The sequence below is a fragment of the Coregonus clupeaformis genome, chromosome 35 (genome assembly GCF_020615455.1).
Source record: "Coregonus clupeaformis isolate EN_2021a chromosome 35, ASM2061545v1, whole genome shotgun sequence".
Classification (NCBI taxonomy): Eukaryota; Metazoa; Chordata; class Actinopteri; order Salmoniformes; family Salmonidae; genus Coregonus; species Coregonus clupeaformis.
This window is the reverse complement of record NC_059226.1, coordinates 35,336,263-35,403,475: the sequence shown is the minus strand read 5'-3', so window position 1 is coordinate 35,403,475 and position 67,213 is coordinate 35,336,263. Positions and strand designations below refer to the sequence as shown.

Here is a 67,213-nt window from a genome sequence, read left to right as displayed (position 1 = left end):
TGTTTGGGATGACACAGAATCAGAGAGAATGTGTGAAACAGTATAATCATTGTTATAGACACTTTAATTCAACCTTTCATACTGTATTTCATTGTGTAAGTCATGAGGATACGGATGTCTGGGCTTTTTATAAACCACTGTGCCCCACTTTGGGCAGTGACAAGTCTCTCACAGCCCGTGGTTTTAACACAGTAAATGGAGGGCGACGACGTGACAAAAGAGGAAAAACACTCTGCAGAGTGTGTGCGTGTGTGTGTGTGCGTGCAATTGTGTGTGTGTGCAATTGTGAGTGTGTGTGCTTAAAAAGCACCAGAGAATCATAAAGTTTCACACTTACAGAAACAGAATGCACTCTGATGGAAATGACGCGCTCTTCAGAAACACAATCAGAGGCGTACTGAACCAGCAGATGGACAGTAATCAGCAGCCCTGGAAGACAAACTAAGGCCCATGGGGTTGAATCAAGACCTTTGTGTTCATTAGCACTTTTGTTCACCTGGATTAATTCTCTGTGAAACCTCTTTCTCTTTCTCAACCCAACCCCAACCCTCCTCCCACCCTTCTTAAGAGAATGATTTGCAATTTCCCTCTCCCTCCCTCTCTCCCTCCCCCTCTCTCTCTTTCTCTCTCTGAGGACATGTACGTTGGGAGACCTCACTATGTATGTAATAATGGTGTATTTCCGTGCCGCCTGTCTCCCCAGCTAACCTCCTATCTGTGCCAGTGCAGAATCAAACACCATCCACCTGCGGTGTCACCAGGCAACAGCCAACAGCGACAACACATGTCCCCAGCATCCCTGGCGATTATGATCAACATCATCCCACCACAGAACCTCTGTCAACCTGTGAAGGATGAGAAACAGTGAATAGGCTCAACACCGTACGGCAGGAGACCGACTGTCTCTGTCTCTCACCTGTGAGTGTTACTCAGTGAGCTCCAAGGCAAGTTTATTTTAATACTGTATCTCCTTAATGTTCTCCCTTAATCGTTTCTGTGTTATCATTTTTTTCTTTTGAAAAACAGCCTTAATTGGTGGCTAATTTTACCCAGCGCAGATCATAATTTTAAGTCCTTCTGAGGGAAAGATTGTATTCCTTTGCTAATGACAGGCAACATTACTCAAGCTAAATTAGATTAGCCAGGCCCCAAGGCCATTTCTATGAGGGTCATGTTAATACTTAGCTATCACACAATGAATCAAGAAGCTGTTAGCATTAGTGCTAGTTTACATTAATGTGCCTGTTGTTATGCTAACGTTGTGATAGCTTCGACCATGGATCAGAACACAATTCAAAACAGGAACATTATGAGGTGCAAATATGCAATCATGAGGGCTGGCAGTTAATGAGAGGAATATCATAAAAAACAACTCAATTAAATGTAAATGTTCAAGGGCTCGCATCGCCTTTGTAGTCTGGCATGAGATATTCATATCCAAGGATAATTTCCCCTGCTAGATCAATTGCGCTGATGCCTCTTTATTAAAAATTACATTCTACAATCACAGTAAATGTGAACTAGACAGTGAGGAATATGTCTTCTTTGTAGTGAGTGTCAATACACTATCGTGTTCATACAGTTTCTACTTCTATCTGCATTTACCGTTTTATAACAGTTAAAGGTTGATTAGAATCTTAGATAATAGTATTTTTCCACTGGAATAATGGAACTGTAATATTTCTCCAAATAAAGAATTTTTAGTTGACTGATGGGCTATAGATTTGATGCACAGATCCTTCACGTTATGCATGAATAGGCATTTCAAAGACCACATTACACCTCTGAATGTCTCGTTCTATTGTGAAAGGTCAATTACAAAATGACAAAATGATGGGCCAATATAAAGGCTTCCTACAGTTTGATGCATGATGACAAAAAAAGAGACAGAAAAAGAGAGAGAACATATTTTTTTTTAGATTGCATGTGGTATGAATGGCCTCCCAACAGAAGATGGTCATTCAACACGCTGCTTTTTCAGCCTCTGGTGATTGGCTAGTTTCAGAGGGAGGACTGTCGTCACAACTGGGGTCACCTAAACCCACTGCCTCTGTCTCCATCTACAGCCTGTGACTTCTCTCATTCTTCAACCTCTCCTCTCATTCTTCAACCTCTCCTCTCATTCCACTACTCTGTTATTGTATTAATGGTTTTATAGAGCAAGGGAGGGAAGAAGGACAGGAGGGGAAATGGTTCAATTGATTGATTGGTCCAATGTGTTTGGTATGTGGATTGATTGGTCCAATGTGGTTGGTATGTGGATTGATTGGTCCAATGTGGTTGGTATGTTGATTGAGTGAGTCCAATCACAGCATCACTTTCCTCCGCGTGACACTGCCCACTGAGCAAAAACTGGTTGAATCAACGTAGTTTCCACATCATTTTTTTAAAAATGTGATGACGTTGAATCAATGTGGAAAACTGATTGAATTTGCAAAAAGCCAACTTTTAACCTAAATCCAATGACATTTTGAAATATTTTGTTGATTTCACATTGAATTCACATTAGTTGAAATGTAAATTAAAACTTTGAACTGACGTCTGTGCCCAGTGGGTGACTGATCTGAAACCATTCAGTTGATTGGTGGAGGTTGAAACAAATGGAACCACTCTCTCTGTTAGTTCCTGTCTGTAGACCAGGGTGACTGCATTTTAACATTTTGATCTAAGAGCAGTGCCATTAATTAAAAACAGGTATATCAATCTACCTCTGTTAACATTGCTGAGTCTCAGAGCAGAGGCTAAAGTGAGTCATATTTCCCTCTAAAATGACAGTGCTAGGTTCTGAACAAACCGTGTAAAAATACTAGAAAAAGTGTTTTCAATCCACTGGGTGCCTCAGCTGCAAGCACACTCTGCACATGATCAAACAACCAGTTATATGTCAGGACGAGAGTAGGGGTACAACTTCTTATCTGTTGCCCAATATTGTCTAACTGTTGTGCTGTTGTCTTCGCGGTCGAGCAGTCTGGTAGCAGTTGCTCTTTCTCTGGTCACTTCTCCATGATGCTTATCAGTAACCTCCTGTTCACCTTACTCAGCAGACCTGGGTCTTATATTTGGTTCCCCTTTTCTCTCACTGTAACTTTCCATTCACAAAGTTCCTCTTCACCCTTAATTGACCCCTAACATGTTTATTTATTGTAGATGTAACATAAACAATAAGTTCTAATATGGTGACAAGAAGAAGTATATTTAAGCAATAAGGCCCAAGGGGGTGTGGTATATGGCCAATATACCACAAACCCCTGAGGTGCCTTATTGCTATTATAAACTGGTTACCAACATAAAAATAAACGTTTTGTCATGCTGATTGGCTGATATACCACGGCTGTCAGCCAATCAGCATTCTGGGCTTGAACCACCCAGTTTATAATTCAAGTTAGAACCCAACAATCATATGAAGTAGAGTTAAAGGGGGCACTTCAGATCCTTTTAAGAGCACAGTACCGTGTCGTGTTCAGTTACGGATCCTTCAGGTAGACATATATTGTAAAGAGCAGACATGTCTTTATTGTGGAATCTATCAGCTGCATTACATCTATCCTGTTAAAAATGTTATACCTGCATTCTTTTCTTGGATTGATTATTTTTCCCCTGGCAGTGTGATTGATGGACATGATGTTAGCATGTGCACTGCTGCTTGTATTGAAAGCAGTGTGATTGATGGACATTTTGTTAGCATGTGCACTGCTGCTTGTATTGAAAGCAGTGTGATTGATTGACATTTTGTTAGCATGTGCACTGCTGCTTGTATTGAAAGCAGTGAGATTGATGGACATTTTGTTAGCATGTGCACTGCTGCTTGTATTGAAAGCAGTGTGATTGATGGACATTTTGTTAGCATGTGCACTGCTGCTTGTATTGAAAGCAGTGTGATTGATGGACATTTTGTTAGCATGTGCACTGCTGCTTGTATTGAAAGCAGTGTGATTGATGGACATTTTGTTAGCATGTGCACTGCTGCTTGTATTGAAAGCAATAAAGAAAAACAGAAGAAAATAAAGCATGACAAATATGATGGTTGCACAAAGGAAATGCACAATAAGGCGGACAACTATCTCCAGCATGAGAAAAAAAAAACTCAAAGTTTAATGAAGCCTGGAAGATAGCCGAACAAAAAGCAAAGCCACATAGACATGGTCTGGACAGAGTGCATTCCATTGCTACAGTGGGGGAAAAAAGTATTTAGTCAGCCACCAATTGTGCAAGTTCTCCCACCTAAAAAGATGAGAGAGGCCTGTAATTTTCATCATAGGTACAAGTCAACTATGACAAACAAAATGAGAAAAAATAATCCAGAAAACCACATTGTAGGATTTTTAATGAATTTTTTAGCAAATTATGGTGGAAAATAAGTATTTGGTCAATAACAAAAGTTTCTCAATAGTTTGTTATATACCCTTTGTTGGCAATGACACAGGTCAAACGTTTTCTGTAAGTCTTCACAAGGTTTTCACACACTGTTGCTGGTATTTTGGCCCATTCCTCCATGCAGATCTCCTCTAGAGCAGTGATGTTTTGGGGCTGTCGCTGGGCAACACGGACTTTCAACTCCCTCCAAAGATTTTCTATGGGGTTGAGATCTGGAGACTGGCTAGGCCACTCCAGGACCTTGAAATGCTTCTTACGAAGCCACTCTTTCGTTGCCCGGGCGGTATGTTTGGGATCATTGTCATGCTGAAAGACCCAGCCACATTTCATATTCAATGCCCTTGCTGATGGAAGGAGGTTTTCACTCAGAATCTCACGATACATGGCCCCATTCATTCATTCCTTTACACGGATCAGTCGTCCTGGTCCCTATGCAGAAAAACAGCCCCAAAGCATGATGTTTCCACCCCCATGCTTCACAGTAGGTATGGTGTTCTTTGGATGCACCTCAGCATTCTTTGTCCTCCAAACACGACGAGTTGAGTTTTTACCAAAAAGTTCTATTTTGGTTTCATCTGACCATATGACATTCTCCCAATCCTCTTCTGGATCATCCAAATGCACTCTAGCAAACTTCAGACGGGCAGAACATGTACTGGCTTAAGCAGGGGGACATGTCTGGCACTGCAGGATTTGAGTCCCTGGCGGCGTAGTGTGTTACTGATGGTAGGCTTTGTTACTTTGGTCCCAGCTCTCTGCAGGTCATTCACTAGGTCCCACCGTGTGGTTCTGGGATTTTTGCTCACCGTTCTTGTGATCATTTTGACCCCACGGGGTGAGATCTTGCGTGGAGCCCCAGATCGAGGGAGATTATCAGTGGTCTTGTATGTCTTCCATTTCCTAATAATTGCTCCCACAGTTGATTTCTTCAAACCAAGCTGCTTACCTATTGCAGATTCAGTTTTCCCAGCCTGGTGCAGGTCTACAATTTTGTTTCTGGTGTCCTTTGACAGCTCTTTGGTCTTGGCCATAGTGGAGTTTGGAGTGTGACTGTTTGAGGTTGTGGACAGGTGTCTTTTATACTGATAACAAGTTCAAACAGGTGCCATTAATACAGGTAACGAGTGGAGGACAGAGGAGGCTCTTAAAGAAGAAGTTACAGGTCTGTGAGAGCCAGAAATCTTGCTTGTTTGTAGGTGACCAAATACTTATTTTCCACCATAATTTGCAAATAAATTCATAAAAAATCCTACAATGTGATTTTCTGGATTTTTTTCCGTCAATTTGTCTGTCATAGTTGACGTGTACCTATGATGAAAATTACAGGCCTCTCTCATCTTTTTAAGTGGGAGAACTTGCACAATTGGTGGCTGACTAAATACTTTTTTTCCCCACTGTATGTATTTGTACAGAAATAACAAACCCAAAACCAAGCCAAAATCAGAATTCTTCTACTTTGACTTCAACAAAGCGTTTATAAATGGCAAATCACTGTATGGAATAACATTCCAGTACCATTCTTTGCACTTCTATCTGACGGATGCCATTCGCATCCTTAAACTAACTTAAGCAACATAGAACCTACCGTAGAACTGACTAGTCTTTTGATCAGAACGTTGTTGACAAAGAGATCCGTTTTGGTTATTTCACCTCATGCTCTCAACTCAAAACCTTCCACACTTTTGGTAACGCTTCCTGCTTTGAGATCAACATATGTTTCGGGGCTAACTTCACATATTACTCTGCCTATGCAAATGAGAGTGAGCTTTTAATTCCGCCCTATGAGATATTCAAAGTCACTGAAGTCCAGAAGAACCAGTGGTGTAGGGTTGACTACAAAGTAGAGAGCACTAGATCTCAGAGCAACCTGAATTGTAGATTGTTAAATGGAGTGCAATCAAACCAGAGAAGTTGCATTTTTGATTTGAGCAGAATATCAGATAGGCATACAGGCTTCACAATGCACTATTTTATGTTAATATTTACTGTATATTACTGATCATTCCCCAGAAATGTACAATGATACGTCATCTGAAACAAAGAAAATCATTTGATCTGATTAGAGCTTTTACAAAGGTTCAGCTCTCAAATAAAATGTAAAAAGCCTGTTTAAAACCTACATTGCTTGCTCAGTTAAGATTATTGCTTGTTTTCCTGACATTGTACAGTTCATCTGTTGATGTAAAAGAGAATGAGGCTTAACATGAATTGCAGCTTCTGTTGAAACCAATAAGAAAAACATTGAGAATGAAGACATGAATACTGACTCTTTTTATGTGCTATTATGTCTATGCATTGGATTTGAGATGTGATACGTTTTACGCTTGTCTTCCTTGAAAGAGAATAAACAAAAGGGAAGTTGAAGGGAATCAGACACAAAATAGAATGACAGACAAAATATACACAAGCCAAAGAACAGAGAACAAGAAGTTGTCCCATACCCCTGATTTCATTTATTCACATTCATATTAACAACTTTATGTTGACTGTTGGATGGAGACTGAAAGAAATATAGGGAACAGCAATATCAGCAAACAGCGATGTAATGAGAATAAGCAGGTAGTTCCTCAGAGGTAGGAGAGGAGAAGAGTAAAGTCATAATGGTGTGTGTGTGTGAGTGTGTATGTGTGTGTGTGTGTTCGTTCCGTGCATGTGTGTGTGTTTTATTGTTATAACAGCAAGGCGCAATAGTAGTCCTGTTTAAAACATTGAAAGCACATTATAGCTGTTGAGCACAGAGTCCTACAAAATGTGTGTTCCTCTCCCTCTACAGTCATCACTCTACAGAAGGGATTAGGGATGTATTTTCAGTGTATAAAATGGTATCACAGACAGGAACAATGGTATCCTCCTCCATGAGTAAAAAGCATGACCGATGCAACAAAGCATCTTGTTTGATATATATACAGTTGAAGTCATTAAAACTCGTTTTTCAACCACTCCACAAATTTCTTTTTAACAAACTATCATTTTGGCAAGTCGGTTAGGATATCTACTTTGTGCATGACACATGTCATTTTTCCAAAAATTGTTTACAGACAGATTATTTCAATTATAATTCACTGTATCACAATTCCAGTGGGTCAGAAGTTTACATTCACTAAATTAACTGTGCATTTAAACAGCTTGGAAAATTCCAGAAAATGATGGCATGGCTTTAGAAGCTTCTGATAGGCTAATTGACATCATTTGAGTCAATTGGAGATGTACCTGTGGATGTATTTCAAGGCCTACCTTCAAACTCAGTGCCTCTTTGCTGGACATCATGGGAAATTCAAAAGAAATCAGCCAAGACCTCAGAAAATAAATTGTAGACCTCCACAAGTCTGGTTCATCCTTGGGAGCAATTTCCAAACGCCTGAAGGTACCACGTTCATCTGTACAAACAATAGTACGCAAGTATAAACACCATGGGACAACGCAGCCTTCATACCGCTCAGGAAGGAGACGCGTTCTGTCTCCTAGAGATGAACATACTTTGGTGCGAAAAGTGCAAATCAATCCCAGAACAACAGCAAAGGACCTTGTGAAGATGCTAGAGGAAACAGGTACAAAAGTATCTATATCCACAGTAAAACGAGTCCTATATCGACATAACCTGAATGGCCACTCAGCAAGGAAGAAGCCACTGCTCCAAAACCGCCATAAAAAAGCCAGACTACGGTTTGCAACTGCACATGGGGACAAAGATCGTACATTTTGGAGAAATGTCCTTTGGTCTGATGAAACAAAAATAGAACTGTTTGGCCATAATGACCATCGTTATGTTTGGAGGAAAAAGGGGGTTGCTTGCAAGCCGAAGAACACAATCCCAACCGTGAAGCACGGGGGTGGCAGCATCATGCTGTGGGGGTGCTTTGCTGCAGGAGGGACTGGTGCACTTCACAAAATAAATGGCATCATGAGGAAGGAAAATTATGTGGATATATTGAAGCAACATCTCAATAAATCAGTCAGGAAGTTAAAGCTTGGTTGCAAATGGGTCTTCCAAATGGACAATGACCCCAAGCATACTTCCAAAGTTGTGGCAAAATGACTTAAGGACAACAAAGTCAAGGTATTGGAGTGGCCATCACAAAGCCCTGACCTCAATCCTATAGAACATTTGTGGGCAGAACTGAAAAAGCATGTGCGAGCAAGGAGGCCTACAAACCTGACTCAGTTACAACAGCTCTGTCAGGAGGAATGGGCCAAAATTCACCCAACTTATTGTGGGAAGATTGTGGAAGGCTACCCAAGTTAAACAATTTAAAGGCAATGCTACCAAATACTAATTGAGTGTATGTAAACTTCTGAACCACTGGGAATGTGATGAAAGAAATAAAAGCTGAAAGAAATCATTCTCTCTACTATTATTCTGACATTTCACATTCTTAAAATAAAGTGGTGATCCTAACTGACCTAAGTCAGGGAATTTTTACTAGGATTAAATGTCAGGAATTGTGAAAAACTGAGTTTAAATGTATTTTGCTAAGGTTTATGTAAACTTCCGACTTCAACTGTAGTTCTATTAAAAGATGTGATTTGAATTCAGCAATACTCTGTACACGGTTTGTGTTGGCTTGACTTTTGTATATACATTTTCACATTTCAAACCACCACACGTTTATTTCCAACTGTAACAGATGAGTAAGAAACCAAAATGAAAGAAAAGTTTGGAGGACAATGATGCCATGGAGGACTGGAGCTCCAGGTTACGGATGTGGATGGACGCAAGGCCTCTCGAGAGATGGCTCACTTTGTTTTGCCAACCTTCATATCGACTTCTCTGTTCTGCACTGGAGGGTGGAGACCTAGAAAACATCCACCCAGGCAGAAAGCAGACAGACAGGTAGCCTTTCAGCCACTTCATTCTCTGTCTGTCTTCGATCCTTATCCAACCACCGGCCTGTCTATTGAAGAGCTGAATTAAGTCCTGTACTCTCTCAATTCCTGGGCGAGTCGGCTTTTGTTAGCTGCTCTTTTCCTGTGACCAGTGCACACACAATGTCATATCTTAGTAGGGTTTTAGATTAGAACACTGAAGGAAGGGGACTGACATAGAAATAAATGAAGATTGCAGAATGTCCATAGATGTTCCATGGACCTCATCAGGTCGGCAATATTGGACTGGACTCTATGGGGACTGAGCAGTAGGAATGACCTTTGACGCAGAGATGACATGAGATGGGGATGAATTGAGATTGCTATAGGATGAAGGGTATCAGAGATAAGTTTTAAGACAGCTTGTTTGACTTAGCAGTTATGGATTACATGTCATCCATCCAGTATCAATTTAAAAAAACATTAAACATACACTGAGTATACCAAACAATAGTAACATCTTCCTAATATTGAGTTGCACCCCCTTTTGCCCTCAGAACAGCCTCAATTCGTCGGGGCATGGACTCTACAAGGTGTTGAAAGCGTCCCACATGGATGCTGGCCCATGTTGACTCCAATGCTTCTCACAGTTGTGTCAAGTTGGCTGGATGTCCTTTGGGTGGTGGACCATTCTTGATACACACGGGAAACTGTTGAGCATGAAAAGCCCAGCAGCATTGCAGTACTTGACACAATCCGGTGCGCCTGGCACCTGCTATCATGTGTTGTTCATAGGCACTTAAATGTTTTGTCTTGCCCATTCACCCTCTGAATGGCACACATACACAATCCATGTCTCAATTGTCTCAAGGCTTAAAAATCCTTCTTTAAACTGTCTCCTCTCCTTCATCTACACTGATTGAAGTGGATTTAACAGGTGACATCAATAAGGGATCATAGCCTTCACCTGGATTCACCTGGTCAGTGTATGCCATGGAAAGAGCAGGTGTTCTTAATGTTTTGTACACTCAGTGTATGCACATTCAAGGGTGCTATTTCTCTTTTAAACTTGAAATTGTACAACAACACCTTCTTAAATCGGGAAATTAGCAGTCGTTTGGATGTGTTATTGAAAAACACTTTAATAACAGTGTCTAGAATTAAATGGCTATGGTTGCAGAAAAACAAAGGGAAATAGTGCCCTCAAAGCTCATCACTAAGCTAAGGATCCTGGGACTAAACACCTCCCTCTGCAACTGGATCCTGGACTTCTTGACGGGCCACCTCCAGGTGGTAAGGGTAGGTAACAACACATCTGCCACACTGATCCTCAACACGAGGGCCCCTCAGGGGTGCGTGCTCAGTCCCCTCCTGTACTCCCTGTTCACCCATGACTGCATGGCCAGGCACGACTCCAACACCATCATTAAGTTTGCAGTGGTAGGCCTGATCACCGACAACGATGAGACAGCCTATAGGGAGGAGGTCAGAGACCGTGTGGTGCCAGGATAACAACCTCTCCCTCAACGTGACCAAGACAAAGGAGATGATTGTGGACTACAGGAAAAAAAAGAGGACTGAGCACCCCCCCATTCTCATCGACGGGGCTGTAGTGGAACAGGTTGAGAGCTTCAAGTTCCTTGGTGTCCACATCACCAACGAACTAACATGGTCCAAACACACCAAGACAGTCGTGAAGAGGGCACGACAAAGCCTATTCCCCCTCAGGAGACTGAAAAGATTTGGCATGGGTCCTCAGATCCTCAAAAAATTCTACAGCTGCACCATCGAGAGCATCCTGACTGGTTGCATCACCGCCTGGTATGGCAACTGCTTGGCCTCCGACCGCAAGGCACTACAGAGGGTAGTGCGTACAGCCCAGTACATCACTGGGGCCAAGCTTCCTGCCATCCAGGACCTCTATACCAGGCGGTGTCAGAGGAAGGCCCTCAAAATTGTCAAAGACTCCAGCCACCCTAGTGATAGACTGTTCTCTCTGCTACCGCACGGCAAGCAGTACCGGAGTGCCAAGTCTAGGTCCAAAAGACTTCTCAACAGCTTCTACCCCCAAGCCATAAGACTCCTGAACAGCTAATCATGGCTACCCGGACTATTTGCACTTCCCCCCACCCCCACCCCCCACCCCATCTTTTTACGCTGCTGCTACTCTGTTAATTGTTTATGCATAGTCACTTTAACTCTACCCACATGTACATATTACTTCAACTATCTCAACTAGCCGGTGCCCCCGCACATTGACTCTGCACCGGTACCCCCCCCCCCTGTATATATAGCCTCCCTACTGTTATTTTATTTTACTTCTGCTCTTTTTTTCTCAACACTTTTTTGTTGTTGTTTTATTTTATTTTTTTATTAAAAATAAATGCACTGTTGGTTAAGGGCTGTAAGTAAGCATTTCACTGTAATGTCTGCACCTGTTGTAGTCGGCGCATGTGGCCAATACAATTTTATTTGATTTGATTTTACATTGTGACTGGCACCTTAACCCTGACCTTAACCCTGACCTTAACCACAACCAATTAAGTTTAACATGGGTTCGCTGGTCAGTCATGTCCCTTTAGTTTTTCCCAGATACAAATGAATGGCTTTGATGAGAACTCAAGCCTTGATTTTTTTTCTCTATAAAACTGACAGTGACACAGAGTAAGGCTGGACAACAGTAGCTACTAACAGATAACACAAAGACACAGAGCTCTACTCAAGTAGGCTATACAGTAGCATGCAAAGCTGACAGAGGGCTTCAGGTTGGACAATACATTCAGTTTAGCTACGTTTGATTCTTAAAGCAGGTAAAATAGTGTGAAATGTTGTACATTGAAGAATTCACTCAACAATTTCCCCACACACATTAGCAATCAAAATACATAAACGAGAGAACATTCCACTCTCTTCTCTTTTAAGCGGTTCAAGGACACATTTTAAAGAGAATGGTTTTCTTGTATGTTCTTGTCTCTTGAGTGGCGCAGTGGTCTAAGGCACTGCATCGCAGTGCTAGCTGTGCCACTAGAGATCCTGGTTCGAATCCAGGCTCTGTCGTAGCCGGCCGTGACCGGGAGACCCATGGGGCGGCGCGCAATTGGCCCAGCGTCGTCCAGGGTAGGGGAGGGAATGGCCTGCAGGGATGTAGCTCAGTTGATAGAGCATGGTGTTTGCAACGCCAGGGTTGTGGGTTCGATTCCCACAGGGGGTATGAAATAAAAAAATAATAATAATGTAAGTCGCTCTGGATAAGAGCGTCTGCTAAATGACGTTAATGTAAATGTATGTAGTGTACGACACAAACAATGACGGTGACTGTAGTCTGTAGCGATGCTGTCTAAAAGCTCAAAGGAACGCCATGAAAGAACCAAGTGCTCTTTCTGTCTAGTGAAACCATGTCAAGGGCAACATTTTCAAACCTTATATGTCTGTCCATGTCCTTAGTAATTGTCCTCATGTTGTTTTTCACTGAGGAGGGGCTCCGTCTTTTCACTGGCTCCGTCTTTCTCTAGAACCAATGACTCTGACTCTGATTCTCCGGTGTGACGGGCTACCATGGGGCCCTCCATCCCCAAAGGCCCACCTCCATCCATGACCCTTCACGTCAGGGGGGCCTCCTCACTCCACCGGCCCGTCTAAAGCTCCTCTCACACGGGTGTGGTCCGCCGGTTGACCCCGTCCTTCAGGTCATTGGGGAAGCAGTTATGCACCTGCAGAAAATCGCCTGAGCCGTGCTCGGGGCTGTATGCGTTCTCCGTCACGCCCCCTTTCAGACCCCCCTCTCGGGTCAACGTGTACATGGTCAATTCTCCCAATGGCCCCGTCGCCGAGGTCACACCCTTCAGCCTCGCCGGCGAGTTTTCCCGCGAAGCGTCAGAGGAGCGCGAGCTGGAGTGGGACGTCCGCCGGCGGAAGCGGTAACTGGGTATGCGTGAGTAGGGCGAGGAGGAGGACATGGAGCGGATAAAGTCACGGCGAGCGTGGAAGCGGACCTCCTTGTTCTTCTCGATGTAGATGTTGACGGCCAGGACGGCCACTGTCTCAGCCATGATGAAGGACAGGGCTCCGAAGTAGAAGGACCAGCCATAGTTGTAGGTGTTCTTCTTGTCCTCGTCGCGCTTGTCACTGGGGTCGCCGGCGTTGCTGGAGATGTAGACAATGATGCCGATGATGTTACTCAGGCCTGAGAGAGACATAGTGGGTTTGAGAGAAAGAGAGAAAGAGAGAGAGTTATAGAAAGACAGAAAAACAGAGAGAGAGTGTATGAGGGAGACACTGAAACAGAGACAGAGAGAGACAGAACATCAGACAATCTCTCAGCCCATTGGTTTTCCTATCAGGCTTCATCCCTGACTTGAGGAACTTGTAGTCAGCCCTCTGGATAATACTGGTCATCAGTCAGAGATCCCAGGACACATCTTCTGTCTGGCCTGATGAGTAATGAACAGTCTTAATGATCTGTGACACTTCTCTACATGACTGACATCCCCAGTCCTATCACACCACTCTAATATATGTAGAGGACAGCTCATGGCCTTCTCAGCCTGCACTGCAAATGGAGTTCACAATTCAGACCGAGCACAGGTGTGTGTGTGTGTGTGTGTGTGTGTGTGTGTGTGTGTGTGTGTGTGTGTGTGTGTGTGTGTGTGTGTGTGTGTGGACGTGTTTAACTATTCTTCTGGGTACCAGAAGTCCACATAAGAATAGTAAACAAACAAACATTTGACCAACTGGGGACATTTTGTTAGTCCCTACGAGGTCAAATTCCATTTCTAGGTGGTTTAGGATTAAGGTTAGAATTAGTGTTAGGGTTAGAATTACGTTAAGGGTTAGGGTTAGGAGCTAGGGTTCGTTTTAGGGTTAGGAGCTAGGCTTAGGTTTAAGGTTAGGGTTAAGGTTAGGTTTTTGGGTTAAGGTTAGGGTTAGGTTTAAGGTTAGGGTTAAGGTTAGGTTTCTGGGTTAAGGTTAGGGTTAAGGGTAAGGGATTCGGGGGGACAGGGGTAGTATGCTGATCACTGGGATGACGGCCCAACTTGAGATGGGGAGGGGCTTTAGCGGGGGAATTAGTGGAGAACAATTGGAGGGTTACTTAGTAGCAATGCAAATATCATGGTACAGCTATATGGACAGTCAATCGCTATGGTATTTTTTATTGGTAAGTTTACAAACATATATAATGATAAATACATTTGAAACTTGTATCCCATTATGGTATGTGGTGAAATAAGTATAGCCAGTTATAATTGTAATGGCTTAGCAGATAATAACAAAAGAAGAACAATATTTACATGGCTCCAAGAGAAGGAATATAATATCTATTGTTTACAGGAAACTCATTCAACAATTCTAGATGAAGTTGCGTGGAAAAAGGAAAGGGGGGGGCGAAATATACTTCTCCCATGGGCAAAGAAACTCAAAAGGGGTGATGATATTAATTAACAGAAATTACTCTTACTGGATTTCCACGTGGGCGAGGATATTGGAAATGTAATCAAAGCCTATTGGATGATAACTTGTTTTTAACTAGGACAGAGGAATTTATAACTGTTTTTTTCCGACATAACATAGGTACAGCAAATCCCCTTATTGTATGGGACACCTTTAAATGTGCCTTTAGAGGCCATGCAATTCAGTACTCATCTCGAAAACAAAAGCAATTTAGGTCAAAAGAGTCCACACTAACAAAGGAAATACAGTGGGGAGAACAAGTATTTGATACACTGCCGATTTTGCAGGTTTTCCTACTTACAAAGCATGTAGAGGTCTGTAATTTTTATCTTAGGTACACTTCAACTGTGAGACAAAATCCAGAAAATCACATTGTATGATTTTTAAGTAATTAATTTGCATTTTATTGCATGACATAAGTATTTGATACATCAGAAAAGCAGAACTTAATATTTGGTACAGAAACCTTTGTTTGCAATTACAGAGATCATACGTTTCCTGTAGGTCTTGACCAGGTTTGCACACACTGCAGCAGGGATTTTGGCCCATTCCTCCATACAGACCTTCTCCAGATCCTTCAGGTTTCGGGGCTGTCGCTGGGTAATACGGACTTTCAGCTCCCTCCAAAGATTTTCTATTGGGTTCAGGTCTGGAGACTGGCTAGGCCACTCCAGGACCTTGAGATGCTTCTTACGGAGCCACTCCTTAGTTGCCCTGGCTGTGTGTTTCGGGTCATTGTCATGCTGGAAGAACCAGCCACGACCCATCTTCAATGCTCTTACTGAGGGAAGGAGGTTGTTGGCCAAGATATTGCGATACATGGCCCCATCCATCCTCCCCTCAATACGGTGCAGTCATCCTGTCCCCTTTGCAGAAAAGCATCCCTAAAGAATGATGTTTCCACCTCCATGCTTCACGGTTGGGATGGTGTTCTTGGGGTTGTACTCATCCTTCTTCTTCCTCCAAACACGGCGAGTGGAGTTTAGACCAAAAAGCTCAATTTTTGTCTCATCAGACCACATGACCTTCTCCCATTCCTCCTCTGGATCATTCAGATGGTCATTGGCAAACTTCAGACGGGCCTGGACATGTGCTGGCTTGAGCAGGGGGACCTTGCGTGCGCTGCAGGATTTTAATCCATGATGGCATAGTGTGTTACTAATGGTTTTCTTTGAGACTGTGGTCCCAGCTCTCTTCAGGTCATTGACCAGGTCCTGCCGTGTAGTTCTGGGCTGATCCCTCACCTTCCTCATGATCATTGATGCCCCACGAGGTGAGAGCTTGCATGGAGCCCCAGACCGAGGGTGATTGACCGTCATCTTGAACTTCTTCCATTTTCTAATAATTGCGCCAACAGTTGTTGCCTTCTCACCAAGCTGCTTGCCTATTGTCCTGTAGCCCATCCCAGCCTTGTGCAGGTTTACAATTTCATCCCTGATGTCCTTACACAGCTCTCTGGTCTTGGCCATTGTGGAGAGGTTGGAGTCTGTTTGATTGAGTGTGTGGACAGGTGTCTTTTATACAGGTAACGAGTTCAAACAGGTGCAGTTAATATAGGTAATGAGTGGAGAACAGGAGGGCTTCTTAAATAAAAAATAACAGGTCTGTGAGAGACGGAATTCTTACTGGTTCGTAGGTGATCAAATACTTATGTCATGCAATAAAATGCAAATTAATTACTTAAAAATCATACAATGTGATTTTCTGGATTTTTGTTTTAGATTCAGTCTCTCACAGTTGAAGTGTACCTATGATAAAAACTACAGACCTCTACATGCTTTGTAAGTAGGAAAACCTGCAAAATCGGCAGTGTATCAAATACTTGTTCTCCCCACTGTAGAAGGTCTAACAGAACAGATAGATAGCAATAAAAACTAACATGGAGGCTCAGAATAAATTAGAGGAAAAACTAAAATAAATAGAGAAACTTATTCAAGAAAGATCAAGTGTAATATATTATAAAAATAAAGCGAACTGGATGGAATATGGGTAAAAATGCACCAAATTATTTTTTTATCTTCGACATAGGAATGCTACCAAAAATAATTGATTGAAACTGGTTACAAATGACGGAGTCACCCATGATTCACCAAATTATATTTTGAAGGAGGAAACAAAGTACTTTAAGCATATGTTTTCGTTTCAGTCGCCTCCATCTCCTCTAACTGAAGCAAATTGTAGAGATTTTTTTCTATTGATAATGTAAAATTAACAGCCATACAGAAAGACTAATGTAAAGGTGAAATTACAGAGGAGGAACTTCTGGATGCAATTAAATACTTTAAGTCCGGGAAAACTCCAGGGTTGGATGGCATACCAGTCGAGGTATACCAAACCTTTTTTGATATACTCAGAGGACCATTATTAGCATGTTTTAACCACTCCTATGTAAATGGTAGATTATCAGACACTCAAAAAGAAGGTCTGATTTCATTATTACTGAAAAAGGATACAAGTGGAAAATATAAAGATCCAGTCCATTTCAAAAATTGGAGGCCCCTTACACTTCAGTGTTGTGATGCAAAAATTCTAGCAAAATGTATAGCGCATAGAATTAAAAAGGTATTGTCGGACATTATTCATTCTAATCAGACAGGTTTTTTACATGGGCGATACATTGGAGATAATATAAGGCAAGTACTGGAAACAATAGAACACTATGAAAAATCGGGGAAACCAGGCCTACAATTCATAGCAGACTTCGAAAGGCATTTGATAAAGTACAACTGGGGTTTATATATAAATGCCTGGAGCATTTTAATTTTGGACAATCTCTTATAAATTGGGTTAACATCATGTATAGTAACCCTAGGTGTAAAATAGTAAATAATGGCTATTTCTCAGAAAGTTTTAAACTGTCAAGAGGAGTGAAACAAGGTTGTCCACTATCGGCATATCTATTTATTATTGCCATCGAGATGTTAGCTATTAAAATCAGATCCAACAATAATATCAAGGGATTAGAAATCCAGGGTTTAAAAACAAAGGTGTCATTTTACGCTGATGATTCATGTTTTCTTTTAAATCCACAACTTGAATCCCTCCACAGCCTGATAGAGGATCTAGATACATTTTCTAACATCTCTGGATTACAACCAAATTATGATAAATGTACTATATTACATATTGGATCACTAAAAAATACAATTATTACATTACCATGTAGTTTACCAATAAAATGGTCTGATGGTGATGTGGATATACTCGGAATACATATCCCAAATGAAATAAATGATCTCACTCCAATAAATTTAAATAGAAAGTTAGCAAAAATAGATAAGATCTTGCTACCATAGAAAGGTAAATACCTGTCAATTTGATTAACTCTTTAGTACTATCCCAGTTTACCTACTTGCTTATGGTCTTGCCTACGCCTAGCGAACAGTTTTTTTAATTATATGAGAAAAAAAGATTCCATTTTATTTGGAACGGCAAGCCAGACAAAATTAAACAGGCCTATTTATATAATGAATATGAATTCAGAGGACATAAATTATTAAATATTAAAGCATTAGACCTATCACTAAAAGCTTCAGTCATACAAAAGTTATACTTAAATCCGAACTGGTTCTCTAGCAAATTAGTAAGATTGTCTCACCCAATGTTCAAGAATGGCCTTTTTCCCTTTATTCAGATTACAACCTCTCACTTTAAGTTATTTGAAAAGGAAATAATCTCCCAAATATCACTATTTCTAAAACAAGCCATAGAAAGTTGGTTGCAATTTCAATTTAATCCTCCAGAAACGACAGAACAAATAATGCAACAAATATTGTGGTTAAACTCAACTATACTAATTGATAAAAAACCTTCTTTTTTTTGACAAAATGTTTAAAAAAGGTATAATCTTCATAAATGATATTACCGGTAGGACTGGTGGAGTTATGTCGCACATGCAGCTAACAAAAACATATGGAAATGTCTGCTCTACCCAAAATTACAACCAAATAATTGTAGCATTACCGCAAAAATGGAAAAGGAAAGTGGAAGGGGGAAAAAGTTTTGTAGAAAAAATTAGAATAGAAAGGTTCAGAACTTTTGTAAAACATCACAGTTGAAAAATATATGGCAAATAGAAATCCAATATGGATGGTGTTAAGAGATAGATGGGAGGTGTTGAATGGAGCTGAAGGATGGGACTAATAACAACAACTAATAACAACAAGATAACTAATGTAAAGCATACTGTGTCCATAATAAGTATATAGGTTATAGGTTGAGAGATTTTGTGAAAGAGCACAGTGGCATATAGAAGCAAACCAGATGGAGATCATGAACATGATCGGAGGAAGTTCAGGAGTAAAAACAAACAAAATATAATTATTGTAGAATAAGACTGTGTCCATAAAATGTATATAGTATGTATGGGCTGGAAGTAGAGGCCTAAGCGTTGTTGTTCACTAGTTTACTCCAATTGGGGAAGGGGTGGTGGTGTTGGAAAGTAATGAAGGGAAATATAATTTAAAAAATGATATGTATGTGTGTATGGATGGATGTATATATGTATGTATGTATGTATGTATGTATGTATATATACACAGTGGGGAGAACAAGTATTTGATTCAAAAATCCAGAAAATCACATTGTATGATTTTTAAGTAATTAATTTGCATTTTATTGCATGACATAAGTATTTGATCACCTACCAACCAGTAAGAATTCCGGCTCTCACAGACCTGTTAGTTTTTCTTTAAGAAGCCCTCCTGTTCTCCACTCATTACCTGTATTAACTGCACCTGTTTGAACTCGTTACCTGTATAAAAGACACCTGTCCACACACTAAATCAAACAGACTCCAACCTCTCCACAATGGCCAAGACCAGAGAGCTGTGTAAGGACATCAGGGATAAAATTGTAGACCTGCACAAGGCTGGGATGGGCTACAGGACAATAGGCAAGCAGCTTGGTGAGAAGGCAACAACTGTTGGCGCAATTATTAGAAAATAGAAGAAGTTCAAGATGATGGTCAATCACCCTCGGTCTGGGGGTCCATGCAAGATCTCAACTCGTGGGGCATCATTGATCATGAGGAAGGTGAAGGATCAGCCCAGAACTACACGGCAGGACCTGGTCAATGACCTGAAGAGAGCTGGGACCACAGTCTCAAAGAAAACCATTAGTAACACACTACGCCGTCATGGATTAAAATCCTGCAGCGCACGCAAGGTCCCCCTGCTCAAGCCAGCGCATGACCAGGCCCGTCTGAAGTTTGCCAATGACCATCTGGATGATCCAGAATAGGAATGGGAGAAGGTCATGTGGTCTGATGAGACAAAAATAGAGCTTTTTTGTCTAAACTCCACTCGCCGTGTTTGGAGGAAGAAGAAGGATGAGCACAACCCCAAGAACACCATCCCAACCGTGAAGCATGCAGGTGGAAACATCATTCTTTGGGGATGCTTTTCTGCAAAAGGGACAGGACGACTGCACCGTATTGAGGGGAGGATGGATGGGGCCATGTATCGCGAGATCTTGGCCAACAACCTCCTTCCCTCAGTAAGAGCATTGAAGATGGGTCGTGGCTGGCTCTTCCAGCATGACAACGACCTGAAACACACAGCCAGGGCAACTAAGGAGTGGCTCCGTAAGAAGCATCTCAAGGTCCTGGAGGGGCCTAGCCAGTCTCCAGACCTGAACCCAATAGAAAATCTTTGGAGGGAGATGATAGTCCGTATTGCCCAGCGACAGCCCCGAAACCTGAAGGATCTGGAGAAGGTCTGTATGGAGGAGTGGGCCAAAATCCCTGCTGCAGTGTGTGCAAACCTGGTCAAGACCTACAGGAAACGTATGATCTCTGTAATTGCAAACAAAGGTTTCTGTACCAAATATTAAGTTCTGCTTTTCTGATGTATCAAATACTTATGTCATGCAATAAAATGCAAATTAATTACTTAAAAATCATACAATGTGATTTTCTGGATTTTTGTTTTAGATTCCGTCTCTCACAGTTGAAGTGTACCTATGATAAAAATTACAGACCTCTACATGCTTTGTAAGTAGGAAAACCTGCAAAATCGGCAGCGTATCAAATACTTGTTCTCCCCACTGTATATATATATATGTATATATATATATATATATATATATATATACATACAGTGAGGGAAAAAGTATTTGATCCCGTGCTGATTTTGTACGTTTGCCCAATGACAAAGACATGATCAGTCTATAATTTTAATGGTAGGTTTATTGAACAGTGAGAGACAGAATAAAAACAAAAAAATCCAGAAAAATGCATGTCAAAAATGTTATCAATTTATTTGCATTTTAATGAGGGAAATAAGTATTTGACCCCTCTGCAAAACATGACTTAGTACTTGGTGGCAAAACCCTTGTTGGCAATCACAGATGTCAGACGTTTCTTGTAGTTGGCCACCAGGTTTGCACACATCTCAGGAGGGATTTTGTCCCACTCCTCTTTGCAGATCTCGTTACGGTTTCGAGCCTGACGTTTGGCAACTCGAACCTTCAGCTCCCTCCACAGATTTCTATGGGATTAAGTTCTGGAGACTGGCTAGGCAACTCCAGGACCTTAATGTGCCTCTTCTTGAGCCACTCCTTTGTTGCCTTGGCCGTGTGTTTTGGATCATTGTCATGCTGGAATACCCATCCACAACCCATTTTCAACGCCCTGGCTGAGGGAAGGAGGTTCTCACCCAAGATTTGACGGTACATGGCCCCGTCCATCGTCCTTTTGATGCGGTGAAGTTGTCCTGTCCCCTTAGCAGAAAAACACCCCAAAAGCATAATGTTTCCACCTCCATGTTTGATGGTGGGGATGGTGTTCTTGGGGTCATAGGCAGCATTCCTCCTCCTCCAAACACGGCGAGTTGAGTTGATGCCAAAGAGCTCCATTTTGGTCTCATCTGACCACAACACTTTCACCCAGTTCTCCTCTGAATCATTCAGATGTTCATTGGCAAACTTCAGACAGCCCTGTATATGTGCTTTCTTGAGCAGGGGGACCTTGCGGGCGCTGCAGGATTTCAGTCCTTCACGGCATAGTGTGTTACCAATTGTTTTCTTGGTGACTATGGTCCCAGCTGCCTTGAGATCATTGACAAGATCCTCCCGTGTAGTTCTGGGCTGATTCCTCACCGTTCTCATGATCATTGCAACTCCACGAGGTGAGATCTTGCATGGAGCCCCAGGCCGAGGGAGATTGACAGTTCTTTTGTGTTTCTTCCATTTGCGAATAATCGCACCAACTGTTGTCACCTTCTCACCAAGCTGCTTGGTGATGGTCTTGTAGCCCATTCCAGCCTTGTGTAGGTCTACAATCTTGTCCCTGACATCCTTGGAGAGCTCTTTGGTCTTGGCCATGGTGGAGAGTTTGGAATCTGATTGATTGATTGCTTCTGTGGACAAGTGTCTTTTATACAGGTAACAAACTGAGATTAGGAGCACTCCCTTTAAGAGTGTGCTCCTAATCTCAGCTCGTTACCTGTATAAAAGACACCTGGGAGCCAGAAATCTTTCTGATTGAGAGGGGGTCAAATACTTATTTCCCTCATTAAAATGCAAATCAATTTATAACATTTTTGACATGCGTTTTTCTGGATTTTTGTTGTTGTTATTCTGTCTCTCACTGTTCAAATAAACCTACCATTAAAATTATAGACTGAACATGTCTTTGTCAGTGGGCAAACGTACAAAATCAGCAGGGGATCAAATACTTTTTTCCCTCACTGTATATATTTGCGAGAAAAAAAACATATGGGGGATTGGAAGTGATGCAGACAATTACATTGATGGAAGTTACAATCTATCTGAAATATTAAAGCTGATCTACCCCCCAAAAAAAAAAAAAAAAAAAGAAGAAAAAAAAGGGTAAGGGTAAGGGTATGGGTTAGGGTTAGGGGTTAGGGGTCTTGGAAAATAGGATTGTGAATGAATTGTGTATCCCCACAAGGTTAGCTATACAAGACTGTGTGTGTGTGTGGGCATGCGTGTGTGTCAGGACCTGAAGGGGGCATGGCTTACCTGCGGCTACGAACAGGATGCCGGCGCTAAGCAGGATGCTGTTCCTGTTGCTATAGATACGTCCCACGGCCAAACACAGCCCCCCCAGCATCAACAGACAGGTGCTGAGGATAGGAAACACACTAGACGCCCGCACAATACCTGGAGTAGATAGAGGTATGGTTAGTCACACACACACACCCACGCACACACATATACACACCCACACTCTGGCATGATTAACAGTCAGAGGAAAAACTCCCAGCAGCTGATTTCTTCTGTACACACTGAGCACTACTGTGCGTTTTAGATCTTGAATAAAATCACTCTATATAGTGTAATGTCTTGGGGGAATATAAGAAAAAAATACCCATAACTTTATATGACGAGCAGTAAAAACAGTTAGAATTATTACACATACAGTCACGAGGTCTGAGCCTTTATTAGGAGAGAAGGGAAGTGAAGAGAAGAGAAGAGAAGAGGAGAACAGAGGAGAAGAAAACAGAAGAGAGGAGAGGAGAAGAGAGGAGAGGAGAATAGGAAAAGAGAGGAGAAGAAAAGAGAAGAGAAGAGAAGAAAAGAGAAGATGAGAGGAGAGAAGTGGAGAGAAGAGATGAGAACAGAGGAGACGAAAACAGAAGAGAGGAGAGGAGAAGAGAGGAGAGGAGAAGAGGAGAGGAAAAGAGAGGAGAGAAGAGAAAAAAAGAGGAGAAGATAAAAAAAGAGGAGAGGAGAAGAAAAGAAGAGAAGAGAAGAAAAGAGAAGATGAAGGAGAGAAGTGGAGAGAAGAGATGAGAACAGAGGAGATGAAAACAGAAGAGAGGAGAGGAGAAGAGAGGAGAGGAGAGGAAAAGAGAGGAGAGAAGAGAAAAAAAGAGGAGAGGAGAAGAAAAGAAAAGAAGAGAAGAGAAGAAAAGAGGAGAGGAGAGGAGAGGAGAGGAGAGGAGAGGAGAGGAGAGGAGAAGAGAGGAGAGGAGAGGAGAGGAGAGGAGAGGAGAGGAGAGGAGAGGAGAGGAGAGGAGAGGAGAGGAGAGGAGAGGCAAAAGAGAGGAGAAGAGAAGAGGAGAAGAGACAATAACCACTCACGCAGGAGGTATTCTGAGCTGTCTGTGTCATAGTCGTTATCATCTGGGAAATGGTTGATACGGTAACAGCTCCCTACGTTAATCCCTGCAGGACATTGAAAGAAACATTGCATTGAATTTACACACAATGAGTGAAACAGCTGAGGAACTGACCCCTGATAATTTCTTACGCAGTAAATCAAATCAAATGTACAGTTGAAGTCGGAAGTTAACATACACCTTAGCCAAATACATTTAAACTCAGTTTTTCACAATTCCTGACATTTAATCCTAGGAAACCTCCCTGTCTTAGGTCAGTTAGGATCACCACTTTATTTTAAGAATGTGAAATGTCAGAATAATAGTAGAGAGAATGATTTTTTTCAGCTTTTATTTCTTTCATCACATTCCCAGTGGGTCAGAAGTTTACATACACTCAATTAGTATTTGGTAGCATTGCCTTTAAATTGTTTAACTTGAGTAGCCTTCCACAAGCTTCCCACAATAAATTGGGTGAATTTTGGCCCATTCCTCCTGACAGAGCTGGTGTAACTGAGTCAGGTTTGTAGGCCTCCTTGTTCGCACATGCTTTTTCAGTTCTGCCCACACATTTTCTATAGGATTGAGTTCAGGGCTTTGTGATGGCCACTACAATACCTTGACTTTGTTGTCCTTAAGCCATTTTGCCACAACTTTGGAAGTATGCTTGGGGTCATTGTCCATTTGGAAGACCCATTAGCGACCAAGCTTTAACTTCCTGACTGATGTCTTGAGATGTTGCTTCAATATATCCACATCATTTTCCTTCCTCATGATGCCATCTATTTTGTGAAGTGCACCAGTCCCTCCTGCAGCAAATCACCCCCACAGCATGATGCTGCCACCCCCATGCTTCACGGTAGGGATGGTGTTCTTCGGCTTGCAAGCGTACCCCTTTTTCCTCCAAACATAACAATGGTCATTATGGCCAAACAGTTCTATTTTTGTTTCATCAGACCAGAGGACATTTCTCCAAAAAGTACAACCTTTGTCCCCATGTGCAGTTGCAAACCGTAGTCTGGCTTTTCTATGGCGGTTTTGGAGCAGTGGCTTCTTCCTTGCTGACCGGCCTTTCAGGTTATGTCGATATAGGACTTGTTTTACTGTGGATATATACTTTTGTACCTGTTTCCTCCAGCATCTTCACAAGGTCCTTTGCTGTTGTTCTGGGATTGATTTGCACTTCTCGCACCAAAGTACGTTCATCTCTAGGAGACAGAACGCGTCTCCTTCCTGAGCGGTATGACGGCTGCATGGTTCCATGGTGTTTATACTTGCATAATATTGTTTGTACAGGTGAACGTGGTACCTTCAGGCGTTTGGAAATTGCTCCCAAGGATTAACCAGACTTGTGGAGGTCTACAATTTATTTTCTGAGGTCTTGGCTGATTTCTTTTGATTTTCCCATGATGTCAAGCAAAGAGGCACTGAGTTTGAAGGTAGGCCTTGAAATACATCCACAGGTACACCTCCAATTGACTCAAATTATGTCAATTAGCCTATTAGAAGCTTCTAAAGCCATGACATCATTTTCTGGAATTTTCCAAGCTGTTTAAAGGCACAGTCAACTTAGTGTATGTAAACTTCTGACCCACTTGAATTGTGATACAGTGAATTATAAGTGAAATAATCTGTCTGTAAACAATTGTTGGAAAAATTACGTGTGTCATGCACAAAGTAGATGTCCTAACCGACTTGCCAAAACTATAGCTTGTTAACAAGAAATTTGTGGAGTGGTTGAAAAATGAGTTTTAATGACTCCAACCTAAGTGTATGTAAACTTCAGACTTCAACTGTATTTATAAAGCCCTTTTTACATCAGCAGATGTCACAAAGTGCTTATACAGAAACCCAGCCTAAAACCCCAAACAGCAAGCAATGCAGAAGCACAGTGGCTAGGAAAAACTCCATAGAAAGGCAGAAACCGAGAGAGAGAGAGAGAGAGAGAGAGAGAGAGAGAGAGAGAGAGAGAGAGAGAGAGAGAGAGAGAGAGAGAGAGAGAGAGAGAGAGAGAGAGAGAGAGAGAGAGAGAGAGAGAGAGAGAGAGAGAGAGAGGAAAACAGCAGGTCTGGGACAAGGTAGCACATTCGGTGAACAAGAGTCATCAGGCCAGGTAGACCTGAGGCATGGTTCTATGGCTCATGTCCTCAGAGAGAGGGGGTGAGAGAGAGAGTGAGAGAGTGCGAGGGAGAGCGACAGAGAGCGAGAGAGCGAGAGATGGAAGAATTAAAAGGAGCATATTTAAGTTCACACAGGACACCAGATAAGACAGGAGAACTTCACCAGATAGGACAGACTGACCCTAGCCCACCGGCACATAGACTATTGCAACGTAAATACTGGAGGCTGAGACAGGGGGGGACAGGGGACACTGTGGCCCTGTCCGGATCATACCCCCGGACAGGTCCAACCGGGTAGGATATAACCCCACCCACCTTGCCAAAGCAGAGCCCCAACACCACTAGAGGGATATCAACAGACCTGTTGGACACTGTGTTAACAAACCTCCAAACGAGCTTCAATGCCATACAACACTCCTTCCGTAGCCTCCAACTGCTCTTAAACACTAGTAAAACTAAATGCATGCTCTTCAATCGAACGCTGCTGGCACCCGCCCACCCGACTAGAATCACTACTCTCGGTGGGTCTTACCTAGAGTATGTGGACAACTACAAATACCTAGGTGTCTGGTTAGACTGTAAACTATCCTTCCAGACTCACATTAAGCATCTCCAATCCTAAGTTAAATCTAGAATCGGCTTCCTATTTCGCAACAAAGCCTCCTTCACTCATGCTGCCAAACATGCCCTCGTTAAACTGACTATCCTACCGATCCTTGACTTCGGCGATGTCATTTACAAAATAGCCTCCAACACTCTACTCAGCAAATTGGATGTAGTCTATCACAGTGCCATCCGTTTTGTCACCAAAGCCCCATATACTACCCACCACTGTGACCTGTACGCTCTTGTTGGCTGGTCCTCACTACATATTCGTTACCAAACCCACTGGCTCCAGGTCATCTATAAATCACTGCTAGGCAAATCCCCGCCTTATCTTAGCTCATTGGTCACCATAGCAACACCCACCCGTAGTATGTGCTCCAGCAGGTATATCTCACTGGTCATCCCCAAAGCCAACACCTCCTTTGGCCGCCATTCCTTCCAGTTCTCTGCTGCCAATGACTGGAACGAACTGCAAAAATCTCTGAAGCTGGAGACTCTTATCTCCCTCACTAACTTTAAGCATCAGTTGTCAGAGCACCTTAACGATCACTGCACCTGTACACAGCCCATCTGAAATTAGCCCACCCAACTACCTCATCCCCATATTGTTATTTATTTTGCTCATTTGCACCCCAGTATCTCTATTTGCACATCATCTCTTGCACATCTATCATTCCAGTGTTAATACAAAATTGTAATTATTTTGCACTATGGCCTATTTATTGCCTTACCTCCATAACTTGCTACATTTGCACACACTGTATATATATTTTCTGTTGTATTTTTGACTTTATGTTTTGTTTACCCCATATGTAACTCTGTGTTGTTGTTTTTTATCGCACTGCTTTGCTTTATCTTGGCCAGGTCGCAGTTGTAAATGAGAACTTGTTCTCAACTGGCTTACCTGGTTAAATAAAGGTGAAATAAAAAATAAATAAAATAAAAATCAACAGACCTGACTATAGCCCATGAAAATCTCCTCCACCGCATGAGCCCAAAGGGGCGCAAGACCGGACAGGAAGATCACGTCAGTGAGTCAACCCAATAAAGTTGCATATAGCGAAAAAAGCCTGGCACGACGTGACGCACCCCTCCTAGGGACGGCATGGAAGAGCACTAGTAAGCCAGTGACTAAGCCCCCGTAATAGTGTCAGAGGCAGAGAATCCCAGTGTGGAGAGAGGGGAGCAGGCCAGGCAGACACAGCAAGGGCGGTTCGTCACTCCAGGGCCTTTGGCGTTCACCTTCGTACCACTGGGCCAGACTACACTCAATCATAGGACCTACTGAAGAGATGAGTCTTCAGTAAAGACTTAAAGGTTGAGACAGAGTCTACGTATCTCACATGGATAGGCAGACCATTCCATAAAAATTGAGCTCTGTACAAGAAAGCCCTGCCTCCAGCTGTTTGCTTAGAAATTCTAGGGAAAATTAGGAGGCCTGCATCTTGTGACTATAGCGTACACGTAGGTATATACGGCAAGACCAAATCGGAGAGATAGGTAGGAGCAAATCCATGTAATGCTTTGTAGGTTAGCAGTAAAACCTTGAAATCAGCCCTAACCTTAACAGGAAGCCAGTATAGAGAGGCTAGCACTGGAGGAATATGATCTAATTTTGGGGTTCTAGTCAAGATTCTAGCAGCCATATTTAGCACTAATTGAAGTTTATTTAGTGGTTTATCCGGGTAGCCGGAGAGTAGAGCATTGCAGTTGTCTAATCTAGAAGTGACAAAAGCATGGATTAGCTTTTCTGCATCAGTTTTGGACAAAAAGTTTCAGATTTTTGCAATGTTACGAAGATGGAAAAAAGCTGCCCTTGAAATATTCTTGATATGTTCGTCAAAAGAGAGATCAGGGTCCAAAGTAACACAGAGGTCCTTCACAATTTTATCTGAGACGACTGTACAACCATCAAGATTGTCAGATCCAACAGCAGATCTCTTTGTTTCTTGGGACGTAGAACTAGCATCTCTGTTTTGTCCGAGTTCAAAAGTAAAAAATGTGCCGCCATCCACTTCCTTATGTCTGAAACACAGGCTTCCAGGGTAGGCAATTTTGGGGCTTCACCATGTTTCATCGAAATGTACAGCAGTGTGTCGTCCGCATAGCAGTCAAAGTTGACATTGTGTTGCCAAATGACATCACCAAGAGGTAGAATATATAGTGAAAACAATAGTGGTCCTACAATGGAACCTTGACGAACACTGAAACTTACAATTGATTTGTCAGAGGATAAACCATCCACAGAGACTAACTGATATCTTTCCGACAGATAAGATCAAAACCAGGCAAGAACTTGTCCATGTAGACAAATTAGGGTTTCCAATCTCACCAAAATAATGTGGTGATAGGACTGCCCGTTCCATGATCTCGCCATCACGGTTGACAACTCCGCTGTGTCCTCCTCCCAGAGTGCGAAGAGCCTAGGCGTGACCCTGGACAACACCCTGTCGTTCTCCGCCAACATCAAGGCGGTGACCCGCTCCTGCAGGTTCATGCTCTACAACATTCGGAGAGTACGACCCTGCCTTACACAGGAAGCGGCACAGGTCCTAATCCAGGCACTTGTCATCTCCCGTCTGGACTACTGCAACTCGCTGTTGGCTGGCCTCCCTGCCTGTGTCATTAAACCCCTACAACTCATCCAGAATGCCGCAGCCCGTCTGGTGTTCAACCTTCCCAAGTTCTCTCACGTCACCCCCCTCCTCCGCACACTCCACTGGCTTCCAGTTGAAGCTCGCATCCGCTACAAGACCATGGTGCTTGCCTATGGAGCAGTGAGGGGAACGGCACCTCTGTACCTTCGGGCTCTGATCAGTCCCTACACCCAAACGAGGGCATTGCGTTCATCCACCTCTGGCCTGCTGGCTCCCTTCCTCTGCGGAAGCATAGTTCCCGCTCAGCCCAGTCAAAACTGTTCGCTGCTCTGGCACCCCAATGGTGGAACAAGCTCCCTCACGACGCCAGGACAGCGGAGTCACTCACCACCTTCCGGAGGCATTTGAAACCCCACCTCTTTAAGGAATACCTGGGATAGGATAAAGTAATCCTTCTACCCCCCAAAATTGTAAAGTGGTTATCCCACTGGCTATAGGGTGAACGCACCAATTGGTGAGTCGCTCTGGATAAGAGCGTCTGCTAAATGACTTAAATGTGCCCTTGAGCAAGGCACTTAACCCTAATTGCTCCTGTAAGTCGCTCTGGATAAGAGCGTCTGCTAAATGACTAAAATGTAATGTAAAAATGTGTCAAAAGCGGCACTAAGGTCTAGAAGCACGAGGACAGATGCAGAGCCTTGGTCTGACGCCATTAAAAGGTAATTTACTATGATGGGGTCTAAAACCAGACTGGAGTGTTCCGTATACATTGTGTGTCTTCAGGAAGGCATGAGTTGCTGCACAACAGCTTTTTTTTATGTTTGAGAGGAATGGGAGATTCATTCTAGTTAGATCGTTTTTTATTATTTTCCGGGTCAAGGTTTGGCTTTTTCAGGAGAGGCTTTATTACTGCCACTTTTAGTGAGTTTGATACACATTATATGTTCAACATAGGAGGGCCAAGCACAGGGAGTAGCTCTTTCAGTAGTTTAGTTGGAATAGGGTCCAGTACAGTGACGTGTATTCATGGATGCCAAGGGAAGCCAGGCTTCCAAAAAAAAGGTACCCAAAAAATAGATGACCATATATTTTTTTAATATTTCGTCTATCTGTGTTTCATAATTTTCTTTCAATTCGCAAGAGGCTGAATGTATCTCACAGGAGAAAGCATCCAAGCGAGCGAAACAGCGTCTCTCTCTGTCTCTCTACGTGTAGGCCATTTATCTGATGCTGTCTAGTCCAAACGGGTATGACATTGTTGCCGCCCATAGCATTGAAGGCAAGGGAAGCCAGCGAGCATCTGGCCTCCCTTGACAAAAAAAAGTATACAAAATTAGCCAATCAGCATTTCGCTAAACTGAGTGAGCTCAACTGTGTATGGTCCTGGCGCATTAAATAAAAGTGTTAATGGAAGCCAGCTTTGATTTGGCGTCAATCCTATCAAATCCCATTGAGAGCATACTTAATTGACAGAAAAACTTGAATTGTTGCATCTCGTTGTGTTGTTGTCCTCCAGTGGCTAGCTAGCTAAAATGGGCCCTTTCCTAAATTAGCGATGGATGGAGACAGGGATAACGACGATTCTGATCCAACCATTAATTTATATGTTGTTGTGCCACTGGCCTGAGAGGATGGAAGTTCAATATGTACAGTTGAAGTCGGAAGTTTACATACACTTAGGTTGGAGTCATTAAAACTTGTTTTTCAACCACTCCACAAATTTCTTGTTAACAAACTATAGTTTTGGCAAGTCGGTTAGGACATCTACTTTGTGCATGACACAAATCATTTTTCCAACAATTGTTTACAGACAGATTATTTCACTTATAATTCACTGTATCACAATTCCAGTGGGTCAGAAGTTTACATACACTAAGTTGAATGTGCCTTTAAACAGCTTGGAAAATTCCAGAAAATGATGTCATGGCTTTAGAAGCTTCTGTACCTGTGGATGTATTTCAAGGCCTATCTTCAAACTCAGTGCCTCTTTGCTTGACATCATGGGAAAATCAAAAGAAATCAGCCAAGACCTCAGAAAAAAATTGTAGACCTCCACAAGTCTGGTTCATCCTTGGGAGCAATTTCCAAATGCCTGAAGTTACCACGTTGATCTGTACAAACAATAGTATGCAAGTATAAACACCATGGGACCATGCAGCCGTCATACCGCTCAGGAAGGAGACGCGTTCTGTCTCCTAGAGATGAACGTACTTTGGTGCGAGAAGTGCAAATCAATCCCAGAACAACAGCAAAGGACCTTGTGAAGATGCTGGAGGAAACAGGTACAAAAGTATATATCCACAGTAAAACGAGTCCTATATCGACATAACCTGAAAGGCCGGTCAGCAAGGAAGAAGCCACTGCTCCAAAACCGCCATAGAAAAGCCAGACTACGGTTTGCAACTGCACATGAGGACAAAGATCATACTTTTTGGAGAAATGTCCTCTGGTCTGATGAAACAAAAATAGAACTGTTTGGCCATAATGACCATCGTTATGTTTGGAGGAAAAAGGGGGTCGCTTGCAAGCCGAAGAACACCATCCCAACCGTGAAGCATGGGGGTGGCAGCATCATGCTGTGGGGGTGGATATATTGAAGCAACATCTCAAGACATCAGTCAGGAAGTTAAAGCTTGGTCGCAAATGGGTCTTCTAAATGGACAATGACCCCAAGCACACTTCCAAAGTTGTGGCAAAATGGCTTAAGGACAACAAAGTCAAGGTATTGGAGTGGCCATCACAAAGCCCTGTCTTCAATCCTATAGAAAATGTGTGGGCAGAACTGAAAAAGCGTGTGCGAGCAAGGTGGCCTACAAACCTGACTCAGTTACACCAGCATTTCACATTCTTAAAATAAAGTGGTGATCCTAACTGACCTAAGACATGGAATTTTTACTAGGATTAAATGTCAGGAATTGTGACAAACTGAGTTTAAATGTATTTGGCTAAGGTGTATGTAAACTTCCGACTTCAACTGTAGCTAGGTGTAGAAGGCTAATGTTAACTAGCTAACATTGCCCATGAATGGAAGTTAGGCTAGCTAGCAAGCATTTTAGCCAGGTAGCCTAGGACAACAAAAACTAAAAGCGTGTACTGTATGGCAGAGTCATAGACCGTTTAGTCAACATGAAGGAGAGGATGGCATTGGCATTTCGCTACAAGTAGGGTGAGTCAACAGGATTTTCTACTTGCACACGCACACACACACACACACACACACACACGCACACACACACACACACACACGCACACACACACACACACACGCACACACACACACACACACACACACACACACACACACACACGCACACACACACACGCACACACACACACACACACACACACACGCACACACACACACACACACACACACACGCACACACACACACACACGCACACAGAAATCAGAACAATGGACAGCCACATCATATTTAGCTTATGTTGAATGGACTAAATAGTTTTTGGTATCTTTTAGTTATCACTGTATTAGACTAAGCAGAGGTGATTTGATGATGTTGAAATGTTGAAGTTGAAATGGTGCTGGAATAGTGGAGGCAGCTCCTGTTTTCTTTGCAACTTGCGGTAACTCTCCATGGTTCTAAATCAATACTTGTTTAGTGGTCCGAAAATATTAACTTGCTTCACCATGCTGTAGGTCATGTAAATGTCTGTTTCTGTACATGTAGTATACTTTGTGGACTTCACTGGACAGAGGTTGCTTCCCCAGTGATTTTACCCGCTACTGGTCCAGTAGGCAGCTGGAAGGTTTAGAGGCCATGACTATTTTCGTGAATGTGTCGAGAGATACAGGATTTCTTCAAACTTGAGTGTCTCCATTGATCCTAGGTCCTGGCAGTTCTGTGCAGATGCAGGACAACTGAGTTTTGGAAAAATAGGCAGATTCAAAGAGTCCGTAATTTGCTTTCTAATGATCATGATCTTTTCGAAGAAATTCATGAATTCATCACTGCTGAAGTGAAGGACATCCTCTCTTGGGGAATGCTGCTTTTTACTTAGCTTTGTGACAGTATCAAAAATACATTAAGGATTTTTTTTATTCTCCTCTATCAGGTTGGAAAAGTAGCTGATCGAGCAGCAGTGAGGGCTCTTCAATATTGCACGGTACTGTTTATATTTACACACAGTGAGTGAAAAAGCTGAGGAACTGACCCTAGTTCATTTCTAACACATTAGACTAATACAGTACTTGAAGAGAAGGACACCAGGGGGACAATATAAGAGATTAGATACTGGCATCTCATTTAAAAAACTTATTGTATTGAAAAGCTCTAGATTCTCATAACTTAGTGAGGAATAGCACTGCAGGATGCAATAGGACTCCATATTTTATTCATCCACTATAACAAGCTGTTTAACACTGAGATATTCATCCACTATAACAAGCTGTTTAACACTGAGATATTCATCCACTATAACAAGCTGTTTAACACTGAGATATTCATCCACTATAACAAACTGTTTAACACTGAGATATTCATCCACTATAACAAGCTGTTTAACACTGAGATATTCATCCACTATAACAAGCTGTTTAACACTGAGATATTCATCCAATATAACAAGCTGTTTAACACTGAGATATTCATCCACTATAACAAGCTGTTTAACACTGAGATATTCATCCACTATAACAAGCTGTTGAAGCTCATGGAGAGCTTGTTCAACTAAACTTCATCTCCTCCTTGATGGCGGAATACATTATTCCATTACTCCCCCTCTTGGTTCGTTACACTGGTGTCAGAAGTGGGATTGGGAGGAAGTGGAAAATAATGAGGAATGGTTTGTCCTCAGACCTAGATGGAGCCATGTGTGTGTTCAACGCGACAAGGCCATGTTTGTCTCACCTCAACCCATTACCTTCTCCCTACATTGGCTTTGGGTAAAGCAGCAAGCAGCCAATGAGAACCTCACCTAAGGTGAGGTGAGGCAATGGTTATTGATTATGGCTTTCAAAAAGGTGCAGTCAATGCCTTGCGTCTCTCTGGGGCATGCAAATTAAGATTCCAGCTCATTGCACAACACGTGAATCGTGGGCCACCACAAACCCAATTTGAGTTAGATCGCTGGAGGAACAGCACACACACTGATATTACACCACAGTGTGATTAAGAATGCATCACCCAGAGGTACTTGGTGCATTTCAGTGCATGTCCAAATTAATCTGAGGTGAATCACTGATTGGGTGAGCTCAGGGGAAACAATCACCTTATTGGAACAACTAAGGAGTGGGCTCTATGATGGCTTTAAGTACCTGTCTGAGGATGTGTGTGTGAGTGTTGGGGAGGGGAGAGACCTATAGCTGTAATATTGTCTGGGTCTGTACACACTCAAGGGAGGGAGGGAAGAGGGAAGAGGGAAGAGGGAAGAGGAGGGAGGGAGGTAATAGAGAGAGAGGGGAGAAGAGGAGGAGGGTTAATGGTTGTTGTGGTATTGCTGTTCAGCCTCCCATTCAAACATAAATAGACTACTTACCATCTCTGCCTTGGGCTGGACTGGACTGTACCTGAGTTTATTGGCAGCGTTGAGCACAGCCAGCACTCAGCAGTGTCACTGTTAACAGTTACTGTGGTGTGTGTGTGTTTGTGTGTTTGTGCGTGCGTGCATGTGTGCACTCGTGTCTTGAACAAATGTTGTAAGATTCCATGGACAAACCCTTTAACCATCTTATTTCCTCCCTCAGATCCCTAATGGCTGAACACCAGTGACAGGGTTGACACAGTTTCCTCCCGACTGTATAAAAGCCTTATTAGGTGAGTAACCACCAAGGAGGAACCTGACAGCTAGTCAGAGACCCAGGAGACCCTCTCTGTACCCAGGGTGACTCACAGAGCAGGGGCCTTGAGACGCACACATAGCTATTAACTGGGTCTGCTGTTTAATAAGGACCATAAAATCATACAGTCTGTCTGTATGTAAAGTGTTTTATATGCCAAATAAACCTAATCTAACTGATAATAGTCTGGAAGAAGAGCATCATTATCCAGTAATGGTGGGTGGGTAAAATCACTGGGGAAGCCCCCCCAGAAAAAGCCATATTTCTACATATATGTTGTGATAATTGAATTGTTTGCTATATAACCTGTTAGTTAATGTGCCTAGCGACGGTGATACACCCCTTCAAATTACTGGATTCGGTTATTTCAGCCACACCCGTTGCTGACAAGTAAGTTCATCTCATTTCTACCCTGCTAGAGCTGCCCCCGTCAACTGTAAGTGGAAACATCTAGGAGCAACAACGGCTCAGCCGCAAAGTGGTAGGCCACACAAACTCACAGAACGGGTCCGCGCATAGAAATCATATATCCTCAGTTGCAACAATTACTACCGAGTTCCAAACTGCCTCTGGAAGCAACGTCAGCACAAGAACTGTTAGTAGGGAGCTTCATGAAATGGGTTTCCATGGCCAAGCAGCCGCACACAAGCCTAAGATCATCATGCGCAATGTCAAGCGTTGGCTGGAGTGGTGTAAAGCTCGCCGCCATTGGACTCTGGAGCAGTCGAAACACGCTCTCTGGAGTGATGAATCCCGCTTCACCATTTGGCAGGCCGATGGACGAATCTGGGTTTGGCGGACGCCAGAACATTGCTACCTACCCGAATCCATAGTGCCAACTGTAAAGTTTGGTGGAGGAGGAATAACGGTCTGGGGCTGTTTTTCATGGTTCGGGCTAGGCCCCTTAGTTCCAGTGAGGGGAAATCTTAACTCTACAGCATACAATGACATTCTAGACAATTCTGTGCTTCCGGCTTTGTGGCAACAGTTTGGGGAAGGCCCTTTCCTGTTTCATTAAGACAATGCCCCTGTGCACAAAGCAAGGTCCATACAGAAATAGTTTATCGAGATCGGTGTGGAAGAACTTGACTGGCCAGCACTGAGCCCTCACACCAACCCCATCGAACACCTTTGGGAAGAATTGGAAAGCAGACTGCGAGCCAGGCCTAATCACCCAACATCAGTGCCCGACCTCACTAATGCTCTTGTGGCTGAATGGAAGCAAGTCCCCGCAGCAATGTTCCAACATCTAGTGGAAAGCCTTCCCAGAAGAGTGGAGGCTGTTATAGCAGCAAGGGGGGACCAACTCCATATTATTGCCCATGAATTTGGAATGAGATGCTCAATGAGCAGGTGTCCACATACTTTTGGTCATGTTGTGTATATAGTTGTAAAGGCCGAGACAATAAGAAGACACAGTGGCAGAATAAATTCAACCACACCTTTGTTTCATCACAAAACCGGAGAGTAACCTCTGTCCGGTGAAGTCCACAAAGCATATTGCACGTAACAAACAGTTACATGACCTACAGCATGGACAAGAAAGTTAATGTTTCCGACATTTTCGGACTTCTAAATATTTGATTTAGAACCACGGAGAGATACCATAAGTCGCAAAGAAAACAGGAGCTGCCTCCACTATTTCAGCACCATTTCAACTTCAACATCATCAAATCACCTACAGTGCCTTGCAAAAGTATTCATCCCCCTTGGCGTTTTTCCTATTTTGTTGCATTACAACCTGTAATTTAAATGGATTTTTATTTGGATTTCATGTAATAGACATACACAAAAGTCCAAAAGAATTCTAAAAAATAAATCACGTAAAAGTGGTGCGTGCATATGTATTCACCCCCTTTGCTATGAAGCCCCTAAATAAGATCTGGTGCAACCAATTTACCTTCAGAAAATAAAGTCCACCTGTGTGCAATCTAAGTGTCACATGATCTGTCACATGATCTCAGTATATATATACCTGTTCTGAAAGGCCCCAGAGTCTGCAACACCACTAAGCAAGGGGCACCACCAAGCAAGCGGCACCATGAAGACCAAGGAGCTCTCCAAAAAGGTCAGGGTCAAAGTTGTGGTGAAGTACAGATCAGGGTTGGGTTATAAAAAATAAAAAAGAAGAACCATTAAATCCATTATTAAAAAATTGAAAGAATATGGCACCACAACAAACCTGTCAAGAGAGGGCCAACCACCAAAACTCACGGACCAGGCAAGGAGGGCATTAATCAGAGAGGCAACAAAGAGACCAAAGATAACCCTGAAGGAGCTGCAAAGCTCCACAGTAAAGATTGGAGTATCTGTCCATAGGACCACTTTAAGCCGTACACTCCACAGAGCTGGGCTTTACGGAAGAGTGGCCCAAAAAAAAGCCATTGCTTAAAGAAAAAAATAAGCAAACACGTTTGGTGTTCGCCAAAAGGCATGTGGGAGACTCCCCAAACATATGGAAGAAGGTATTCTGGTCAGATGAGACTAAAATTGAGCCTTTTGGCCATCAAAGAAAACGCTATGTCTGGCACAAACCCAACACCTCTCATCACCCTGAGAACACCATCCATGGGGGTGGCAGCATCATGCTGTGGGGATGTTTTTCATCGGCAGGGACTAGAAAACTGGTCAGAATTGAAGGAATGATGGATGGCACTAAATACAGGGAAATCCTTGAGGGAAACCTGTTTCAGTCTTCCAGAGATTTGAGACTGGGACGGAGGTTCACCTTCCAGCAGGACAATGACCCTAAGCATACTGCTAAAGCAACCCTTGAGTGGTGTCACGCCCTGACTCAGGGGACGCTTATATGTTGAGTCAGGGTGTGTATATTCCTTGTTGTGCTTTGTCTTTGTTGTCGATCTAGTATGTGTGGATCTATGTTGGCCGGTGTGGTTCCCAATCAGAGGCAGCTGTCGTTCGTTGTCTCTGATTGGGGACCATACTTAGGCAGCCTATTGGCACTGTCTAGTTGTGGGATCTTGTTCCGTGTAAGGTATGTTGTGTGTGCTACCTTGGACTGCCTAACGTTTCGTTTCATTTATTGTTTTGTCGTGGTGTTTATTCAGTTAAAATAAACATGTATGCATATCACGCTGCGCCTTGGTCTGACCCGTCATTCAACGAGCATGACAAGTGGTTTAAGGGGAAACATTTAAATGTCTTGGAATGGCCTAGTCAAAGCCCAGACCTCAATCCAATTGTGAATCTGTGGTATGACTTAAAGATTGCTGTACACCAGCGGAACCCATCCAATTTGAAGGAGCTGGAGCGGTTTTGCCTTGAAGAATGTGCAGAAATCCCAGTGGCTAGATGTGCCAAGCTTATAGAGACATACCCCAAGAGACTTGCAGCTGTAATTGCTGCAAAAGGTGGCTCTACAAAGTATTGACTTTGGGTTGGGGGGTGGGGGGGTGAATAGTTATGCACGCTCAAGTTTTATGTTTTTTTGTTTTATTTCTTGTTTGTTTCACAATAAAAAATATTTTGCATCTTCAAAGTGGTAGGCATGTTGTGTAAATCAAATGATACAACCCCCCCAAAAAAATCATTTTAATTAAATGCCAAGGGGGGTGAATACTTTCGCAAGCCACTGTATGCTTAGTCTAATACAGTGACAACTAAAAGATACCAAAAACTATTTAGTCCAATCAACGTAAGCTAAATATGATGTGGCAGTCCATGTTTCTGATTTCTGTGTGTGTGTGTGTGTTTGTGCAAGTGGAAAAATCATGTTGACTCACCCTACTTGTAGAGAAATGCCAATGTCATCCTCTCTTTCAGGTTGACAAAACTGTATGACTCTGTCATACAGTACACGCTTTTAGTTTTTGTTGTCCTAGGCTACCTGGCTAAAATGCTTGCTTGCTAGCCTAACTTCCGTTCATGGGCAACGTTAGCTAGTTAACATTAGCCTTCTACATCTAGATACATATTCAATTCCAGGGGCACAATGTATGAATTAATGGTTGTATCAGAATCGCCGTTATAATCATTGGCCAGTACGGAGAATTAAGTAAAACCACAAGTCCATATCCCTATCTCCATCCATGGCTAATTTAGGAAAGGGCAAATTTTAGCTGGCTAGCTAGCCACTGGAGGACAACAACACAACGAGATGCAACAATTCAAGTTGTTTCTGTCAATGACATATGCTCTCAATGCGATTTCATAGGAGTGATGCCAAATCCAAACTGGCTTCCCTTGACACTTTTTTTTTGGTGCGCCAGGAGCATTCACAGTTGAACTCACTCAGTTTAGCTCAACGCTGATTGGCTATGATTTTATACTTTTTTTGTCAAGGGAGGCCAAATGACCGCTGGCTTACCTTGCCTTTAATGCTATGGGCGGCAACAATGTCATACTCTATGACCAGACAGCATCAGATTGATGGGCTAAACGTAGAGAAACAGAGAGGCACTGTTTTGCTCGCTCGGATGCTTTCGCTGGTGAGATACATTCAGACTATTGCGAATTTAAGGAAATTTATGAAACACACAGAGACAAAAGATAAGTTATTTGATATGTTTTTTCTTTTTTTCTTGGTCAATTTTTTGTGGAAGCTTGGCTTCTCTTGGCATCCATGAAGACACACCACTGTTGTTACCAAGACTGTTTTTCACATCTGTGTTTTGTTCTTCCTAACAGAAGAGATGTTTGGACATAACAATGACATTGCTAGAATGGGCGTAATGGGTGAGCAGTCATTTATTTATCTGTGTTTGGATGTCTTGTCCAGCATTTCCCTTTCTTGCCTCTTCCCTCCTCACCCATCTCATCTAATCCCCCTCCTCCCTCCCCCCAGTGCCCCAGACCGTCTGCCCCAGACCGTCTCACCCCAGCTCCTATCTCCCCAGTCTGTCTGCCGTCATGGCCCCTTCCACCTGTGTGTGTGTGTGTGTGTGTGTGTGTGTGTGTGTGTGTGTGTGTGTGTGTGTGTGTGTGTGTGTGTGTGTGTGTGTGTGTGTGTGTGTGTGTGTGTGTGTGTGTGTGTGTCTGTCTAGGGGAAGAGGTAAAGAGAATATTGCATCGGTAATCCGATTAGAAACGGAGGCTCCTGGGCTTGTGATTTATGAGCGGTGGTTATCAGTCTAATGTCTAAGGTGTGTGTGTGTGTGTGTGTGTGCAGGAGAGTAACAAAGGAAAAGGAGAGAGGGGACATCTAGAGAGAGCGAGAGAGACAAAGGAGTGAAAGAATTAGATCAGTCATAAGGTACAATGGAGTGTAGTGAAGGAGAGAGAGAGAGAGAGAGAGAGAGAGAGAGAAAGAGAGAGAGAGAGAGAGAGAGAGAGAGAGAGAGAGAGAGAGAGAGAGAGAGAGAGAGAGAGAGAGAAAGAAAGAGGTATCCAGCAGTAATGGAAGAAGAGAAGTAGATAGAAAGAGAATAAAAGAGAAAGAGAGAGTAATGGCTAGAGAGAGAGAGACCAGTCCCTGAGGCCTTCCTGGGAGACCACCGCTGGGCACATCCTCTCCATGGCAACCCCAGCTCTGTTCCAACAGCCTGATTTCCATAATGTCGCCAAGGATGCCTTTGACATCTTCATTGTGCTTTAGTACAGCTGCCGACAGCCTGTCACATGACTCCCTGTCAACATCCCCCTAACCCCTGAAGAAATATACTGCTCAAAAAAATTAAGGGAACACTTAAACATCACATCCTAGATCTGAATGAATGAAATAATCTTATTAAATACTTTTTTCTTTACATAGTTGAATGTGCTGACAACAAAATCAACCCATGGAGGTCTGGATTTGGAGTCACCCTCAAAACTAAAGTGGAAAACCACACTACAGGCTGATCCAACTTTGATGTAATGTCCTTAAAACAAGTCAAAATGAGGCTCAGTAGTGTGTGTGGCCTCCACGTGCCTGTATGACCTCCCTACAACGCCTGGGCATGCTCCTGATGAGGTGGCGGATGGTCTCCTGAGGGATCTCCTCCCAGACCTGGACTAAAGCATCCGCCAACTCCTGGACAGTCTGTGGTCCAACGTGGCGTTGGTGGATGGAGCGAGACGTGATGTCCCAGATGTGCTCAATTGGATTCAGGTCTGGGGAACGGGCGGGCCAGTCCATAGCATCAATGCCTTCCTCTTGCAGGAGCTGCTGACACACTCCAGCCACATGAGGTCTAGCATTGTCTTGCATTAGGAGGAACCCAGGACCAACCGCACCAGCATATGGTCTCACAAGGGTCTGAGGATCTCATCTCGGTACCTAATGGCAGTCAGGCTACCTCTGGCGAGCACATGGAGGGCTGTGCGGCCCCCAAAGAAATGCCACCCCACACCATGACTGACCCACCGCCAAACCGGTCATGCTGGAGGATGTTGCAGGCAGCAGAACGTTCTCCACGGCGTCTCCAGACTCTGTCACGTCTGTCACATGTGCTCAGTGTGAACCTGCTTTCATCTGTGAAGAGCACAGGGCGCCAGTGGCGAATTTGCCAATCTTGGTGTTCTCTGGCAAATGCCAAACGTCCTGCACGGTGTTGGGCTGTAAGCACAACCCCCCACCTGTGGACGTCGGGCCCTCATACCACCCTCATGGAGTCTGTTTCTGACCGTTTGAGCAGACACATACACATTTGTGGCCTGCTGGAGGTCATTTTGCAGGGCTCTGGCAGTGCTCCTCCTGCTCCTCCTTGCACAAAGGCGGAGGTAGCGGTCCTGCTGCTGGGTTGTTGCCCTCCACGGCCTCCTCCACGTCTCCTGATGTACTGGCCTGTCTCCTGGTAGCGCCTCCATGCTCTGGACACTACGCTGACAGACACAGCAAACCTTCTTGCCACAGCTCGCATTGATGTGCCATCCTGGATGAGCTGCACTACCTGAGCCACTTGTGTGGGTTGTAGACGCCGTCTCATGCTACCACTAGAGTGAAAGCACCGCCAGCATTCAAAAGTGACCAAAATATCAGCCAGGAAGCATAGGAACTGAGAAGTGGTCTGTGGTCACCACCTGCAGAACCACTTCTTTATTGGGGGTGTCTTGCTAATTGCCTATAATTTCCACCTGTTGTCTATTCCATTTGCACAACAGCATGTGAAATGTATTGTCAATCAGTGTTGCTTCCTAAGTGGACAGTTTGATTTCACAGAAGTGTGATTGACTTGGAGTTACATTGTGTTGTTTAAGTGTTCCCTTTATTTTTTTGAGCAGTGTATATCCCCCAACACACACACAGAAACACATTTCCCTGTTAGTCTACACCTGTTGTTTGCGAAGCATGTGACAAATACATTTTGATTTGAAACACAAACACAGACATTACATGATGTACCCGCACACACACATACACATGCCCTGTGAGTGAAACAGCTATCACAGCATAGCATTGCTGTGGGCAACAGGGTGATGTACTTTGCCATTATTGTGAATTAACTCAGCTCAGCCAATAACGCGAGAGCCTCAGTGGAATAGACCAATCAAATTACAGTATCAAATCAAAATCAAATGTATTGGTCACATGGTTAGCAGGTGCTATTGCGAGTGTAGCGAAATCCTTGTGGTTGTAGTTCCGACAGTGCAGCAATATCTAGCAAGTAATATCTAACAGTTCCACAACAAAAACCTAATACACACAATCTAAGTAAAGGAATATACACTGCTCCAAAAAATAAAGGGAACACTTAAACAACACAATGTAACTCCAAGTCAATCACACTTCTGTGAAATCAAACTGTCCACTTAGGAAGCAACACTTATTGACAATAAATTTCACATGCTGTTGTGCAAATGGAATAGACAACAGGTGGAAATTATAGGCAATTAGCAAGACACCCCCAATAAAGGACTGGTTTTGCAGGTGGTGACCACAGACCACTTCTCAGTTCCTATGCTTCCTGGCTGATGTTTTGGTCACTTTTGAATGCTGGCGGTGCTTTCACTCTAGTGGTAGCATGAGACGGAGTCTACAACCCACACAAGTGGCTCAGGTAGTGCAGCTCATCCAGGATGGCACATCAATGTGAGCTGTGGCAAGAAGGTTTGCTGTGTCTGTCAGCGTAGTGTCCAGAGCATGGAGGCGCTACCAGGAGACAGGCCAGTACATCAGGAGACGTGGAGGAGGCCGTAGGAGGGCAACAACCCAGCAGCAGGACTGCTACCTCCGCCTTTGTGCAAGGAGGAGCAGGAGGAGCACTGCCAGAGCCCTGCAAAATGACCTCCAGCAGGCCACAAATGTGCATGTGTCTGCTCAAACGGTCAGAAACAGACTCCATGAGGGTGGTATGAGGGCCCGACGTCCACAGGTGGGTGTTGTGCTTACAGCCCAACACCGTGCAGGACGTTTGGCATTTGCCAGAGAACACCAAGATTGGCAAATTCGCCACTGGCGCCCTGTGCTCTTCACAGATGAAAGCAGGTTCACACTGAGCACATGTGACAGACGTGACAGAGTCTGGAGACGCCGTGGAGAACGTTCTGCTGCCTGCAACATCCTCCAGCATGACTGGTTTGGCGGTGGGTCAGTCATGGTGTGGGGTGGCATTTCTTTGGGGGGCCGCACAGCCCTCCATGTGCTCGCCAGAGGTAGCCTGACTGCCATTAGGTACCGAGATGAGATCCTCAGACCCCTTGTGAGACCATATGCTGGTGCGGTTGGCCCTAGGTTCCTCCTAATGCAAGACAATGCTAGACCTCATGTGGCTGGAGTGTGTCAGCAGTTCCTGCAAGAGGAAGGCATTGATGCTATGGACTGGCCCGCCCGTTCCCCAGACCTGAATCCAATTGAGCACATCTGGGACATCATGTCTCGCTCCATCCACCAAAGCCACGTTGAACCACAGACTGTCCAGGAGTTGGCGGATGCTTTAGTCCAGGTCTGGGAGGAGATCCCTCAGGAGACCATCCGCCACCTCATCAGGAGCATGCCCAGGCGTTGTAGGGAGGTCATACAGGCACGTGGAGGCCACACACACTACTGAGCCTCATTTTGACTTGTTTTAAGGACATTACATCAAAGTTGGATCAGCCGGTAGTGTGGTTTTCCACTTTAATTTTGAGGGTGACTCCAAATCCAGACCTCCATGGGTTGATAAATTTGATTTATATTGATAATTTGTGTGTGATTTTATTGTCAGCACATTCAACTATGTAAAGAAAAAAGTATTTAATAAGATTATTTCATTCATTCAGATCCAGGATGTGTTATTTTAGTGTTCCCTTTATTTTTTTGAGCAGTGTATAAATATATGGATGAGCAATGTCATTATCAGAGTGGCATAGGCTAAGATGCAATAGATAGTACAGAATACAGTATATACATATGAGATGGGTAATGCAAGATATGTAAACAGGATTAAAGTGGAATTATTAAAGTGACTAGTGTTTTTCAAGTCTGTATGTAGGGAGCAGCCTCTCTGTGCTAGTGATGGCTGTTTAACAGTCTGATGGCCTTGAGATAGAAGCTGTTTTTCAGTCTCTCGGTCCCAGCTTTGATGCACCTGTTCCCGCCTCGCCTTCTGGATGATAGCGGGCTGAACAGGCAGTGGCTCGGGTGGTAGTTGTCCTTGATTATCTTTTTGGCCTTCTTGTGACATCGGTGCTGTAGGTGTCCTGGAGGGCAGGTAGTTTGCCCCCGGTGATGCGTTGTGCAGACCCCACCACCCTCTGGAGAGCCCTGCGATTGTGGGCGGTGCAGTTGCGGTACCAGGCGGTGATACAGCCCGACAGGATGCTCTCAATTACGCATCTGTAAACGTTTGGGAGGGTTTTAGGTGACAGGCCAAATTTCTTCAGCCTCCTGAGTTTGAAGAGACGCTATTGCGCCTTCTTCACCACACTGTCTCTGTGGGTGGACCATTTCAGTTTGTCAGTGATACAGTAGTTGAAGTTGGAAGTTTACATACACTAACGTTGGAGTCATTAAGTCATTTTTCAACCACTCCACAAATGTCTTGTTACCAAACTATAGATTTGGCAAGTCAGTTAGGTTGTGCATGACACAAGTCATTTTTCCAACAATTGTTTACAGACAGATTATTTCACTTATAATTCACTGTATCACAATTCCAGTTGGTCAGAAGTTATACACTAAGTTGACTGTGCCTTTAAACAGCTCAGAAAATTCCAGAATATGATGTCATGGTTTTAGAAGCTTCTGATAGGCTAATTGACATCATTTGAGTCAATTGGAGGTGTACCTGTGGATGTATTTCAAGGCCTACCTTCAAACTCAGTGCCTCTTTGCTTGACATCATGGGAAAATCAAAAGAAATCAGCCAAGACCTCAGAAAATAAATTGTAGACCTCCACAAGTCTGGTTCATCCTTGGGAGCAATTTCCAAATGCCTGAAGGTACCACGTTCATCTGTACAAACAATAGTACGCAAGTATAAACACCATGGGACAACACAGCTGTCATACCGCTCAGGAAGGAGACGCGTTCTGTCTCCTAGAGATGAACGTACTTTGGTGCGAAAAGTGCAAATCAATCCCAGAACAACAGCAAAGGACCTTGTGAAGATGCTGGAGGAAACAGGTACAAAAGTATATATCCACAGTAAAACGAGTCCTATATCAACATAACCTGAAAGGCCGCTCAGCAAAGAAGAAGCCACTGCTCCAAAACCGCCATAAAAAAGCCAGACTACGGTTTGCAACTGCACATGGGGACAAAGATTGTACTTTTTGGAGAAATGTCCTCTGGTCTGATGAAACAAAAATAGAACTGTTTGGCCATAATGACATCGCTATGTTTGGAGGAAAAAGGGGGTCGCTTGCAAGCCGAAGAACACCATCCCAACCGTGAAGCACGGGGGTGGCAGCATCATGCTGTGGGGGTGCTTTGCTGCAGGAGGGACTGGTGCACTTCACAAAATAGATGGCATCATGAGGAAGGAAAATGATTTGGATATATTGAAGCAAGACATCAGTCAGGAAGTTAAAGCTTGGTAGCAAATGGGTCTTCCAAATGGACAATGACCCCAAGCATACTTCCAAAGTTGTGGCAAAATGGCTTAAGGACAACAAAGTCAAGGTATTGGAGTGGCTATCACAAAGCCCTGACCTCAATCCTATAGAAAGTTTGTGGGCAGAACTGAAAAAGCGTGTGCGAGCAAGGAAGCCTACAAACCTGACTCAGTTACACCAGCTCTGTTAGGAGGAATGGGCCAAAATTCACCCAACTTATTGTGGGAAGCTTGTGGAAGGCTACCCGAAACGTTTGACCCAAGTTAAACAATTTAATGGCAATGCTACCAAATACTAATTGAGTGTATGTAAACTTCTGACCCACTGGGAATGTGATGAAAGAAATAAAAGCTTAAATAAATCACTCTACTATTATTCTGACATTTCACATTCTTAAAATAAAGTGGTGATCCTAAGTGACCTAAGACAGGGATTTTTTACTAGGATTAAATGTCAAGAATTGTGAAAAGCTGAGTTTAAATGTATTTGGCTAAGGTGCATGTAAACTTCCGACTTCAACTGTATATACGCCAAGGAACTGTCCACCTTCTCCACTGCTGTCCCATCGATGTGGATAGGGGGTACTCCCTCTGCTGTTTCCTGAAGTCCACGATCATCTCCTTAGTTTTTTTGAGTGAGAGGTTATTTTCCTGACACCACACTCCGAGAGCCCTCACCTCCTCCCTGTAGGCGATCACAGCATCATATCCTACACTCTCGCAGCTCTCCCTTGTTTCTACCCTGCCTTTTTCCTATCCTCAAGACATATAATTTCTCCAGCTGAATATTTTTATGAGCAGATTAATTAAGGAAACCCTCCAAATTAACGTCATTAATACTGCCTGGGGGCTATAATGTAATGGTATATGAGGCGGCTGTATAGTGCACTCAGTGAATGTAAGGCAGAGTCCCAAATGGCACCTTATTCCCTTTATAGTAAACTACTACACTACTTTCGACCAGGGCCCATAGGGCTCTGGTCAAAAATAGTGCACTATATAGGGAATAGGGTGCATTTTGGGACTCAGCCTTACATTCACTGAGTGCACTATACAGCCGCCTCATATACCATTACATTATGAAAAGGGGCCAGGGAGGCTGTGGGTTGGAGTCTATCAGGGGGAGTAATCTGGTTTTATAGAGCTGTAAACAGATAGGACACTGTTCCCCAGCCTGTAAAACAACCAACCACTGTTCCCTGGTCCTCTCAGGTGGTAGCATAGAAATGTAATTACTAGAAGGGACAATTATTCTGTGATGGGTGGTCCAGCTCCCAGCGGCCATATTAATCTGTTTCTATGGTGGTATAGGCAGCTGGGAGTGCTGAAGGCTGGGATCGCTAGGAGTGCGAGTCAATAGTGCAAAGTGGCTTCCTCTCCTTGTCTTCATCTGCACCAACGTGAATACTGGGGTGCATCTCAATAGGCTAAAGTGGCTTTCTCTCCTTGTCTCTTTTCCTGCATCTGCAGTCTGCTACAATGTGATAAAACTGGATAGGTTAAATTCAAGTCACCGGTAAGCATCCTCCATTTTGCATTCAAACCTGTGTTTTCATATCAGTACAATTGAATGAGAGGAGGTGAGGAAGCCACTTTATAGATCCAGCCCACCCACATAATAAGCTGGCTCTTAGGTTTGAGCTTCAAAACTAAATAGAGGAATAAATGAATCATTCAGTTATGATAGTTTGAGTGGCGGTTAACCGATTGAAATATCACCCGTGTGTCATTTGTATCACATCATCGCTCCACCTGATTCTGTGCTCCATTGGCCTATAGTTAGTAATCAGGGTTCAAATGTCATGGTGTTGTCCCGTTATTGGCTCAATAGAGCCCCATAGAGAAGGACAGCATAGTGGACAGAAGAGTGACAGAGCGAAGAAGAGAAGAGAGGTGTAGAAGAGAGAAGATTATGAGTGAGTGAGGCAAAGAGGAGAGAATAGAAGGAGAAGGGTGGGGAGGGGCAGAGTTGAGGGCAGCATGCAAGAGAGAAGAAGAGAAGAGGGGATGGGAGGAGGTGGAAGGTGGAGAAGGAAGGAAAAGGTAAAGATGAGAGGAAAAGAGGGGAGATGAGATAAAAAGAGAGGAAAACAGAGGATAGGCAGTGCTGGCGGAAGTGAGGGCCCGGTGGCTAATTAGCACCCTTGTGGCCTTTCGGCTGACACATTTTAATTACAGACCTGTGGAGCATGCTGAGAATGGCAAGCGAGATTCAAAATAAGCTAATTGGGAGCGCTGTAGTGAGAAAGGAGCTGTCCAGCGCTGAAATTAACTAACAAAAGCCTCCCGTGTAGCTCAGTTGGTAGAGCATGGCGTTTGTAACGCCAGGGTTGTGGGTTTGATTCCCACGGGGGGCCAGTATGAAAATTTATGCACTCACTAACTGTAAGTCGCTCTGGATAAGAGTGTCTGCTAAATGACTAAAATGTAAAATGTAAAACACAAGGGTTTGATTTCAGCACCGGACAGCTCCTTACTCTATGCTACAGCTAATAGCATAGATGGGCAGGGATGCTGATGGGCAGGGATGCTGGACAAATGTGTTTCTTCTGCCTGTTAAATGTATTCAAAGATTTCTGGCACCACACGCTGTGGACAGCGCTCGAGCTCTCTGCTCTGTCTGCGATTGGAACCAGTGATTGGAACACAAAGTGCTTGTGGAATAGTAATTTCCAGAGCACTAAATTACGAATTTCTGAAATTACAATCACAAGGGAATAGAATTAAAGATGACCATTGACCAATCTGAAGTTATGATTAGTGAAATGAAACAAGCCGCTAGGCTACATGCTGCTTATACATTTTTATCCCATTCATCTACATGGTGAAAGTATGAACACTTGTTGAGCAGAACACTGAGAAATGAGCTGTCCAGTGCTGAAATCAAACTAGCACAGAGGCTAATATGAACACAACCCAGCATATCTCCCCATCATTAGTGGGCTGTGTTCATGCTAATAGCTCTAGCTTATGTGCTACTTTAATTCCAACACTGGGCAGCAAGTGCTTACTGTCCCCATGTTTTAGATGTGTTACAATATGTTTCTACTGTCTGGTGTCACAGCCGCTGACTCCTAGAGAGGCTGCATATCTCACATATCCTGTTTGCTCCTTAATGCATGGAGCTGGAGTTTGGATTGTGAGGTCAGGTGACAAATAACTTTTCTCACTGACTACACTATCAATAGCATTACCCAGAATGCATTTTCAAGTTTCAAGTTTTTATCACAGATAGAACAATGAGACAGATATTTCACCAGATGTATAAATCGTTTCCACTCACTACCAAATATGGTGATTAGAGGAAGCCCAGTGGCCAGCAGTGGGAGAAAATGGAGCGAGATGGATTTTGGCTGACATTCTGCTAAATTTCTCATCTATGGAAAATTTGATCTTCATACAGTTTTCTGTTTCCAAAACTACAATATTTAACAAACAGAGTGGACTGTGTTTTGTAGACTTTACCCTTTGCCAAAGTTTCTAAAAATTGCGTTGTTTAGAAGGAGTGCAAGGGCGGCTTGAGTTATTGCACACGCGCACCGAGTAGGCGTTCCCTTACGGAAATATGCAAATAAATGCTAGAAAGCGCCAATAGGATCTCACTAGCTCGTCCTTGGCTCTGCCCACCTCCGTGCTTGTTCTGCCCACTATGATTAATTTGTTCCCATTGGAAACGACAGACTTTGGTCTATCTTGGGTTAGTTATAAAAAATCTTAGTTTATATTGTCACAAGTAGGCCTACATTGAAATACTTTTCTTGCTTGCTCTTTCCCAACAATGCAGTAATCAAGAAGTACTGTAAAAAAAATATATACAAAAGTCAAGTAGAACCAAAACACATGAGAAATAGAAATAAGAAGAACAGGAGAAAGTAAGTAAGCTATATACAAGGTCAGTTCCAATACCATATTGACAATGTGCAGGGATACTGGAGTGGTAGGGGTAGATATGTATAGGGGTAAGGTGACTAGGCATCAGGATATATGATAAACAGAGTAGCAGCAGAGTTATTGTCACGTGCACTAGTACAGTGAAATGCCTTTCTTGCTTGCTCTAAGATCTGGCACGCGTCAACAACGCCTGGGCAGAGTCTCGTCCTCTTGTTTTCTTATCTACTGATGATTGTCCCCATGACAACCGAGGGACAGTTGTCCACTCAAATGTCTTCTGGTGTGTTGATAGTGGTAAATTGAACTATTAGCATTGTAAAACACTCTGATCTAAATGTCAGAAAGATTGTCTGAATAAATAGCATTTCTAGCCATAATGTACTGTACTGTAGATAGTCTACGTATAGTCTATTCAGATATACAGTACTGTAGATAGGCCAATTTATAGTCTATCCAGATATACAATAACTGTGGAACCTCTGTATGTGCAAGAACTGTAGCAAACAAACATAGCAGTCAAACATAGAAATGCTTGTTTGCTTTTTTCCTTTACTTGATGGTTTCTGGTTTCTTTAGCCTACTTATAGTGCTGCATACTGCCCCATTCAGCTTTTAGCTGGCAATGTCTAGGCTACATTATAAAAATGAAACTTGGCTAAACTAAACTATCCTAAATAAAAAGAAATACAGAGACTGTATTCTCTTTTCAGACTTTTATTTTTGCTACAATGCATGGGTAAAAATAAAGGTTACAACAAAATCTTGTAAGAAAAAATAAGTATCTGTCTTGCTCGTCTTTATGTGACACATACATCTCCCAGCTAGCTGTATGTGTTACAGCACACCTGACGTGGCACATAGCAGCCGCAGCCATAGGCCACGTGTATGTCATCTGCTCGCTGATATCATAACCCGATGTCTGCAACGACTGGGAGTTGGTTGCACGCGCTCCAGGGGTCTCAATGATCTCAAGGGTCTCTGAGGTCTTGGCAGCTGCTGCGGCGGTGCCATGGTTACCAGAAGACGAAGCGATGGCCGCGGCGAGTCCATGAGTAATGGTCGTACTAATGGCAGCAGCGGCGAGGTCACAGTCGATGGCCGAAGCAGTAGTCACGTGGAAATCACCTGAGCCCGGCTGGGTCTCAAGGTTCTGAATGGTTTTTGGAGCGAGTTTATCCGCAGTGGTAGTATTGGGAATGGGGCTCCAATCCCCAGCCTCAGGTCGAAGGCACACTCCTTGGGCGGTTGCCACGACTCGTTTCAAAAGCTCAGTTAATTCTCGAGACTTCACTCTCTTTTCCATTTCAATAGCCATCTTGATTGACAGAGTCAAGGAGTCAACTAAGTCGATGTGGGTGTCCATGTCGGAGTCAACTAAGTCGATGTGGGTGTCCATGTCTGATGGATTTATGATGGTTGATGGACAATGCAGCGCTTTTGTAGGTTTTGGAGCGTGGCGTCATAATGGTATGTGAAAATGTAGTCACACGTTTACATCATACACATCAAGCACTGTTATCTTATTAAGAGCTATACCAATCAAAAGGCCTGCTATCATCCATGCTCATCAACCTTTTGCAGCTGTTCTTTTCCTATAGAAAGCAGCAGGTAGGGGCAATAAAACACTCATGCAGTGACAGCACCGTGTGATAACTACATCTGAGATACTGCACTCCGGCTGCCATGCCATTTGTAATCTCTGATATCTCTTAATCTCTACAAAGATAACACTTCAACCCTGGGCATGTCCAAGCCTCGTGGAGAGGGACCAAGCTAAGCCTGACTTTCAGAAAATGACCTGCATCAGGTCGTGGATGTCTGTGTTGTGGAGCGGACAAGGATAGATCAGGAAAGATGAATCATTTGTGTTGGATGAGGAGCTGAACACACAGACACAGACATAGGCCTACCCTTTGGATGACATAAATGGATTATACCGCCGAAGGCTCGTGTAACCTGGCTAATCTTGTAAACTTTTTCAAATTGATAGTGTGTTAAAATTGAGTCCATATTTATAATTTCAACAGTGTTACTTATTAGCACATACATTCACTGTAAGGAGGCCAACATCTTGTATGATGACGATTTCTGGCTTTAGTCTACGTCAAACATTCTGGCTGCGCAGTTCAGCACCACGCGCCATGGACAGCTGCTCGAGCGCTATGCTCTGTCTGCGATTGGAACCAGTGATTGGAACACAACAAAGTGCTTATAGAATAGTGACGCACGCTAATTTATGCATGTCTACATGCTAGTGATATCCACACCCCTCAGCACATGTATTCTCAACCCATTACTGACAGCATTGAGATCAGGAGTGACTGTGGGTTGACTGAAGGGACACTTGACTTGCAAAAGAGGGTGGTAAGCTCTAAGGTCCCATGGAAATAAGACAACTTTAGGCTAGGATAAAGCCCAAAGCCTTTGAAAAAGCTAAACAAGTACAGTTTAAAGTCAGTGATTTGTTGGACAGCAATTCTAGCAGATTTGTTTCACCCACTAAATAACCTCAAACTGTCATGGAACGTTTTCAAACACCGGATTCAAGTAGAGTTTGATGCAAGAACCTAAACATCGAAAAAGTCTTAATTGCAATTGTTCTAAAAGGCTAACAGCAGTGGATGAATGGTAATGTATTGCTTCCCTTGCCTCTGCCTCTGACCAATTAGACTACGAGCCATGTAGGCCTATTGGCTCTGGCCTACACAAGACGTCATATCATAATACTTCACATAAAACTACATTAAGCAAGGATGTCTAGCTATACCTATAGAAAATATATGCATTTGTACACCATTAATGGCATAAGAACATCATATTTTACTTTGCTTGGACAATGAGATCTCTGTACAGATTAGTCTTTATTTTTTAAACCTAGTCTCATGTTTCCATAGCAATTACAGAGACGTTGCCAAGCAACAGCCTCAAATACAATAAAGACGTGAATGAAGGCAGGGCTCGTGCTAGTGCATCTTCTCCTGACTGGCTGCTTGCGCAGCAGTCTCCATTGAGAGGACTCACAGGTCCTCAGAGCGTCTTTTAGTTTTCTAAACAGCAACAGTGTCGTGAAAATATCAACCTACACTGTCAGTGATTTATAAACTTTTTTAACAAGTGTGTTGATAAACTTGTTTTCTCCATTATCGCCCATAATCCACTCATAGAATTATAGCGCCGTTTCTGATATAAACATATTCCCTGTATTTAAACTAGATAATTATTACGGCCAACACCTGCTGCTTTTAGTGTGTTTGTCATGCTCAGAACATTGCAATCCTGTATAACTCAAATCACTGCCAAACAGTCCTTATTTAAGACTACCTTGTTTGGCGCGCGTAAAAACGCACCCTTTGACGGAGTCTCTTCCTCTCTCTTAGCGAAGAGGAGCCAATACAGATTGTAAAAACAAAATAACGCCCTCTATAAGACAGACAATTATCTTGATCATTCTTCTCCCAAATATGTAACATAAAGTCAAATACTTTTTCCCCTTTCTTGTTTTTAATATATTAGGCTACCCATCAGCACCCGTTCTCCACATGAACTCAACATGACTTCACATGACCAAAGTATAAAAGAAAGAGTAGCCTATTTCTACTTGCCTTACCTTCAATACAACAGATTCTCCACAGCCCGGAGTGCGTAAGATCTCCCCTTGCCTTCTTGGGTTGTGACTGGGAGTCATCAGTACTGGCATTGGTTGCGTTGCATAGGTACGCCCGTGAGTACAGCCAGTAGTCCGTCCCGATGGCTATGGTCATGAGGCTGAAAGCGGCGAAAGCCCCAACCGTAGCCAGCAGTGTTTGAACCCCTCGGTCACACCACGCCATGGCGCTTCATATTATTCCACAGAACCCCGTCTACACACACCTGGAGAGCGTCACGGCTGCGGCGGGTCCTCTGGTCATACCGCCTGACCACTGCGTGTTGCTCGCTCCTCTCTCCTCTCCAAGGAGCCGAGACGTAGGTTACGTGTTGACTATGGGTGACACAGGATCAAAATGTTCACTTGGAGCTGTAGCGCTCACTCCGTGTGACAGCCAGCTTGAGTGTTCCGAACCGGAGAGAAATCGGTGTCCACACTGATCTGACGCGCGCAGACGGACCACATGTATGACCATTCATAGTTTCTGAATCGCCTGATATTTAACCCTAGGTTTATTTTATGTTCCAGCTCTGCTTCGCCCGATTTGTACTTCCATGATAGAATCTTCTTGTACAAACTCAAATAAAATACCACAGATGGCAGTTCGATGGAACCAAACGAGACCCCACCCTCATCGAAACTAACCAATGGGGAAAATATCTAGATACTTGTTAACCACAATGCAATTGATTAAACAGCCAATTCAAGTAATTTAACGATATACACATTTTATAGAAGGCAGAGAATTGGGACATAAACCCTTTAGCCAAACAAAGTAATTCTCACTCACTTTAGTTGGTTTGCTCCTGCTCTATAGACATCATTTTATTGGAATCAGAACCTGTCAATATCACTGATTTATGAAGAGATGTCATTAGGGAGGGAGGGGCTGCAGAGAAATAATGACAGTCAGGTATTGACACATCTCTCTCTGTGGTCTACCTCCCAAGCCAGCCCCAGCCTAGCCTAGTTCATGTGCCAAAGACATGGTGTACAAGGTGTGGAATGTAAGCTAAACAGACTGGCAATCAGGATAGCCTAAGCCCTCTGTACAGGCTGTTAAAAAAGCAATTAGATGTTTACTGAGTACATGGTACTATCAAGCACACTATAAATCACAGCAGACTAATATATCGGAGAGGAAGCTTAGGCTACTTACTCCCTGGTGTACATTTAGGCACTAAACTTACAAAAACAGACAAACAGGATGGGACTATTGCAAAATGTTTTGAAACGTTGCCTGCTCTAATGAACATGACCCTTGTGCTGTATTATCAGACTGTAGGACACCACTGTGCTTCACATGGAGCCTGAGGCCTGTACGTTATTATAGCTATTGATGAAATAATATTACAACCTCATGCCACATTAACCTTTGGAGTAGACTAGACACAAGGCAATAAGACACAGGCTGCATCTCAAATGGCACACAATTCCCTTTTTATTGCACTACTTTGACCATGACCCATAGGATTCTGGTCAAAGTAGTGCACTATATAGGGAATATGGTGCCATGTGGGACATACACAGAGCTACCTGCCTGTGCAAGCCAGCCTGTGGCACACGACTGATACTGTATGTAGGCACAGCATGTAACGAGAGGCAGTAAAAGTCACAGTGGCCAGAATTTACAGGCTATTGTCCCTCTGTGAGGGAGCAACAGGAAGCACCATCTACCCCAGACGTCATGCTGGGCATCTGATTAGTTGGCTTCCAATCAATAGTTTGTGCGTGTGTGTGCCTGACGCGATGGTCGATCACTTACCGGAGTCTGAAGAGAGCAGAGCACAATTACCTGTTGCAGCTGAGGAGCGTTTACTATAGTTGATATGGAAGCAAACCCTGTGGCAACAGAGTCAGTTAATTGTGTGGCAGGCTGTAAGCTGTACAGCAAATGATTAGGGCCTGGAGTCTTTTATGACCATGTGGCCTGATCAAGAAAAACTCCTGGGTCCTTATTCAAAAAGTGTCTCAGAGTAAGAGTGCTGATCTAGGCACAGTTCCCCTGGCATTGATTAGTAGAGGGTTGTGTCTTTATGTCATTGTTATCATATTCATTATCATGTTCACTCTAGGTCTGTGTCCCAAATGGCACCCCTATTCCCTTTATAGTGCACTACTTTTGACCAGGGCCCATAGCACTTTATAGGGAATATGCTGCCATTTCAGATTCTAATTCATCTTAGAGAATTTTTCAACGGAGCATCTCCTTTTTAATATAATCTATCCCCTTATCAACGCTTTCCTTCATGATTTCCCATGTATATTTCTGTCCAGCCCACTCCCTAACATCTACTGTTCTATCCTCCTCCCCCCACCTCTTTCTGTTGTTGTTGGGTTCTTCACTGTCGACCCCTCCCCCCTCAACTATACTCCCTGATGTTGCTTCATACATCCATACCACGTCACCTCCCCCCTCAACCATGCTTCCTGATGTTGCTTCATACGTCCATATCACGTCACCTCCCTCCCTCAACCATACACCTTATTTTCCCTTCTTAGACGCTCACGCAATTCCTGGTGTTCTCCCTCGCTCATCTATACACCCCCCCCACCCCACCCCACCCCACCCCACATACACACTGATTCCCCAAAGCCCATCCCCCCACACTCCACAGTGAGTGTGATCAGACAGCAGACAAATAGCTTTAGTAAACATGCAACAGCAATATCCATTGCTGCGTAAACGCTGTGAAGCTCAGATTAGAGACATGCGTAATGCTTTGTTTCTTGATGTGGTGTCAAGACTGAGGAACATAAAGATTAAAATATGAATGGAATCATAACTTTCCTTATATGATGAGCAGTAAAACAAGTTTTTTTTGTCTTTCTTATATTCCCCCCAAAACAGACTATAAGAGTGATTTTATTCAAGACCTAACACCCACAGTAGTGTGTACAGAACAAATCAGCTGCAGGGAGTTTTTCCTCTGACTGCCGACCGTGCCAGCGTGTGTGACTGCCTTCACATTGTATTCTGAGCCTCACAGCCAGCTGTCAGACAGACAGGAGGTTTGCTCTCATCAGGCGGTCGCCAGGAGACAAGACAGAGACTCCCTGCACTCTCCTGACTCCTGTTCAATACGTATGCCCAGTCAGACAGATACACGCAGATAGATAGACAGACAGACCGACAGACACAGACAGACGGGTGGGCGGACGGACAGATGGACAGACAAACAAATCACCTTTATTCGCCAAATATATTTGCATGTACAGGAATATGACTCAGTGAAATGGTGCTGCAACAATACACAGACAGACGATAAACAGGATATCCAGACAACATACAATACCAGTCAAAGGTTTGATAAACCTACTTATTCCAGGGTTTTGCTTTATTTTTACTATTTTCTACATTGTAGAATAATAGTGAAGAAATCAAAACTATGAAATAACAGATATGGAATCATGTAGTAACCAAACAAAAGTGTTAAACAAATAAACATCTATTTTATATTTGAGATTCTTCAAAGTAGCCACCCTTTGCCTTGTCTCCCGAGTGGCGCAGCACTTGGGCTGTTGTTGCATCGCGTGTGCCATCACAGTAGCTGTTCCTCACTTGACTGTCATTCAGAAAATTCCTACCTGGATCAGATGGTGTGAAAATATCACAGTGTAATTAATATACTAGCTGTGCCACTAGAGATCCTGGTTCAAAATCCAGGCTCTGTCGTAGCCGGCCGCGACCGGGAGACCCATGGGGCGGCGCACAATTGGCCCAACATCGTCCAGGGTATGGGAGGGAATGGCCGGCAGGGATGTAGCTCAGTTGGTAGAGCATGGCGTTTGCAACGCCAGGGTTGTGGGTTCGATTCCCACGGGGGGCCAGTATGAAAAAAATTACAAAAAATAATAATGTATGCACTCACTAACTGTAAGTCGCTCTGGATAAGAGCGTCTGCTAAATGACTAAAATGTAAATGTAATGACAGCTTTGCACACTCTTGGCATTCTCTCAACCAGCTTCATGAGATAGTCACCTGGAATTCATGTCAATTAACAGGTGTGCCTTGTTAAAAGTGAATATGTGGAATTTCTTTCCTTCTTAATGCGTTTGAGCCAATCAGTTGTGTTGTGACAAGGTAGGGGTGGTATACAGAATATAGATAGCCCTATTTGGTAAAAGACCAAGTCCATATTATTGCAAGAACAGCTCAAATAAGCAAAGAGAAATGACAGTCCATAATTACTTTAAGACAAGAAGGTCAGTCAATACGGAAAATTTCAAGAACTTTGAACGTTTCTTCAAGCGCAGTCTCAAAACATCAAGAGCTATGATGAAACTGGCTCTCATGAGGACTGCCACAGGAAAGGAAGACCCAGAGTTACCTCTGCTGCAGAGGATAAGTTCATTAGAGTTAACTACACCTCAGATTGCAGCCCAAATAAAAGCTTCACAGAGTTCAAGTAACAGCACATCTCAACATCAACTGTTCAGAGGAGACTGCATGAAATCAGGCCTTCATGGTCGAATTGCTGCAAAGAAACCACTACTAAAGGACACCAATAATAAGAAGAGACTTGCTTGGGCCAAGAAACACGAGCAATGGACATTAGACCGGTGGAAATCTGTCCTTTGGTCTGAGGAGTCCAAACTTGAGATTTTTGGTTCCAACCGCCGTGTCTTTGTGAGACGCAGAGCAGGTGAACGGATGATCTCCGCATGTGTGGTTCCCACCGTGAAGCATGGAGGAGGAGGTGTGATGGCGTGGGGGTGCTTTGCTGGCGACACTGTCTGTGAAATATTTAGAACTCAAGGCACACTTAACCAGCATGGCTACCACAGCATTCTGCAGTGATACGCCATCCCATCTGGTTTGCGCTTAGTGGGACTATCATTTGTTTTTCAACAGGACAATGACCCAAAACACACCTCCAGGCTGTGTAAGGGCTATTCTACCAAGAAGGAGAGTGATGGAGTGCTGCATCAGATGACCTAGCCTCCACAGTCACCTGACCTCAACCCAATTTAGATGGTTTGGGATGAGTTGGACCAGAGTTAACAAAAAGCAGCCAACAAGTGCTCAGCATATGTGGGAACTCCTTCAAGACTGTTGGAAAGGCATTCCTCATGAAGCTGGTTGAGAGAATGCCAAGAGTGTGCAAAGCTAACATCAAGGCAAAGGGTGGCTACTTTGAAGAATCTAAAATATTTTTGATTTGTTTAACACTTTTTTTGTTACTACACAATTCCATATGTGTTATTTCATAGTTTTGATGTCTTCACTATTATTCTACAATGTAGAAAATAGTACAAATAAAGAAAAACCCTTGAATGAGTAGGTGTGTCCAAACTTTTGACTGGTACTGTAAGTATATTAATGTTTAGTGAATGTCTTTTGGAAAAGTGTATTTTGGAAACGTGTCTACAGTATAAACAATTAACTTTTTACCTGCTGGATTATTCTGTTCCCACCTCTTGGCATACTGATGAATTGATCTGTGAAGAGACTGGAAGGCCAACAAGATTAGTTTGTCAAGCCATAGTAAATGACTCACCTGCCACCTACTGGACAGATGGGATACTACTCTACTGAAAAATACACACTTTCTTGGCAATCCAGATTTCCAGATCCATGTGGTTTAATCAGTGGTGTAAAGTACTTAAGTAAAAATACTTTATAAAGTACTACTTAAGTAGTTTTTTTGGGTATCTGTACTCTACTTTACTATTTATATTTTTGACACCTTTTACTAAAGAAAATCATGTACTTTTTACTCCATACATTTTCCCTGACACCCAAAAGTACTCATTACAGTTTGAATGCTTAGCAGGACAGGACAATAGTCCAATTCTAGCGCTTATCAAGAGAAAATCCCTGGTCATCCCTACTGTCTCTGATCTGGCAGACTAAACACAAATGCGTCGTTTGTCAATTATGCCTGTGTTGACGTATGCCCCTGGATATCATTAAAAAAAATAAAAATGGTGCTGTCTGGTTTGCTTAATATAAGGAATTTGAAATGAGTTTATTTTTGCAATTACATTTACTTTGATACTTAAGTATATTTAAAACCAGTGTTTCAGTCAGACTACATTTTCTTCCTCTTAGTTTGTCACACCTGCTGTGAAACCCCAGACAACCTACTGTAGTAGTTAGTGCTTCCTTTACCAACCTTACTTACAGTAGATCAGATGTGGCATTAAGTTCATATTCATGAGTCTAAAAGTGATTGTGTAGCTCAATGAAGTTACTTTAAGATGATGCGGACACGAAGCGCAAAAACAACTAATATAGGGGATATTGACTTGCATTGGATTTGTGTCACATATGCTAAAAAGTTAGCATTTCGAGACAGTGACTAGGTAAACAAAATCATGGATTGATGTCTTACCTTGTCCATAGACTGCTTGCAGGTTAAGGAAACCACTATGTCATTTTGTAATTTGGGTGAACTATATCTTTAAGGCTAGTCTGTGTGTAACACCCAACACATACACTGAGTCTACAAAACATTAGGAACACCTTCCTAATATTGAATTGCCCCCTCTTTTTCCCTCAGAACAGCCTCAATTCATTGGGGCATGGACTCCATAAGGTGTCAAAAGCGTTCCACAGGGATGCTGGCCCATGTTGACTCCAGTTTGCTGGATGTCCTTTGGGTGGTGGACCATTCTTGATACACACGGGAGACTGTTGAGCATGAAAAACCTAGCAGCGTTGCAGTTCTTGACACAAACCGGTGCGCCTGGCACCTAGTACCATACCCCGTTCAAAGGCACTTCAATCTTTTGTCTTGCCCATTCACCCTCTGAATGGCACACATACACAATCCATGTCTCAACTGTCTCAAGGCTTAAAAATCCTTCTTTAACCTGTTTCCTCCCCTTCATTTACACTGATTGATGTGGATTTAACATGTGACATCAATAACGGATCATAGCTTTCACCTGGATTCACCTGGTCAGTCTATGTCATGTTTTGTACAGTGTAGTTACACTCATTGATGTCACGAAGTAACAATCTCATTCTTTCTCAGGTTATATAAGAAATGTAGGGTTCAAGCGATGAACGAAAGTTGAAACTAACCATACATACTGACAAAAGAAACGGGGGAAACCACAGCTCAAAGTTTGATCCAAAGTGGACATTTTAGTGATTTAAGAACAAAAACGCTACAAAGTTTTACTTCTCGTACTGCAGATATCACATCAGTAGGTCCTGTTGCGTCACAATTTTCAACCGCTTCTTTTGTTAAACAGCAAGTAACACCCCATTATGACACACAGACACACAGCATCTCGTTAGATCATCTTGTTAGGCACGAGGTGGGAGGGAGGGAGATCTATGTGTGTATGTGTGTTTACTGTATTTTTCATAGCTTATAATTCAACTCATGACCATGGCAGTGTCCAAATCATCTTAAAATGCTCCCTTTAAGAAATCAACAATCCACAATGACTACAAACAGGTGAAAGTAATGTGGCAGAAACAATGACATTTCCGGTTCCACCATACCGCCTTCACTATCTATATCTGTTCAGTCATTGCGAAGCTTAGATACCCAAGTGAGCAAGGGAGCATTTATAGAGTATTGGGACGTGGCCTGGGTATTCCATTTTTCTCTTTTCGTTCTGAGCACAGTGCAGATATATTTAAACCCCATAGGCTGGGCCCTGGTGGCGCTCCAGGTAGAAGTCACCCTTACACACAGATCTAGGATCCGACTACTTCACCCACAAACCCCTATTCCCAACAAGGGGACTGGGGCAATATCTGACTCTGGATCAGTGGTTAGGGGGTATCTTCTACCTACTCCCTGGAAGCGCCCTGAGATCTGCTAGGCAGCTGTGGTCACTGCAGTAGAGGGTGGGCCGGGCCAAAGTGGCCCAGGTTCTCACACGCTTTAAGCCAACGTTGGACGTTGGCCGGAGAGGAGGAGGAGGGGCCTGTCTGGAGGACGCAGCAGTAACAGGCGATGTCAGCCAGCGAGAGCTCGGGACCGGCCAGCCAGGGGTCGCGACCCAAAGCGCCGTTGAGTGCGCGGAGTACGGCAGACCGCTCCTTAGCGCTGCCCTCGGCCAGCTGGAAGAAGGCCGTGTCCACCCAACTGTCCACCAGTGTAGCCAGGGTGGGGTCGCTGGGGTAAGGGGCAATGAGGCGGAACAGGAAGCGTGCCACGTTGGCCTCGCCCTCGATGGGGCACATGTTCTGGATGCTGAACTTCATCTGCAGCTTGGGGACTAGAGAGACAGAGAGAGGTGGGAAACAGAGCGAGAGAGGGGGGAGACAGAGAGAAACAGAGAGAGAGAGAGAGAGAGGGAGAGACAGAGAGAGAGAGGGGGAGAGAGAGAGAGAGAGAGAGGGGAGACAGAGAGAGGTGGGAAACAGAGAGAGGAGACACAGAGAGAGAGGGGAGACAGAGAGAGAGAGGGGGGAGACAGAGAGAGAGGAGACAGGGAGAGAGGAGACAGATAGAGAGAGGACAGAGGGAGAGAGAGAGAGAGAGGAGACAGAGAAGACAGAGAGAGAGAGGAGACAGAGAGAGAGGAGAGAGAGAGGAGAAAGAGAGAGGAGACAGAGAGAGAGAGGGGCGAGAGAGAGGAGAAAGAGAGGCGAGAGAGAGATGGAGAGAGAGAGAGGAGACAGAGAGAGAGGAGAGAGGGGAGACAGAGAGAGAGAGAGGAGACAGAGAGAGAGGAGAGAGGGGAGACAGAGAGAGAGAGGATACAGAGAGAGAGGAGAGACAGAGAGAGAGAGGAGACAGAGAGAGGAGAGAGGGGAGACAGATAGAGAGAGGATACAGAGAGAGAGGAGAGAGGGGAGACAGAGAGAGAGAGAGGAGACAGAGAGAGAGGAGAGAGGGGAGACAGATAGAGAGAGAAAGGGCAATGAGTGAGGGCAAGGGATGAGAGGAGAAATGTACATTTAATCCAAAGATAATCTAAATAGATGTTAAAAATGTTGAAAGCAGCTAACAATGAAAGGACACATTGACTATACATATGAATAGTAAATGGTGAGCAGACTCTCTGTCAGGAGCTATACTAGTATGTCTGACATCACATCCCCTAACATAGCCCAGTCACGTCAGTTCAAAGCTAGTTGACAATCCTGTCCTTACCCTGTCTGTCTCTCACTCCACTACTCTTTCTACCCCCCTCCCCTCCACCTCAATTTCCACCTACCCCCTCTTCCAACCTTCCACTATTTTTCTACCCAGTCTCTCCACCCCCTTCACTTAAACCAATCTGCCCACCCCATATTTCTCCACCTACTGTCCCCCCCCTAAACCTTCTACTATTTTACTACCCTGTCTCTGACCACCCCCACCCTTACCATCTTTCCATATAAGGGTGAAGCCCAGCTGGAAACTCTGGCGGACATAGCTGTCTGTGTGGCGCGGCCCCAGGCAGGAGAGGAGCTGCGCGGGCACACCGGACAATGACGAGTGGACATGCACGCTGGAGAGCACCCGGTAGCGCTGGCACAGCATTGCATGGAGCACCAGTAGGGTGAGGGGCGGTCGTGCCGGATTGGCGTTGATCACAATGTCCCGGAGGGCACCCAGGTCCTAATGGGTAGAGGGCAAATGATGATGATACCATCATAAGGCGTTTCTACTAATCTTGAGTCGTGGCATAGCCGAAATAGACAATAAAGGAGTATAGGTGAAACTCAACTTAATTAATTGCTATTCCTATGAGAGCTCTAATTGACAAGAGCTATATTCCTATCAGAGCTCTAATTGACAATAGCTCTATTCCTCACCTTGCCCAGTAGGGAGTCCAGGTCTGCAGTGCCTCTGAAGGCTGTGGCGCTCTGGGAGAGAGAGGTCGCGGTCTGGTCCAGGTCAGCGTCCGGTGTGGTCACGGTCTTGGCCAGGCCATCCACGGTTGCCTTCAGCTCATAGAGCCTGCGCATTATCTCATCCTGACGTGCCTCCAGGTCTCTGAACGCAGGGTCCACCTCTGTCCCTCCGTTCTACAGGGGGAGGGGGGATGGATAGCTATGGTTACCACATATATACTGTACATTAAGACAAACACACACACACATCAGCGGTCACACTTGATTTTATGCTGACGCAGCTCCAAAGCCTGCACTGCAGGGTCTACCTGTCTGTTATTCAGGACAGGAAGAGAAAGCAAACACACCCACGCTGCCCTCAGGGCCCTGTGAAAGAAATGTGTTAACACAATACACACAAACACACATTACATGATCATTCTCTAAACATGGTTGGCTTAGCCCAATCTTCCCTCCAAGCTGCACGCGGGCGGGCAGTAGCTCCGAGACTGCCGCGCAGCTCCCCCAGGACTGCCGCTTGTTTGAACGTCTCAACTTTCTAGAGTTTTCCCTGTTAGTTAACACTATCAACGTTTCCATTTACTGTGGCAATTGTGATCGAATCAACGCAATATTAGCCACTATCAATGCAACATACCGAAACAAAACTAACTATGCAAGAGATTTTGTTGTAGGCAGAACGCTTCGGAGTAGGATTCTATTGCACATGACTCAGCCTGTACTCTACACAGACCAGTGCGGCATAACCAATCAGAGCTGCAATAGGCCTATATGCAAATAGACCATTGCCATATATGGATCTGTGCCATTTATTTTGAACTGGACTGTGTTTACCACTGTGGTCGTGAGTAGATGGGCTTGTTTTGAGATCAAAGCGAAAGCTGCATGTAGCCATGTGTGCACATTTTGTTCATATTGTTTGCTAGTTAGTGAGTTATTAGCCCAGTTATACATTATTTGTAGTCAGCTATGGGGGAGTGATTGCTTCCTACAAGAGAACAAAATGTATACATTTCAAGACATCTTGAAGGCTTGAATAAGCTAAGTAGCCAATAGCCAGAGCGTAGCATAATTTGTCTCATTCTCTGTAATAATGGTATGGGAATAATAATGCATTTTATTTTGTGAAGTGGTTTCTTGCATCAAACAACACAATAACAACACAAACGTCTGCTAAATGGCATATTATTATTATTATTATTAATAATAACATTTTCAGTCACCTCCTTGTCTTAAGGACAAATGGATAAACAGGTTAATATTAAGCCCTGCATGTTTTTTTTCAAAAGTCTCATGGAATGTAGGCCTACATTGAACACCACACATTGGCTGCTGCTGTAGGCTGAATGATAGAACAGCTATTTCAAAGTTTAAATGTTATGGGATGGATTTTCTCCATTGTTTTTGATGGTAGGTCACTCTGGTAGGCCTACATTATGATCAAATAGTCACAGTAGCCTACTTGGCCACTGTTAAAACTGTAACTTAAAGCGGGTACAGCCTCAGTGTTCACAGTAAATGTGAGCTGGAAGTTGCACAGAATTTTCCCAACATTCAAGTTTGCGTACAGCAGACCTGAAATTTGCTCACCACCTTAGAAAATTAGAGGTTACATTGGTTAGGCCTATGTCACACTGAGGGACTAGCTATGTAGTCAGTCAGATAATTGTTTGAGGGGGAATGAATACTGAGAGGGGTGAAGGGGTTGATTGCCAAGAAAGCTGTGTTTACTGAGGAAGTCTTTAGGTGAGCTGTCAACAAAACGCCAAACGTGAAAAGAGAAATGTGGCATTTTCTGTGGCATTGAGGCATTCTTATAAACTAACTAGATAATTTGGTCTGATGATTGTAAACGGAGAGTCATTGTCGATAAGGCTGAATTCAGAGCCATTTCTATAGCCAGCTAGCAACATTATAATATAACGTTCGGCTATGGCTGAATCCATTAGCTTAACGTTACATGGCATGCCATCATTTAGAAAAAGTCTACTAGAATAGACTACTCGGCTATATAACCTAGCTGTTCATCATACTGTATAATGACATGTTATTGCTGCGGTCTCGCCAACGTTAGCTAGCTACAGTAGTACATTCCTGGCAGTCAGTACACCCACCCATATAATCAAGACTCAGTCTAGGACACAAAAGGTCTGAACTGTGCAGATCATATGCTGGCTGCTAAAATCTAATTTACTCTGTAGATGCAAATATATTTTCTGAGTAGTGTACTGGTAACGTCCTGACACATTCTGGGGTGCACAACCAAAACATCTTGCTACAGTTGCTAACTCAGACACACATCATTGCATCAGCCGAGATTGGTAGGATTGAAGCTAGGCTAACGTTAGCTAACTAGCTGCTGGTAGTTGTTGTTGTGGGGGTGGGGCTATGTAGCTAGCTCATTTTTGACGACAAAATGTCACATTTATTAGCTGGCTAGTTAATTTATGACATTAGTGAGATTAGCTTGTCCGTTTATGGACGGAATGAAATTAGTTACCTGAAGCGCATGTTCGGAGCAGCCACTTGCACTTCCCTGCGCGTGGATATTCTGTAACTTGTACATGCAGGTTGGCAAATTAATCTTTACGTCAACCCCAAAGACGGGCTTTACCTGGTACATGGGCATATTGTCGGGTGGTTAGTGCCCTCCAAAATAAAAATTACAACGAATAATCCAGCAACAGCTGACTTCTGAAGACGTTATGTTGTCAGACCGCCGCAGCTACGTGCAGCCTGGGACCAAAAGGAAGGATGCCCGACTCGGTGTCTTACGTCACATCCGGTGATTTGCTCACAGAGGAGTAGCTGCTACCGAAATCTTTGATTTGGTCAGGTCCATCCAGACCAGGTACGATTTTGTGTGTATAAAGCTAAATTTCTCCATATGCAGCTAATGACTAGTCATGGTCTAATACACTGTAGCTACTGCAGTTATTGCTTAATATCAGCAGCAGTGGCGACGCGTTATTCAGGGCAGGTGGGGCAGAGCAAGTAAAAGTGAATGTCACCCAGTAAAATACTACTTGAGTAAAAGTCTAAAAGTATTTGGTTTTAAATATACTTAAGTATCAAAAGTAAATGTAAGTGCAAAGATATACTTAAGTATAAATCATTTCAAATTGCTTATATTAAGCAAACCAGATGGCACAGATTTATTTATTTATTATTTATGGATAGCCAGGGGCACACTCCAACACTCAAAACAACTGGAAACTCGGAACTGGGAAATCTCAGACTTCAGTGAGTTCAAGACAACTGGGAACTCGGATAAAACTAGCTCCGACTGGGAAAATATGGAAAATAATTTTGAACTCGGAATTCCATATAGAGATTTTGGGCCTCTTTCTAGAGCCCAGAAGAAGGACCGCTGTGCCACCTTCTGTTCAAGTGAGCACAGCACAACAAGGTGAGTCCAAAAATGTATTGTATGCTGCTACATAAATGATGAAATATGCCAGGGAGATATACTGTAGTCAAGAAAGTAATACTAAGTGTATGTTGTGTAGTAAACTGTTAGTAGCTCATGTGCCTCACCCTAATAATTTGGTCCCTTTCACCCTCATAACTTAGCCTACTGTTCTGACTTGGTGGTGCACATGTAGCCTATAGCCTGTTTTAGAGAAATGTTATCATCAAATATTGTAAGAGCTTTCATTGTCCGCTTATATCCCCCTTTATTTATCCTACGGTTCTAACTTGGTGTACAGGGAGAATACTGTAAGAACGGCCCATGTTCTGAATTCTGACGCTGTACATTTCAAAAGTGCTGAACAAATAGTTATATTGACTACATCCATCCTAGCTCGCTCATTAGCGCCCTCACTTTCCTGTGTTCCCTTGCTCTGTTTTCTCTGCTAGTTCTCGATGCCAAACAGTACTAATCAGTGTCTGATCACGAGACATATGTACAGGTACTTGAGAAGTGTTCTCCCTGTTTCATTGTTGTTTTCAGTCATAGTTAGTATTTCGAATGTTTGCTGTCAGCCTGTTTTTGGAGACCAATTTGCTCCTCCTTAATTTTTTCGTGACAAGTCCATTCTTTTGTATCCTGGTTTTGGGACCACCAGTAAAGATCCTTGTTTCACCATCTCTGCCTACTGCCTACTGTCTATCCTGCACCGCGCCTGGGTCACACCTCACCCCAACCCTTACACAAGCACACCAAGACAGTCGTGAAGAGGGCACGATAAAACCT

General features: G+C 43.5%; 2 protein-coding genes and 1 non-coding gene across 4 annotated transcripts; 1 reads left to right on the top strand and 2 right to left on the bottom strand.

Annotated features, from left to right (window-relative positions):
• Positions 1-12,400: 12,400 nt before the first annotated feature.
• On the bottom strand, positions 12,401-53,863 carry LOC121551631 (voltage-dependent calcium channel gamma-4 subunit-like). Its single transcript, XM_045210689.1, has 4 exons — positions 53,222-53,863; positions 23,674-23,757; positions 22,609-22,749; positions 12,401-13,360 (listed from the first exon to the last, which is right to left on the bottom strand). The coding sequence occupies exons 1-4, from the start codon at positions 53,442-53,444 to the stop codon at positions 12,825-12,827; spliced, it is 984 nt and encodes a 327-aa protein (XP_045066624.1). The 5' UTR covers positions 53,445-53,863; the 3' UTR covers positions 12,401-12,824.
• On the top strand, positions 48,005-48,080 carry trnat-ugu. The gene has a single exon. It is a non-coding gene; the product is annotated as a tRNA-Thr (tRNA).
• A 6,468-nt stretch (positions 53,864-60,331) lies between the features above and the next one.
• Positions 60,332-65,778, bottom strand: LOC121551632 (aminoacyl tRNA synthase complex-interacting multifunctional protein 2-like). 2 transcript variants are annotated; one of them, XM_041864339.1, is made up of 4 exons: positions 65,516-65,778; positions 62,977-63,189; positions 62,545-62,779; positions 60,332-61,448 (listed from the first exon to the last, which is right to left on the bottom strand). In XM_041864339.1, the coding sequence occupies exons 1-4, from the start codon at positions 65,642-65,644 to the stop codon at positions 61,060-61,062; spliced, it is 966 nt and encodes a 321-aa protein (XP_041720273.1). In that variant the 5' UTR covers positions 65,645-65,778; the 3' UTR covers positions 60,332-61,059. The 2 variants fall into 2 exon arrangements, with proteins under 2 accessions (XP_041720273.1, XP_041720274.1); XM_041864340.1 differs by having other exon boundaries at positions 65,630-65,778.
• Between the last annotated feature and the right edge of the window lie 1,435 nt (positions 65,779-67,213).

What these genes read in the sequence shown, in the direction of transcription:
- LOC121551631 (XM_045210689.1), bottom strand. Translation starts at nt 53,444, where the DNA reads ATGGCGTGGTGTGACCGAGGGGTTCAAACACTGCTGGCTACGGTTGGG. An exon ending in GAGAATCTGTTGTATTGAAG is followed by an intron (nt 23,758 to 53,221) that starts GTAAGGCAAGTA and finishes AATGTCCTGCAG; the next exon opens with GGATTAACGTAGGGAGCTGT. An exon ending in CATCCTGTTCGTAGCCGCAG is followed by an intron (nt 13,361 to 22,608) that starts GTAAGCCATGCC and finishes TGTCTCTCTCAG; the next exon opens with GCCTGAGTAACATCATCGGC.
- LOC121551632 (XM_041864339.1), bottom strand. Translation starts at nt 65,644, where the DNA reads ATGCCCATGTACCAGGTAAAGCCCGTCTTTGGGGTTGACGTAAAGATT. An exon ending in TGGACTCCCTACTGGGCAAG is followed by an intron (nt 62,780 to 62,976) that starts GTGAGGAATAGA and finishes TCTACCCATTAG; the next exon opens with GACCTGGGTGCCCTCCGGGA. An exon ending in CACCCTTATATGGAAAGATG is followed by an intron (nt 61,449 to 62,544) that starts GTAAGGGTGGGG and finishes CTGTCTCTCTAG; the next exon opens with TCCCCAAGCTGCAGATGAAG.